The sequence below is a fragment of the Miscanthus floridulus genome, chromosome 19 (genome assembly GCF_019320115.1).
Source record: "Miscanthus floridulus cultivar M001 chromosome 19, ASM1932011v1, whole genome shotgun sequence".
NCBI classification, from domain to species: domain Eukaryota; kingdom Viridiplantae; phylum Streptophyta; class Magnoliopsida; order Poales; family Poaceae; genus Miscanthus; species Miscanthus floridulus.
The window spans coordinates 3,065,132-3,136,723 of NC_089598.1; the positions used below are offsets into that span (position 1 = coordinate 3,065,132).

General features: G+C 48.8%; 1 protein-coding gene, 2 long non-coding RNA genes, 1 other non-coding gene and 1 pseudogene across 4 annotated transcripts; 2 read left to right on the plus strand and 3 right to left on the minus strand.

Annotated features, from left to right (window-relative positions):
- Positions 1-3,901: 3,901 nt before the first annotated feature.
- Positions 3,902-28,395, minus strand: LOC136526921 (uncharacterized). Its single transcript, XR_010776635.1, has 2 exons — positions 28,326-28,395; positions 3,902-5,040 (listed from the first exon to the last, which is right to left on the minus strand). It is a non-coding gene; the product is annotated as an uncharacterized lncRNA (long non-coding RNA).
- Positions 12,841-38,796, plus strand: LOC136526922 (uncharacterized). Its single transcript, XR_010776636.1, has 2 exons — positions 12,841-13,322; positions 38,598-38,796. It is a non-coding gene; the product is annotated as an uncharacterized lncRNA (long non-coding RNA).
- LOC136525334 (uncharacterized mitochondrial protein AtMg00810-like) lies at positions 25,889-26,734 on the plus strand (annotated as a pseudogene).
- Positions 38,797-39,352: 556 nt separating the features above from the next.
- Positions 39,353-40,749, minus strand: LOC136527990 (magnesium protoporphyrin IX methyltransferase, chloroplastic-like). Its single transcript, XM_066520860.1, has one exon. It carries the CDS (start codon positions 40,697-40,699, stop codon positions 39,710-39,712), a length of 990 nt encoding a protein of 329 aa, XP_066376957.1. The 5' UTR covers positions 40,700-40,749; the 3' UTR covers positions 39,353-39,709.
- A 17,912-nt stretch (positions 40,750-58,661) lies between these two features.
- Positions 58,662-58,800, minus strand: LOC136530143 (small nucleolar RNA Z247). Its single transcript, XR_010777638.1, has one exon. It is a non-coding gene; the product is annotated as a small nucleolar RNA Z247 (small nucleolar RNA).
- Positions 58,801-71,592: the final 12,792 nt, after the last annotated feature.

Consider the following 71,592-nt stretch of genomic DNA (forward strand, 5'->3'; position numbering starts at 1 on the left):
AAGGGTATATTGCAGCTTGGATAGCTCGGCTGCTGGTGCTGTAAAGAGCACACACACTGCTGGCTGATGGTGCTCCCGTTAAAATTTCGGACAAGACAACCTGAGGGGACTGTTCTTGGTTGCTGGGCGTCGAGAAGCGGTGGCGTCTGCTGCAGCAGAGCTGCCCCTAAATAGTTGGTGATTTGAGGAGTGGTATTGGGTTGGGTAGTATTAGGGGCCCCAGAGGGCTGGATATAACAAAGGATATGGGACATAATGCAGGATCACTGGTATCCGTCTGTATCTGATCCGGTTTCATCCCTACTTGGGAGGCACACACCTCGCTCAGTCGCTCACATCGCTAGCAAGGGAGAGAAGATAGTGGCGGGCATCGCTCAGCTGCTGGTGCTGTAAAGAGCACACACACTGATCATCTGCTGGTGCTGTAAAGAGATGCGCCAGCCTACCAGGGCTCTCTCTCTCTCTCTCTCTCTCCCTCCCTCCCTCCCTCTCTCTCTTTCTCGCGTGGTGACGACTGGGAAGCCATGCCACCATATGTCAGGAGCCCAGGTCTTGGTCTTAACCGGGCACTTTGCCGGCGACGAGCACCCACCAGGTGTGCCCACCCCTCTTCCCTTGCAGGGGCGCGTCCAGAAAAGGACATGGGTGTGCACATGTTCACCTGATAATCTTGCAGGGGCGCGGTCCCATTTACATGTATACACTTGTAATTAAACCAGATCCGAATACAAGTAGCCAAATAGCTTAAATTCCTCGTATCCTGTTTTCTGACTTGGGTGAAAGTATCCGGTGACCGGTGTAAGTGAAATTTACTTGAGGGCCATGTTGGACATGGTAATGGGACCGAATATGTGAAATGGAGTGCTGACGAACGGCGATGATGCTCAACCTTTTTGGAATTGCATGCCATTGAGCAATCAAGGAAGCTGCAAGTATCTAATTAGAGCTGATCCTCTCCTGTCTGGAAGCCTATTTAGTCATCCCTTTTTGTTTGTGGTTCTGCCTAGGATGGTCATTCGGATATGTGACAACCAGCACAGTTCCACTCACATTAGGATGAGTAAATTGGGCAGCAAGAGAAGGGAGGGCTTGGTTACTATGATTGAGCAAAGGTGATGCTGAGCCCTTTTAGTATGGTTTATGCTGCGATGCTTTATGACTCTGTTTTTGTTTCATACTACTCTTGAGTTTCTATGATGGTTCAACTTTCCATTAGAGAGCTTCTGCACTCCATCTTCTGAGCTGGTACCTGGGATATTTTATTCTGTTTGCTGCTTAACTAGCATGGCTCATGCCTTACTAGTTAGTAGTTACTACCTCCATCCAAAGAAGAATGTGATTCTATCTTTGTTTGCTGCTTACATCTTAAACAGGATGCCTTGTACCTTAGAGCGTCTCTAGCAGTCACCAAAAAAAAAAATCCTAAAAGTCTTGTTTTGCAACCTTTCCATTAAAATCACCGCCCCAAGATAGGGAGTAGTGGTCGTCCGTGTATCTTTGTGTGTTTTTCCAAGCGTGGATAGATTGGGCGTTGTTGCAGCAAGTTTTTTTTTGTGCTCGTGTGTTTTTTCCAAGCGTGTATTTTGTACTCTTGTGTGCTTTTATCTGCTTGTTCTTTTGTGTTCTTTTTCATGTCCTGTTCATGCTCTACCGTGATGAAGGCTATTCTTCTTCACTTGCCTTCCTGCTGGATTTGATCCTGGGACCTCAGTCAATGTTTGTGGGACTAATATGTAAATGCCCATCAAGAAAGGAAGCCATAAAATTCCAATGTGGGGCATGTATGCCTGATAATTTTTGCAAAATGATCGAAGTTAGCAGGCATAACACGTGTATACTCTTGTAATTGGATCAGATCTGAATACAGATGGCTTAAGTTTGGGTGCTCGGTTTCGCACAGCAGGAAGGGAAGAGAAGGGATGGGCAATTGGGCATACCTGGTGGGTGCTCGTTGCCGGCGAAGGGCCCAACAAATACATGGGTACCAGCCGTAGGGTTGGCATTGTGTGCTGTGATATGCTTTGCTCCGAATGATCCTAGTCCTTCTGCTCCTCATCCTCACCACCTAGGTGCGTTTCGATGGGCAGTGCGAATGGAATCAGGATATGTGGTGAGATGAGATATAAAGGCGTGGTCTGACTTGGGCAAAGTACCCAAGTGAAAATTTATTTAGGCCAACCTTGTTGGACATGGAAATGGACTCAGACTGATGGATGGGGTGCTGATGAGGGGCGATGATGTTCAACCTTTTCTGAATTGCATGCCATTGAGCAATTGAGGCACCTGCGAGTATCTAATTAGAGCTAACCCTCTCACCTCTTGAAGCCTATTTTAATCATTCCATTTTGTTTGTGGTTCTGCCTAGGATGGTCATTCGGATATGTGACAACCAGCACAGTTCCACTTACATTGGGATGAGTAAGTTGTGCTGCAAGAGAAGGGAGGGTTTGGTTTCTATGATTGAGCAAAGGTGATGCTGAGCCCTTTTTATATGGTTTATGCTGCGATGCTTTATGACTCTTGAGTGGCTATGATGATTCAACTTTCCATTAGAGAGCTTCTGCACTCTACCATCTTCTAAGCTGGTACCTGGGATATTTTATTCCATTTGCTGCTTAACTAGGATGGCTTGTACATTACTACTTTCGTACCAAAAAGAATGCAATTCTGTCTATGCATCTGGACAAGCATTCCTTTTGGGGCAGTGGTAGCAACAAGTAACCAGTTCTGTGGCCATAAGAGCAAATATAATAACAGGCTGTAAGAGAGAGAACAAGAGCGAGAGAGATTACATTGTGCTTCCACTATAAATTGCAGTTGGTATGCTGATAATGGTTAAATCTGAGCCACTCAAGTTACCTCCTATATATTCTAGTACCACCATATGAAAACCCGCCTCCCCACCCCCGCACCACCACCACACTACTACCATGGCAGTTTAATCTGCTCTTTGAATTGGTTCAAACTTTTATTCTGTTTTTTATTTGCACTCTTGGGCGCTCTTATCTCCCTGTACTTTTGTGCTCTTTTGCATGTCCTGTTGATGCTGTATGCCTCTACCCTGATCTAAGGCTGTTCTTCACTTGCCTTCCTGCTGGATTTGAACCTGGGACCTGGGTCGATATTATTGGGACTACTATGCCAAGTCAGTTCCATCTCATAAGTTCCTACTCAAGAGCATCTCCAATGGTTCCCATAAAAATAATTGGTAAATCAATGAGTTTTTCAAGTGGCTAAAAAAAGTTGGGAGCACATTTGTTGGGTTCCTCCAACAGTTTCCAAAACCTTGCTGCTATGCATTCCTTTGTTTTTCATATATTTTATTGTCGCTTGTCTTTGGATATTCCTTTCTTGTTTGGAACTGTTCTTCAGCGGCTGTGATGTCAAATGCCCCAGCCCCATAGAGCTTTTACTCTTTAGCATGCTGAAGTGTTACCTTTGGTATTTTGCTCAATATGCTGCTAAACTTGGATGGCTTGTTCCATATACAAGTAACCAGTTTGCAACTTGGATGGCTTGTTCCATATATACAAGCAACCAGTAGTAGTAGTAGTAGTGTGTGTGTGTATATATATATATATATATCCAAATGAACAATTGTACTCAAAAGTTCATTTAGAGGGGGAAGAAGGGGGTCCATGTTTCTTCTGCGAGTATTGTGTTCATACTGGGGCAAATCTGAGCCATTCAACGTGACATTACTCTTTCTGTTCTGTCATATACTTTCGTCCGCATATCTTCACTACTGATGGATGGATGGAACTTGAATACTTCTCCTGATGTGCTGCAGTGGTGATCTCCTTCCCCTGCAGTTGCCTCTGGGACATTTTACTTTGGTCTTGCCGCTGTTGCAGCTAATCTGCTCTCTGAGTCGGTTCATACTTTTATTCTGTCTTGTACAGATAAATTGGAAGTGGTTTTACCAAACTGTTGGGGATGCTCTTACATCAGGATGGGTAAAATGTGCAGCAAGAGAGGGTAGGGCTTGGTTTCTATGATTGAGCAAAGGTGACGCTGAGCTCAATTTTTATTTTCCTTTCTGTCTCTGCAACTATTCTCTGCTTCAAAATTCTCTAATCAAGAAAAATTGCTTGCTGATGTCAGAACTTGGCATTAGGGGCATGCTGATGTTGAAATTGAAGTTGCTTTACCATGTGGCAGGAGCACCAAAATAGAAGAATGATTTCCTTATTCTAAGATTTATTTTGGTTGTCAATCAAAACCAAATCTTTCTTCCACACATTCAGTTAGTCGTCAATTAGAGTGTTGTGTGGTGTCCTGCTATGGGCCGCTTTTGGACGTTGGATTTTTCCTGAATCCTGTGTTATTCCTGTGAAATTGGACTGATTCCTGTCAGGTCTCCTTTGGGATGCAGGAATTTGACATGAATCGTACAGGAATTTTGCAGGGATCAGCTCATTTTTCACAGGAGAAACGTAGGTTTTTCAGGAAAAAAACCCTCTCATTCCAAAGGAGGCCTGAAATTCCTGTAAGATTCTTGTGAAATTCCTACGTTCCAAAGAGGTCCTATTTCAGTCTGATAATGCAAGCAAGCTAGGAGTACTTCTCAATATAATAAGGAAAGAAAAATCAATCTTCATCTGGATTGGTCTCTGACTTCCAACTGTGTCCCTCTTGGACACGAGCTTCCTGGTGCCATCCTTCCTGCTCCATGTTGGCTTTTATGAAGCAAGCAGCTGGGGATGCTTGCAGCAGCAGAGGATTGGGAACCATGGAGTGGGTTTGCTGTGGCTTCTGGTTGGGGTTTGATTAGGCAACATGGGACCTACCTTGTGATTGGTGGATATTTTTATTGTTTGACTGTAATTTTATATCCTCCTTTGCCTGCCTGCCTGCCTCCCGCCCTCCCTCCCTTGCTTGTGTGTATGCACGCTTGTGCGATTTTTCACATGCATGCATGCCCTTAAGGATTTGAGGATGCAATGTGTAAATGGGGCTGGATATACAGTCCTGTTTGGCAAAGCTCTAGTTCTGTGAATATTTTTTGGAGCCGGTCATCTAGCTCCGGAACTACTTTTACTATGTATCTGGACATAGTGTATATCTAAGTGCTAGCAAAAGCTGTGTATCTAGAAAAGCCAAAACGTGTTACAATTTGAAATGGTGAGAGTATACTACTATAGCTCTTCTTCAGCATCCAGCATCAATCTTAGCTGATTGGTTCTAATCTGCTGCTGATGGTGGTGATGACAAAGTTTTGTTGCCACTGGTCCATCCACCTTGTCAGCAGCCACCTGGGACCTCCTCTTTTCAAGGGCCTCTTTTTCTTTGTCGTGACACATTGGCATGGAGACTCTCTTGATCAGCCGCAGTAGGTCAGTGGCAGCATCAAGGGGTGGGAACTGAGTTGGGGGTTCATCTACGCTATGGTTGGTGGATTGGGCTGCCAGTGTGATGGTCTGGAGAACATATGGGGAAATCTTTGGTGTGAGTTTTGGGGTTGTTTGTAAGGGTTCATCCCCTTTTTCTTCTTAATATAATGATATGCAGCTCTCCTGCGTGTTCGAGAGAAAAAATATGGGGAAATCTACATCCTCGTCTCCTCTCCCATCATTCTTTTTGCACACATGTAGTACATGTCTCACTTTTTTCTGGTGTTTACATATACAAAAAGACTTTGTGCTTTATATCAGATGCAGGGTGCAGCATTGGTCCATTTTGGTAGTTCCTATGCATTCCTTCGTTTTTCAGATATTTTGTTGTCGCTTGTCTGTTGATCTTCCTTTCTTGTTTGGAACTGTTCTTCAGCGGCTGTGATGTCAAATGCCCCAGCCCCATAGGGCTATTACTTTTTTAGCATCCTGAATTATCACCTTTGGTATTTTGCTCAATGTGCTGCTAAACTTGGATGGCTTGTACCATACACAAGCAACCAGTTTGCAACTAGTGGGGCAGGGGTTCGAGGGTTTAGGGTTTAGAGAGGGAGTACATATTTCTTCTGTGAGTATTGTGTTGATACTGGGGCAAATCTGAGCCGTTCCTGTTCCGTCGTATACTTTCGTTTATGATTCTATTTCCTTCATGTATCCTACCTTTTTCAGTGATTTCAACTTGGGACCAGGATCATGGTACTGATGGGACGAGTTTGTCAGCTTCTTGGCTTGGGTAGATTTGATGCATAGATTCGTGTTCTTGGTTGGGATGCCCAAGCTTAATTGGATGAATTGCTCATTTTGTTCTAAAGAATGATGTGATTTCTTTTGCACACTCTCTTATTTAACTACTTTCATTCTTCCACCAATACTTAGAAGTGGTTCCTAATTTGTCCTTAGAGGCATTGGCCTGGAAATCCCTTTGGGCTGCTAGCATTGGCGTTAGTGTTCGTAATAGTGTGCCATGGCCTTGATGAATCTTGATTGATCATCCAAGAGGATAGACATGCCAAATCATTACCATGAGCATGGCTGTACTTTTTTGGTCATGTTTGTGAAAGCTTCTCTATGCGTGTGCTATTCACATGTGAGCAGGCCATTTCTTTCTATGTGCTGTTCATGTGCGTATCAGTCGATTTTCCCATGTTTCTAGAGGCCTTTCTTTCAATCCTGCCAAAAAACCAAGATTGGGACTGGGTTTTGGGAACTATTGGAGATGCTCTGATTGGGAGTAGTGGTCATCCGCATATTTTCGCTACTAATGGATGGTTGGAACATGAATACTTCTCCTGATGTGCTGCAGTGGTGATCTCCTTCCCATGCAATTGCCTCTGGGACATTACTTTGGTATTGCCGCTGTTGGAGCTAATCCGCTCTTTGAGTCCGTTCATACTTTTATTCTGTCTTGTATTTTGTACTTGTGTGCTTTTATCTACTTGTTCTTTTGCATGTCCTGTTGATGCTCTACCGTGATCTAAGGCTATTCATCTTCACGTGCCTTCCTGCTGGATTTGATCCTGGTACTGGGTCAATGTGGGACTAATATGTCAATGCCCATCAAGAACAAAGCCATAAAATTCCAATGTGGGGCAATGATCAACAACCATGGCTGACATAAGCAGTTTTGAGCAACCAAGGCTGCTATGGCCTATGGGTACCAAACTGGAATCCTCCCTTTCCTCTCTTAGAAACCTTTTCAATTATGTTCTATGATAGTGGCTTTGTCCTTGGATGGTCATGCCATTCCTTGTTTGATAACCAGGACAGCGCCGCTTATCGTACCAGGAAAAGTTGATCTGGTGATAAGAGAAGGTGGGATATGGTTAAATGATTGAGCAAAGGCGAAGCTGAGCCCCCCTCTAAGAAAAGAAAACACAGTTTTATGTTGTCTCTTCATTTTTTTTGTTGAATATGTTGTTTCATTGTGTTTCTTTATCTAACCTACATATTTTCTGACTTCATTTCTTTTGCTGCATTTGTCTAACTCCAATCATTTACCTTTGGATTCTGTTCTTAGTAGGTTGAGATGTTTCCTAGTTTTAGATGTTGATTCTGCTATATTTGTTTGCAATGGCCTTGTTTTGCTTGTGCTTTAGTGATCTTCTATTGCTTATGAAGAGGAAGTTGTTCCCTGAATGAAATGACCCATCAAATGCCATAGATGTTTTAGAAAATCTGAACTCAATAAAATGAGCATTTGTTTGTTTCTGCAATTGAAACATATCTGATGTAGCAGCTCTAATTTATGTTCAGAGTGATTTTGCAGTTCAAATTTCAGCTCTAATTTCTTTGTTTCTGTAATTGAAACATATCTGATTTATGCAGAGTTTTCAAATAATTTGTACCATCTTTAGTTAGTCGGTACATAGGGCTGGACAAAATACTCGTGGCTCGCCAACTCGCTCGACTCGTGGCAGGCTCGGCTCGACTTCTCGCCTCGTTTTAACTTTTTCACGAGTTGAGCTGGAAGTCTAGCTCGCTATTTTAACGAGCCAACTCGAGAGCTGCTCACGAGCTGAAACGAGTTAAGGCCTATCAGCTTACGACCATGAATCCAGAAGATAATGATGCTGATCTAGAAGTGTACATCTATTTTATTGGTATGTAATCCTTATTTCTAGCTGTTTCATATGAATTTTAATTTTATAATTGTTGTGGTACTTAAATGTTGATTTTATAGATTGTTTTCCAGTGAGAAGATGTTGACATTGAATCCATGAACTTTTCTAAGTTTGTAGTGGCAAGCAACTAGCTACTATGCTAAAACTGCATGATCATGGATGAATCAGCTATGTTGCATGATTGATACTTTTGATGAACTTGATATGCATTAATCATGTATGGTTCTATAACGGTGAATGTCATCTTCTGGAATTAATGTAGCATAAATATTATAAACATGTGTGTCATATTTTTTTTTAGTCACTCGCGAGCTAAACGACCTAGTTCGAGCTTGGTAACGAGCCAAGACGAGCTGCCCCTTTAGCTCGTAATATTAACGAGACGAGCCGAGCTGGCTCGTTAGCCTAACGACGAGCCGAGTTGGCTCGATATCCAGGCCTATTGGAACATGTAAATTTCACTGGTTCAGTTGTTTCAGTGTTTCTGACAAATCTGGTGGCCTGGTTTTTTGGAGTGCCTTCTATAAATCATTCATTTGCTACATCATTGTCGGTGTCGGTGGGAAACTGAACCATAGCCGCATTTAGAGATTCATGGCAAGTGTATCGTTAAAGTTTATTCTTTTATGAAAAGGCTTGTAGCAGACTAGCAGTAACAGAGTTTGGAGTTCGGCACCATAAATATGCGTATATTTTGAAATTAAAGAGACCAGTTACCTGGCGTTTTACAGCGCATATTTAGCCTGTGCGCTTGTTGGTTTCAGCCATGGCTTATCAGTCAATCAACAGCGTTTTTCTCTCACGACAAATCAGCACCAGCCGGACTTATCAGTCCAGAAATCAACCAGCGAATAAGCCGGCCGATTGTTCTGAACCTTGCTAACTGTTACCAGCCAGCCATCTACTCAATGCCTCAGCCATGAAAGAGTAAATCTTACAAGCTTATTTAGAAATTCTGTTTGTTCTGCAGCTGTCAGAATTATGAGGCCTGTTTGCCAAATTGCTATTTTGTCTTCATCAGCTTCACCCGAGAGCAAAGAAATCGATATGTTTGTTTTTCACACATAGGTTTAGGTAGGTAATCCTGCGCTCCATCTGATTCTCCCTTTCAGTTTATGAACTTTCCCGTCAATCTATTGCTTCATGAGCAGATACGTCACACATTGTGAAACATTTCTCTGTTACAACCATTTCTTGTTCTTGGCTGCCTGCAGACCCCCTCCCCAACACGGGCCATTCTGGCGTTGCCTCCCCCTGCTCTGGCTCGCCATCGTTTGCTCTTGGACAAAGAAGCCATTGTTGATGTTGGAATTAGAGCCACCACCGCTTTCGTTATACCACGAGCAAACGAGTCAGGGGCCTTGTGGCCGTGCGGATGGTTGCGGAGAGGGATGAAGGAAGATCATTGACACAAGGATCTGCCAAAGAGGTCGCTGCGTCATTCTGTTATTACCCGATCAGTTCGTCGTATATGGCAATGTGCGAGGCAGTTTCCAATATGGTGCTGACATTGATCTCTTGTTAGAGACATCAATATCCTTGATTTGAGGTTCTTTGCATCAATTCAGTTTAAAAATTGTACCAGGACAGTATTTGAAACTGTCAATGTGGTGAAGGTTGAGGTCGATAAGTATTCACCAGAAACACCAATTCGGATTTGGAAGCAAAGGAAGGTACTATTAACAGCTATAAGACCCCACGTATTAACAAGCTTTCACTTGAAAAAGACCGTAACCATCCCTTGCAAATGAGGTGGTATCGTAATCTGGTTCAGGATGTCTGCGTGCAACTTCAAGAATGAGATGGAGTGAGCTGCCTTGCTTCGTTTCTGTTCAGGAGGCATCATTTTTGAAACGTAGGCCCCGTTCAGGTTGCTGAATCTTGGCTAAAATTGTCTGAAAAACACTGTTCTGACTGAAATGTTGTGAGAGAAAAACACTGTTTCAGCTAAAAAAAAAGTCGAACAAGCCAAATATAAAGTAAGTCGAACGGGGCCATAACATTTGAACCACGGTCACTTTTGCTGAAAAAGGTGTCAAGCCTGTACATGTATCTAGGCCATGTAAATATGTGCAGCTAATGGAGCATGTCTTTTAGTTTTAGGCCCCGATACTTGGAATTGAATTTATTTTAATAAATAATCATAATTTAGATACATATTAATTAAATTAATATGATTGTATATAGATTATATTTGTATATTATTGTTGGCTATAAGAAAGATACTTATGTTGTATTTCTACTGTAGAGGAGTGAGTCGAAGAGCGTGTTATAAGTTACAAAATAAAAACATAGAATGATGATCTATAAAATTAATTTTCATCTTCTATCATGTGAATTTGAGATAGGCTTATGTAAACCTTGCAAAGTGGTGGAATGTCAAAATATAATCCAAATAGTCTAATTTGTTAAGTAGATTTTAATTCCTTAGTATGAAAGGATCCAACCCTTAGCCAAAGCTTAATCGATCAGACGAGAGAAGTGAAATGCAATGTAAATATCTGTAGCGCATGTTGAAGTGTCGTTTGTTGTGTGTTTCTCGCTGCTGAGCTTGTCCTTTTTCTTTTTAAAATGCTCTTTATTTTATTATATACCTCGTTCGTCTTAAAATAAAGACACATCTTGTTTTCTCTATTTTATTAAAGTTATATTAGCACTCGTGTGTATATATGGAGATTAAATTAATTTTTTTGACTCATCGATAAAGAGGGATGTCTTTTATTTTGGGACAGAGAAACTATCAAAGGTAGTCAGGTAGACCCTACCAAGGGTAAAATTGGAGATTACTGGATCCTACCAAGGGAAAGAATTATGAGTCAAATCTGGGGGCCTGTTCGGTAGGACTGAAAAATACTGTTCTAGCTGATTGTTGTGAGAGAAAAATACTGTTCTGGCAGGACATGAACAGTGATTTCGTGAGTGGGCTGGCCAGCCAGCCAGCCGGCAACCAGCCACCGAACGAGCTCTGGAAACCTTGTTTTTTTTTGCGAATTACACTTGTTTTTTTTGCGAATTACAGTACAGATGCAGACGCTCAACATGTACGCACACTGACCTCTATGAACACACGTATGCAAACTCTATCCCGATGAGCACCTTCGAAAGACTGTGCCGGCACATCTTAAAATTGACGAAGTCACCACATGCGTCTCGCTGTCGACGGGAATGTCACCTACCACTGAAAGCACAGTACCGTTAAATCTTCAAAGTGTTTAGATTTAGAAAATTAAAAAGTGGTCAAAAGTAACAAGTGTTTCTTTATGGGTCCATTGAAGAGGAAGCTGATCACATTTGGGCGCCGTTTCTGGGCCTCGTTGCGGAGCACGCCTCACGTCACGGGCGCTGGCAGCGGACGCGGCAGTTCGTCACCTCCTCCGTACTCCCCCAGGTCCCAACGAGAAAATGGGAACTCTGCCATTATTGGAGGGAGGTGGGCTTCGCTGTTTTCGCTGTTTTACCTGTAACGTGGCTTCGCTCATTTACTATTACGAAACATGTAAAACTCGCTAGGATGCCATTATGTGTGTTTAGATCTCAGAAAAAAATGAAAAACAAAATTCACTTTCAGATCTGCCGCTGCCCTTTTCTTCTTCTTTTCCCGTGAGCACATGGACGGACGGAATGGGGAAAGAAGAAACGGATCGCGCTCCTCCGATTCGTCTTCTCCCACGCCGGGACGTCGGACTGGCGGTACACGCAGGAGACCTTGCACCACAAGTAGAAGGTCTCGAGCTCCTCCATTTGCTTGGCGAGATCGCAGAAGAGGGCGTGCACGCGTTCGCAGTCCGCGGTCTCCATCTCCGCAGACTGCCTGAGCATGGCCATCACCTCCGTGAGCTCGCAGTAGAGCTGCACGCTCTCCTTAACTAGCCTGTGACAAAGTCATTGGAAGATGAGCATTCATTATTTGGCTCTTAACAAATTCACATGGCAATGCACGGAACGGGCGGCATTGTCTACATGCATGATCCAACTTCACAAAGACAAATTGCGAGCATCGCCGCTGAGGAAGAGGAGATGATGCAGCTGGTTGACCTTGACGAGAAGTTGGTTGACCGTCATCTCTCTCCTGGGCAGGTCCTTGGTCACGAGAGCCACCGCCCTGTGTGCCTCGGCGCCCACCGCATCCTCTTGTCTTCCATTGAAGGCGGCGATGTCGTCGCATGTGTAGCGGTTCCTGGGGTATGCGTACATCTCCTCGTGGAGCCGCCTGCCACCGCGCGTGGCGCCACCCTGCTGCCTGCCCTGCATCCGGAGACGGCGCGCAGAGGCATTGACCTTGGGTTGTGGGGGCGACGAACGCGAGCAGTGCTGGCGTCGCTCGGGGCAGACACGCGGTGGGCGGCGGGAGTCTCCGGGGAGAAGGCGAAGCAGAGGAGCACCCGCTCGGAGAAGAAGCACCGCTCGATCCGTTTCTTCTTTCCCCGTTCCGTACATCCGTGTTCTGGAGAGTAGAGGAGGAGAGGGCAAGGGCAAATCTGGAAGAAAATTTCGTTTTTCTTTTTTTCTAAAATCCAAACTTACGGAACGACGTTAAACCAGGCAAAACAGCAAAGCGCGTGTTTAGTTGCTTGAAAGTTGAAATTTAGTTACGGTAGTATTTTTGTTTTTATTTAGCAAATAGTGTTTAATTATGTGTCTCGCAATTTTCAACCAAACTATGTAATTAGTTTTTTTTCATCTATATTTAATACTCTATATATGTAGGGTAAGATTTGAGGTTATCGTAGCACTTTTTGACAATTTAGTGTGCGAACTACGCACGCGCAAATCCACCTTCCGTAATGGCAGAATTCCCATTTTCTCGATCTCAACCCCGCATAAAACCTCGCCGTCTCCGTCCAGATCACCACTCACTCGTTAGTTTAAGTGTGAGGCCACCGCGTGTGGGCAGCGGCGGCGGCGGCGCATGCGAGGCGAGCGCTCTAGGGCTATCCCTCAGAGTCTGCCATTCCTTCCGCTTGTTCCCGCTCGCGGCGGCCGGTGACCACAGCAGTGAAATCCACAGCCCTTGGAACAAAAGCGGCGATGAGGAAGGGCGCCGCGGTTGGCGCCGGCACGGCTCCCGACCGGCGGCCGTCCTCGGATGCGCGCCTACCCGGGGCCACTCTGGTCCCCGCCCCGCTGCGCCGCGTCGGATTGCGGACCCTTGGGCGGGCAACGGTGCTGCGGCGGCGGGGGCTGGGGTTGGGGACCGTGGGGGCGGGGTCCGCGGCGGTTCTGGTCGGAGCCGTGGTCGGGCAACGCGGGATCTGAGCCGCCATGGATGGACTTTTCTCGAGCCTTTGGTTGTGAATGTTTTGTTTTGGTACGCTCTCTGTCTCTCTTCCCCACGTCCTTCCACCTCCAGATTGGCAGATTGATAGGCTTGCGTATATTTCCGCGCGATTTGATCGATTTTACCAAACACGGAAAGATTGGGAGTTGGTTTTCTTCTCCCGTTCGCTCCGGGTGCTCTCTCCCTCTCCCCTCTCTCTCTCGTGGTGACGACTGGGAGGCCACTGCCACCATATGTCAGGTGCCCAGGTCTTCGTTAGGCCCTTCGCCAGGTCCTTCGCTGGCGGGGCACGGAGGTGAGGAAGAAAGGGTCAGCTTGGATTGCTCGGCTGCTGGGTGCTAAAGAGCGCACACAGACTGCTCCACTGCTCGGCTACTGGTGCTGTAAAGGATGTGCCGGCTGTTGGTGCGCTGGCTGTCATGTACGAACCCCTGCACCCGCATCCTTCTTCCTAGACGTGCTGCGGTACCACAAAATCCGGCTGGCCCACCTCACGCCCAACTCCATCGTCATCCTCTCCGTCTTCGCCCACCTCTGCGTGAAGTGGCTGGGGGTGCCGCCCTCGCTCGATCTGTTCCGTTCATATTACGTTTACCCCGGCTCGCCGGGGTCGAAGGTAATAGGCAGCTGCTTTTTCCAGCTTAGTGAAACCAAGTCTACCACAGAGTTCATCCACATACCGTGGCGTGGATGGTTTAAAGGATGGAACGATGAGTGGTTGTACATCGAGGACGGCGGCCTTGAGGAGACGGCCATCCCGACCACGCATGGTGTGAGCTGACCGTCGTGGAATGCACCGTCCCCGACGCCCCTGAGCTGGACTCGCTCCGGGAGCGTGTGGCGAAGCTCCAGTGACATGGGCTCACCGGGGCCAAGGCAATGTTTTTGAGGCGCCGCGCCCCTTCACAACGCCTAGGCGTTTGTGGCGGACGCCTAGGCGACATCATACACACATTGTAAGGCATTGTAAGCTAGAATTTTATATACTAGTGCAGCACATACATACCTCGTTTGTTGCCAATTCTTGAGCCCATGTTCCTTTCTTTCCTTTCCAAAAGCACATACATACCTTTTCAATTATACTGGGGCAAATCTGAGCCATTCAACGTGACATTACTCTTTCTGTTCCGTCATATACTTCCGTTTATGATTCTGTTTCATTCATGTATCCTACCTTTTTCAGTGATTTCAACTTGGGACCAGTATCATGGTGCTATTGTCTATAAATTTGGTCAAAGTTGAGCTAGTTTGATAGGCATGGATCCCATAATTGCATTCTTTTTGGGACGGAGGAAGTACCTTAGAGCATCTCTAGCAGTCACCAAAAATATAATCCCAAAAGTTTTTTTTTTGAGTTGTTGGAGCAAGTATTTTTTTCGTCCTTTAAAAAAAATCAAGATTGGGAATGGTTTTACCAAACTGTTGGAGATGGTCTTACTACCTCCGTCCAAAAAAGAATGCAATTCTGTCTAACCAACTGGACAGGCATTCCATTTGGGACAGTGGTAGCAACAAGTAACCAGTTCTGTGGCCAAGAGGGAAAGAACGAGAGATTACATTGTGCTTCCATTATTGCGGTTATGCTGCTAATGGTTAAATATGAGGCACTCAATTGACCTCCTTTTTCTTCTAGCACCACTATACTTTCTGATAACTTTGTTCATCCCAGAGTTTAGTGCAGTAATTTCATGAGTCATGTCTCAGTACTCTTGTTGGAACTGGGTGAGTTTGGACTTAGGAGCGCATTGTGTTTTCACAATTACTTCCTTTGGGCCATCATAACTATTATAGTCGTGCAGGGTGCAGCATTGAACCATTTTGGTAGTTCCTATGCATTCCTTTGTTTTTCAGATATTTTGTTGTCGCTTGTCTGTTGATCGACCTTTTTTGTTTGAACTGTTCTTCAGCGGCTGTGATGTCAAATGCCCCAGCCCCTTAGAGCTATTACTTTTTGGGTGCATCCTGAAACCTTTGGTATTTTGCTCAATATGTTGCTAAACTAGGATGGCTTTCCCGCGTCCTTTTCCAAAATCCAGTGTAAACAGTACCATATACAAGCAACCAGTTTTCAACTAATTGTTGTCATTGCTGTGGCGGTGCCTTCCTATATATATCCAAATGAACAGTCCTACTCAAAAGTTCATTTAGAGAGGGACGGAGGGAGTACATGTTTCTTCTGCAAGTATTGTGTTGATACTGGGGCAAATCTGATCCATTCAACGTTACCATACTCTCTCTGTTCTGTCATATGCTTTTGTTTATGATTCTCTTTCCTTCATGTATCCTACCTTTTTCATTGATTGCAACTTGGGGCCAGAATCATGGTACTGCTGTGACCAATATGTCAACTTTGATTTGATGTCCATTTCCGGAGTGGCCATCGCTTCAGGTCCCCATCCCTATGGTACCGCCTCGACGCCCTTCCATTGCCTGGAATCGGTTGCGGGAGGGGCTGGGAAACATTGCAGTGCTGCCTGATGTGGCTTTCGAGTGGGGTTTGGTTGTGGTCTATGCAACACGGATACGGATACGCGTATCGGTATCAGAAGGATACAGATACGCGGATATGGCAATTTTCTAGAAAACATGATACGCGGATACATTTTACTATTTTTTTAATAAATAAATAATAATAATACAAATTAAAATTGTGAAAGTCTAAAACTTGAGTCACAGGAAATCCTAATGTCTGTTCTCTGTTCAGATTGTGGCCGGTAGCCACAGCCCACGGATCCTATGCTAGGATTAGCACTAGCTTGTGCCAGCACTACCAAATTTGGAGAGGCCACCTATTGCAATGAAGCAATCAAGAATGGGCAACACTAAATCAGGAAGGGGAAGTGGGGAACAAAGCAAGAACTGCAGTAGTAGAGTAGATCAAGAATAGGCAAGGGGATGTACATGCAGAAGCAGAGTAGACAGCTTGCTTTGCTGCTGAATCATCCTCTCCCCTGCATCCCCTGCATCACGGGAGCTGGCCGCGACCATGACTGACTAAATCGCTGGAGGCGGCGCGACCGCACGAGGTGTGAGCGTCGGGGAGACATTGTTTTTGTTGGGCTGGGCCGTATCGCAAATACAGATACGTATCCACAAACGTACTAAAAAATTGCGATATTAATAAAAAATCGGATACTGCACAGATACGTATCGGGAGCGTGTCCGTGTCCGACACGCGATACGCTCCCTCAGCCACCTATCGTAACGTAGGTTGTGGATATTGTTTAGGATGATTCTCTTCTTGTCATTACTCATTACCACAGACGATGCTGCAGTGGTGATTCCCTGCTGTTGCTTGTGTGTGCTGTGATCTGCTCTGCTCTGATGATCCTGTTCACCGTACCCCTGCCTTTTCATCCGTTCACCCTGCTCTCTCTCTCTCTCTCTCTCTCCCCCCTCCCTGTTTTGCACAGCAGGAAGGGAAGATAAGGGGTGGGCACACCGGGTGGATACTTGTTGCCGGCGAAGTGCCTGGCAAAGGGCCCAATGAAGACATGGGCACCACGTTGGACATGGAAATGGATCTGAACCTATGAATGGAGTGCTGATGAGTGATTAGGGGCGATGATGTTCAACCTTTTCTGAATTGCATGCCATTGAGCAGTCAAGGCAGCTGAGTATCAAAGTAGAGCTAACTTACATCTCTTGAAGCCTATTTTAATCTTCCCTTTTTGTTTGTGGTTCTAACTAGGATGGTCATTTGGATATGTGACAACCAGCATAGTTCCACTTACATTGGGATGGTAAAGTTGTGCTACAGGAGAAATGAGACGCTAGTTTGTTTGATTGAGCAAAGGGGATGCTGAGCCCTTTTTATATGGTTTATGTTATGATGCTTTATGGCTTCGTTTTTGCTTTGTATTACTCTTGAGTTGCTATGACGGTTCAACTTTCCATTAGAGAGCTTCTGCACTCTACCTGGGATATTTTACTCTGTTTGCTGCTTAACTAGGATGGCTCATGCCTTACTAGTTACTACCTCCATCCAAAAAATAATGTGATTCTATCTCTTTTGCTGCTTAACTAGGATGGCTTGTACCTTAGAGCATCTCTAGCAGTCGCTAAAACAATAATCCGAAAAGTCTGGTTTTGCAACCATACCAATAAAATCACCGCCCCATGATAGGGAGTAGCGGTCATCTGCGTATCTTTCTGTGTTTTTGCAAGCGCATGGAGCAAGTTTTTTTCGTCCTTGAAAAAATCAAGATTGGGAATGGTTTTACCAAACTGTTGGAGATTCTCTTGCTACCCCTGTCCAAAAAAGAATGTCTTTATGACTTTGTTTTTGTTTTGTACTCCCTCCGTTCCAAATTGTAAGTTGTCTTTTCTAGATGCATTGCTTTTGCTACTATCTCTGTCCAAAAAATAATGCAGTTCTGTCTCCGTTTGCTGCTTAACTAGGATGGCTTGTACATACTACCTCCGTCCAAAAAAAGAATGCAATTCTGTGTAACCAACTGGACAAGCATTGGTAACAAGTAACCAGTACATTGTGCTTCCACTACTGCAGTTATGCTGATAATGGTTAAATCTGAATAACACCCCCTTCTAGTACCACTGTCTGAATACGCCCCCCCGCCCCCCCCCCCCCCCCTCTCTTTTATTCTGTTCTGTATTTTGTTATTTTTGTGCTTTCGTGTGCTCTTGTCTGCTTGTTCTTTTGTGTTTTTTTGCATGTCATGTTGATGCTCTACTACGATCTAAGACTGCTCTTCTTCACTTGCCTTCCTGCTGGATTTGATCCTGGGACCTAGGTCAATGTTTGTGGCACTAATATCCCAGGTCAGTTCCATCCCATAAGTTCCTGCCTAAGTGGCCATCAAGAACCAAGCCATAAAAATTCTAATGTGGGCCAATGATCAACAACCATGGCTGACATAGGAGTCTTTGAGCAATCAAGGCTGCTATGGGTACCAAACTGGAATCCTCCCTCTCATCTCCTAGGAGCCTTTTTAGTTATGTTCTAATGATAGTGGCTTTGTCCTTGGATGGTCATGCCATTCCATGTGTGATAACCAGGGCAGCTCCACTTATCATATCAGAAGAACAAGTTGATCTGATGATAAGGCCAGTCTCAATGGGAGTTTCATGACTCTGTTTTGAAGACTCCCAGGTGTTGAAAACAGTATAAACAAGTTTCATCTCATGAAACTTTTATCATCTCTCTTTTCACTTATACTATGACATGTAAGCAGAGGAACAATTTCATCTTTGATCGTGGTCGCCCTTCCTTTAGCTCCTGGAAGCAAAGTTTTTTGGATGAAGCTAATTTACAGGCTCTTAGACTCTGTGACTCTAAAAGATCGATTTTTTTTATCCCTTTTAGCAGTCCTAGTCTAGTGCTGTTGACTCTCTCTCCCTTTTTCGGTTGAGGGGTTGTCGTTTTTTCTGGTCCACCTCGGACCCCCCCTTCTTCCTTTCTGCTCTTGTACAGTTTTTTTCTCCTTGTTGTTTCTTGATCAGTTGTTGGGCTTCTCCTAATTTTAAATAAAACTTTACAGTGGGGGCCTCCCCTGCTGTATTTTAGGTTAAAAAAAACATGTAAGCTTATTTAATGCCCATGAAACTCCCATTAGACTGGCCTAACAGATGATGGGGTTACAGTTAAATGATTGTGCAGTCTAACACACCAATTGTTTACCTTTGGATTCTGTTCATTAGTAGGATGAGATGTTCCCTAGTTTCAGACGTTGATTCTGCTATAGTTGTTTGCGATAGCATTGTTTTGCTTGATGGATACTTTCTGATAATTTTGTTCATCCAGAATTTACTGCAGTAATTTCATGAGTTATGTCTCAGTACTCCTGTTGGAGCTGGGTGACTTTGGACTCAGGGGAGGGCATTATGTTTTAGCAATTACTTCCTTTGGACCATCACAACTATTATAGCCTCAGCTTTGATCCATTTTGGTAGTTCCTATGCATTCCTTTGTTTTCCAGATATATTGTTGTCGCTTGTCTGTTGATTCCTTTCTTGTTTGGAACTGTTTCTTCAGCGGCTGTGATGTCAAATGCCCCAGCCTCATAGAGCTATTACTTTTTAGTATCCTGAATTGTTACCTTTGGTTGCTCAATATGCTGCTTAACTTGGATGGCTTGTACCATATACAAGCAACCAGGGGCGGATCCAACGCGGGGGGGGGGGGGGGGGGGGGGGGGCTGGAGCCCCCCCTACCCATATCGGAGCAGTGGAACCCCCTGTGGAGCACCCATGAATTTTTAGGCAAAGTTCTAAAGTGTGTGGGGGGGGGGGGCTGAGACTTAAGATCGAGCAGCAGTGTTGTTCAGCCCCCCCCTGAAATATTTCCTGGATCCGCCGCTGCAAGCAACTAGTTTGCAACTAATTGTTTTCATTGCTGTGGCGGTGTAGTATATATATATCCAAATGAACAATCCTACTCAAAAGTTCATTTAGAGAGGAATGGAGGGAGGAGTCCATGTTTCTTCTGTGAGTATTGTGTTGATATTGGGGCAAATCTGAGCCATTCAACGTGACATTACTCTTTTTGTTCCGTCATATACTTTAGTTTATGATTCTATTTCCTTCATGTATCATATCTTTTTCAGTGGTTTCAACTTGGGACCAGGATCATGGTACTGATGGGACGAATATGTCAACTTTGATTTGATGTCATATAAGATTCTTGACTTGGGTAAATTTGAAGCATAGATTCTTCGTGTTTTTGGTTGGGATGCCCAAGCTTAAATGGATGAGTTGCTCATTTTGTTCTAAAGAATGATTTGATTTCTTTTCCACACTCTTATTTAACTACTTTCATTCTTCCACCATACTTATAAGTGCTTCCCTAATGCATCCTTACTTCTGTGGCATGAGGCATTGGCTTGGAAATCCCTTTGGGCAACCAGCGTTTGCGTTACTGGTCCTAATCATGTGCCATGGCCTTGATGAATCTTGATTGATCAGTCAAAAGGATAGACATGCTAAATTATTGTCACGAGCTTTACTTTTTTGGTCGTGTGTGTGAAAAGCTTCTCTATGGTGTGCTGTTCACATGTGAGCAGGCCATTTCTTTCTATGTGCTGTTCACGCGCGAATGGATCTATTTTCCCAAGTGCAGAAACATTGGGAGTTGGGATGAGGAGTTGTTGGAGAGCTTTCTTTTCATCCTGCCAAAAAACCAAGATTGGGAGTGGGTTTTGGGAACTATTGGAGATGCTCTGATAGGGAGTAGCGGTCATCATCTTCGCTACTCCTTACGGATGGATGGAATATGGATACTTCTCCTGATGCGCTGCAGTGGTGATCTCGTTCCCTTGACAGTTGCCTCTGAAACAACAACAACAAAGCCTTTAAGTCCCAAACAAGTTGGGGTAGGCTAGAGTTGAAACCCAACAGAAGCAATCAAGGTTCAGGCACGTGAATAACTGTTTTTCAAGCACTCCAATCTAAGGCTAAGTCTTTGGGTATATTCCATCCTTTCAAGTCTCCTTTTATTGTCTCTACCTAAGTCAACTTTGGTCTTCCTTTGCCTCTCTTCACGTTACTATCCTGGCTTAGGATTCCACTACGCACCGGTGCCCCTGGAGTCCAAACCATCTCAATCGGTGTTGGACAAGCTTTTCTTCAATTGGTGCCACCCCAAATCTATCACGTATATCATCGTTCCGAACTTGATCCCTTCTTGTATGACCGCAAATCCAACGCAACATACGCATTTTCGCGACACTTATCTGTTGAACATGTCGTCTTTTCGTAGGCCAATATTCTGCACCATACAACATAGCAGGTTTAATCGTCGTCCTATAAAACTTGTCTTTTAGCTTCTGTGATACCCTTTTGTCACATAGGACACCAGATGCTTGCCGCCACTTCATCCACCCTGCTTTGATTTTATAGCTAACATCTTCATCAATATCCCCGTCTCTCTGTAACATTGATCCTAAATATCGAAAGGTATCCTTCCTAGGCACTACTTGACCTTCCAAACTAATATCTTCCTCCTCCCGAGTAGTAGTGCCGATGTCACATCTCATATACTCAGTTTTAGTTCTACTCAGTTTAAAACCTTTGGACTCCAAAGTCTCCCGCCATAACTCCAGTTTCTGATTCACTCCTGTCCGGCTTTCATCAATTAGCACTACATCGTCCGCGAAAAGCATACACCAATGGATGTCCCCTTATATGTCCCCTGTGACCTCATCCATCACTAAGGCAAATAAATAAGGGCTCAAAGCTGACCCTTGATGTAGTCCTATCCTAATCGAGAAGTCATCCGTGTCTCCATCACTTGTTCGAACTCTAGTCACAACATTGTTGTATATTGTTAGCATAGGCGCCTGAGAGGGCTGTTATGGGCCTGGTGTTAAGGCCCATGCGGCTAGTGCCTTAGGGGTTAAGTTAGATTGATAAGGCAAGGATCACCGTTGATTGGGTGTTTCTATAAACCCTCCGGATCCTTGCCTATATGTACCCTGTACTCTTGACAATCAATCTATCAATCCAGAGACATATTTGCTCTCATGGTATCTGACGCCTAGGTTAGGGGACCTCTCTTCCGCTGCCTCCGCGCCGTCGACACTCCGTCGCGCGCGTCCACTCTCCCCCGCACCGGCTTCTCTTTGCCGTTCTGCACCCTCCCCTGCACCATGTCGCCTACCCCTCCCTCCTCTCCCAGGGTCACCGGCGCCTCCTCTGCCACCATCCAGGCCGACGCCATCGCCCAGCGCACCGCAGAGGAGCGCGCCAACGCTGCCGCCGCCGATGCCCAGCGCATCGAGCGCGAACGCGTGGCTGCCCGGGACGCAGCCCTTGCCCGCGCTCAGGAGGCCGAGGAGGAAGCCGCCGCCGCCGCGAAGGCCCGCGACGAGGCCGCTCAGCGGGCCAGCTCCGCCCTGGCTCGCGCGGCCCAAGGCGCGCGCGTCCGCTGCTGCCGCCATGGCGCCACCAGAATCTTCTGGCGCGAACCCTGGCGGCCCTCCACCTCCTACCGATCTGCGCGCCGCCCTCCATCATGAGGCCGTGGCTCTGCTGCAGCTCCACTCCCAGGCCGTCGCCGTGAACAACATCCGCAATCACGTCACCACGGTCCTTGACGTCGACTCCGATAACTTCAACCGCTGGCGTGATCAGTTCTTGCTCATCCTTGGCAAGTTCTCCCTTCGGGATCATGTCCACGCGGAGCCTCCAGTCCCTATCTCTCCTACCTGGGATCGGATGGACTGCGTCGTCAAGGCCTGGATCATCGCCACCCTCACCGACGACTTGGCGGATAGTCATCTCTGCCCAAGGCTCCACCGCACGCCATGCTTGGCTTGCCGTCGAGTCTCAGTTCCTAGGCAACCGGGAGGCCCGCTCCATCCACCTGGAGACGCGCTTTCGGAACTTCGTCCAGGGCGACCTCTCCGTCACCGATTACTGTCGCCGGTTGAAGAAGATGGCGGACGATCTCACCGCCCTCGGCGAGGCCGTGACTGACCGGACCCTTGTCCTCAACGTAATTCGCGGTCTCAACGAGCGTTTCAGCCACGTCGGCACCCTCCTCCGTCGCACATGTCCCTTCCCCTCCTTCCTGGAGGCACGTGACGACCTCATCCTTGAGGAACTCACCTTGGAGAACAGGAAGGATGCTCCCGCCACCGCTCTCGCTGCTACCTCTACGGCGAACAGCACCGCCCCTGCGTCTTCCGGCTCGGGCTCCGGTAGCACTGGGGGTGGCTCCAAGTCCTCCAACAATCGCCGCAACAAGCGCAGCGGCGGCAAAGGCGGTGGCAGCACTGGAGGTGGTGGCGGTGGCCAGGGGCCGCGCCCCTATGCTGGTCACAACCAGCAGTAGCCCACCGGCCAGCAGCAGCAGCAGCCTACTCCCGGTGGACGCTGGCCCAGCTACTACAATCCCTGGACGGGCACCATCCAGATGTGGCCCGGAGGCCCCCGCCCTCCGCTGGCGCCGATCCCGGTGCCCCCCCATCTACAGGCGCAACAACAGCAGGCGCTCGTCACCCACAGCCCGGCTGCTGCCGCTGCACCTGACGGCGCCGCACACTGGGTCGCCCCTGGGTACTACAACCCCGTGGCCGGCCTTCCCTCCTAGGATCCGACGGCGCTTGCCTCCGCTTTCAGTACCACGTCCCTGACTTCACCTACGTCCAGTGACTGGTACTTCGACTCAGGTGCTACCTCCCACATGACCTCTCAGTCCTCCTCTCTTTCACATATTCTTCCTTTGCGGTATCCTACTCCTTCATCTATTGTCGTAGGTAATGGGTCTATCATGCCTATCACCGCCACTGGCTCCACAGAGTTGTCCTCCTCTTTACGTCTTAATAATGTTCTTGTGTCACTACAACTTATTAAGAATCTCATCTCTGTTCGCCAATTTACTATTGACAATAATTGTTCTGTGGAGTTTGACCCCGCTGGTTGTTCTGTGAAGGTTCTTCCCTCTCGGACCGAGATCGTCAGGTGCAATAGCTCCGGGCCGCTATACCCCCTGCGCCTACCTCTAGCTCATTCCCTTGTCGCCCAGGACTCCTCCCCGCTGTGGCACCGGCGACTTGGCCACCCTGGCCATGAGGCGTTGTCAAAGCTTGCGTCCAGCACCTCGCGTCATATTAGTGATTGTTCAGATTTGTGTCATGCTTGTCAGTTAGGGCGTCATGTTCGATTGCCCTTTCATTCGTCCACCTCTCGTGCGTCTAGCAAGTTTGATCTTATTCACTGTGATCTGTGGACCTCCCCGGTTGTCAGTGTTTCTGGTTATAAATATTACTTGGTTATACTTGATGACTGCACTCATTACTTGTGGACATTTCCTCTGCGACTCAAATCTGACACTTTCAGCACGCTGGCCCAGTTCCTCGCCCACGTCTCCACTCAGTTTGACACACGTGTCAAATCTGTCCAGTGCGACAATGGGAAAGAGTTCGACAATTCGAGCACTCGCCACTTCTTCCTCGCTCAGGGCATTCATCTTCGCATGTCCTGCCCCTACACCTCGCCTCAGAACGGTAAAGCTGAACGCATTATTCGTACCATTAATAATGTTGTTCGCTCACTGCTCTTTCAGGCGTCCATGCCTCCCTCCTATTGGGTGGAGGCCCTCTCCACTGCCACTGTCCTCCTCAACATATTGCCTACCAAGACTCTCCAGTTCTCTACGTCTCACTTTGCACTATTCGCAAAGCTGCCTACGTATGATCATCTTCGGGTCTTTGGTTGCAAGTGTTACCCCAACCTGTCTGCCACCGCTCCTCATAAACTCGCTCCTAGGTCTGCTCTATGTGTCTTTTTAGGCTACTCCGCCCACCATAAAGGATACCGCTGCCTTGACCTCTCCAGCAATAGAGTTATCATCTCCAGGCACGTCATCTTCTATGAAACGGCCTTTCCCTTTGCTGAGCATCATGGTCCCAGCAATCCAGCGGAACTCGAGTTTCTTGATTTTACTGATGATGTTGTGCCAGCTCCTATTGGACCCTCGCACACGTTGTTTCCTACAGGCCTGTCTCCCAGCACCTCCGATGTTCCTGCTGCCCCTGCCGGTCCTCGTGTGGCCGAGCTTGGGGCACTCCTCGGTGACACCAGCGCCCCTACCAGTCCTTCTGTGACTGTGCCTGGGGCGCCCGAGGCTACTGACAACGTCCCGGTGCCGGCGCTCTACATCCCGCCTGCGCTACGGTCACCGGCGACCCCCCCCCCCCGCGCCACGCGCGGCCACGGTGCAGGCGCCAGGAAGCCCTCCCGGGCCACGCGTGGTCCCCAGCGGCTCCCCACCGGCCAGCGCGTCTGGCAGCACGTCCCCGCGGCTGCTGTACGTCCCGCCCGCGCTGCGCGCCGGCTCGACGTCCCCTGCGCAGTCCGTAGGGTTTCCCGCGCCTCCACCGAGATTTCCACCGCTTCGCTCGGCCCGCGACTTCACGTACCATTACTCGCGTCGCCCGCGACCTCCACCGGTCGTCCCAGCGGCTCCTGCACCGGTTCCTGCAGCAGCAGCCCCGCTGCCGGCGGCCTCTTCATCGGTCCCTGCAGCAGCCGCCCCGCTGCCCAAGGGCGCGGTTGCTGTCCCTCCGGTGGCCAACCAGCACTCTATGGGCACCCGTTCGAAGAGCGGCTTCCGGATGCCTGCTGCCTACCATGCTGTGCCACTCTCTCCGATGCCGAAGACCTTCCGTAGCGCTCTTGCTGATCCCAATTGACGAGCGGCTATGGAGGAAGAACACAGTGCTCTCCTGCAGAGCCACACCTGGGATCTTGTGCCCCGTCAGCCCCGGGCCAATGTTGTCACTGGGAAGTGGATCTTCAAGCACAAGCTTCAGTCTGATGGCTCCCTCGAGCGGTACAAGGCACGTTGGGTCCTCCGTGGTTTCACCCAGCGGCTCGGTGTGGACTTTGATGAAACCTTTAGCCCTGTGGTGAAGCCGGCTACCGTTCGCACGGTGCTGTCCTTGGCGCTCTCCCGTCGTTGGCCCATCCACCAGCTGGACGTGAAGAACGCCTTTCTTCATGGCAATTTGACTGAGACGGTGTATTGCCAGCAGCCATCCGGGTTTGAAGATCCAGTTCATCCGGATTTTGTCTGCCTTCTGAAGAAATCACTCTATGGCCTGAAGCAGGCTCCTCGTGCTTGGTAAAGTCGAATGGCTACTTTCTTGCTGTCTATTGGGTTTGTTGAAGCCAAGTCAGACACCTCACTCTTCGTCTACCAGCGTGGTTCCGACACAGCCTACTTGTTGCTATATGTTGACGACATTGTCCTCACAGCTTCATCATCAGACCTTCTTCGGCGGATCATCTCAGCACTTCAGCGAGAATTCGCCATGAAAGATCTTGGTGAACTACATCACTTCCTCGGCATGCATGTTCAGCGAAGTGGTGATGGACTCCTGCTCTCACAGCGACAGTACATGCTGGATATCCTCGATCGCGCCGGAATGGCTGAGTGCAAGCCATGCTCTACTCCAGTGGACACCAATCCTAAGGTTGCTGCCGCTGAGGGGCCCCTGTGTCTGATGCTACCGACTTCCGCAGTCTTGCTGGAGCCCTTCAGTACTTGACATTCACCCGCCCAGACATTGCATATGCCGTTCAGCAGGTCTGTCTTCACATGCACGACCCTCGGGAGCCTCACCTCGCTGCTCTGAAGCGGATTCTTCGCTATGTTCGGGGCACACTCCACCTCGGTCTCCTGCTGCGACCTTCCACTTCGACTGATCTTGTCGTCTACACCGACGCTGATTGGGCTGGTTGTCCGGACACTTGCAAGTCCACCTCAGGCTATGCAGTGTTCCTTGGTGACAATCTTGTTTCTTGGTCCTCCAAGCGCTAGAACACAGTATCAAGATCAAGTGCTGAAGCTGAATATCGCGCGGTGGCTAACGGAGTTGCAGAGGCAACTTGGCTACGCCAGCTTCTCCTAGAGTTGCATGCCCCTCTTCGGCGTGCCACACTGGTGTACTGCGACAACATCAGTGCCGTCTACATGACCTCCAACCCGGTGCAACATCAGCGCACCAAGCACATCGAGATTGATCTTCGCTTCGTCCGGGAGCGAGTCGCCATTGGTGACCTTCGTGTTCTGCATGTTCCCACCTCTTCGCAATATGCAGACATCTTCACCAAGGGGCTGCCTACCTCAGTGTTCACGGAGTTCAGGTCCAGTCTAAACGTGCAGAGTGGCTGACGATTCGACTGTGGGGGCGTGTTAGCATAGGCACCTGATAGGGCTGTTATGGGCCTGGTGTTAAGGCCCATGCGGCTAGTGCCTTAGGGGTTAAGTTAGATTGATAAGGCAAGGATCACCGTTGATTGGGTGTTTCTATAAATCCTCCGGATCCTTGCCTATATGTACCCTGTACTCTTGACAATCAATCTATCAATCCAGAGACATATTTGCTCTCATATATGTCCTTAATGAGCCCGACGTACTTCGTTGGGACTTTATGTTTGTCTAAAGCCCAACACATAACATTCCTTGGTATTTTATCATAAGCCTTCTCCAAGTCAATAAAAACCATGTGTAGGTCCTTCTTCTCCCTCACCCCTGCCTCTGAAACATTTAACTTTTTGCCATCTTCTCTCCTTCACCCCTGCCTTTTCTTCTCCCCTTCCCTGTTCCTGTGGTTTTCCTGTGAAAATGAACTGATTCCTATGAAATTCCTGCATTCCAAACAGGCCTTTAGTTGTCAATTAGAGTGTTGTGTGGTGCCCTGCTAAGGGCCGCTTTGGAACAGGCCTTTAGTTGTCAATTAGAGTGTTGTGTGGTGCCCTGCTAAGGGCCGCTTTGGGACGTGGGATTTTTCCTGAATCCTGTGTTTTTCCTGTGAATTTAGACTGATTCGTTTGAGTTCTCCTTTGGGACGCAGGAACTTGACATGAATCGTACAGGAATTTTGCAGGAATAAGTTCTTTTTCACAGGAGAAACATAGGATTTTCAGAAAAAAAAATCCCTCTCATTCCAAAGGGGGCCTGAAATTCCTGTAAGATTCTTCTGAAATTCCTACGCTTCAAAGAGGCCCTATTTTAGTCTGATAATGCAAGCAAGCTAGGATTACTTCTCAATATAATAAGGAAAGGAAAATCAATCTTCATCTGTATTGGTCTCGACTTCCAACTGTGTCCTTCTTGGACCTGTGCTTCCTGGTGCCATCCTTCCTGCTCCATGTTGGCTTTCATGAAGCAAACAGCTGGGGATGCTTGCAGCAGCAGAGGATTGGGAACCATGGACTGGGTTTGCTGTGGCTTCTGGTTGGGGTTTGATTAGGCAACGAGGGATCTACCTTGTGATTGGTGGATTTTTTTTTATTGTTTGATTTTAATTTTATATCCTCCTTTGCCTGCCTCCCTCCCTCCATCCCTCCCTCCCTCCCTTGTGTGCATGCACGCAATGTGCGACTTTTCACATGCATGCATGCATGCCCTTGAGGATTTGAGGATGCCATGTGTAAATGGTGTTGGATCTACAGCCCTGTTTGGCAAAGCTCTAGTTCTTTTTTTTTTGGAAACCGGTCATCTAGCTCCAGAAATACTTTTACTATGTATGTAGACATAGTGTATATCTAACTATCTAAGTGCACGCAAAAGCTGTGTATCTAGAAAAGCCAAAACGTCTTACAATTTGGATTGGAGGGAGTATACTACTATAGCTATTCAGCATACAACATCAATCTGAGCTGATACCCTTAGGAATTGGTTCTAATCTGGTGCTGATGGTGATGATGACCCCAGTTATGTTGGCACTGGTCCATCCACCTAGCCAGCAGCCACCTGGGACGTCCACTTATCTGAGGCCTCTCTTTCTTTGCCATGACACATTGGCATGGAGACTCTCTTGATCAGCTGCCAGTCGGTCAGTGGCAGCATCAAGGGGTGGGAACTGATTGGTGGTTCATCTGGGCTATGGTTGGTGGATTGGGCTGCCATCGTGATGGTCTGGAGAACATATGGGGAAATCTTCAGTGTGAGTTTTGGGGTGTTTGTAAGGGTTCGTTCTCCTTTTTCTTCGTAATGTAATGATACACATCTCTCCTGGATGTTCTAGAAAAAAAGGGGGAAATCTGTGTTCCAAACAGGCCCTAAACTATATCCTCTTGTCTCCTCTCCCACCATTCTTTTTGCACACATGTAGTACATGTCTTACTTTTTTCTGGTGTTTATATATACAAAAAGACTGGTTTATATCAGATGCTTTATGACTTCCTTTTTTGTTTGTACTACTCTTGAGTGGCTATGATGATTGAACTTTCCATTAGAGAGCTTCTGCACTGTAGCATTTTCGGAGCTGATCCCTGGGATATTCTATTCTGCTTGTTGCTTAACTAGGATGGCTTGTACCTTGCTACTTCCGTCCCAAGAAAATGCATCTGTCTATGCACCTGGACAAGCATCCTTTTTGGGCAGTAGTAGCAACAAGTAACCAGTTATGTGGCCATGAAAGAGAGAGACAGAGAGCAAGGGAGATTACATTGTGCTTCCACTACAAATTGCAGTTGCAATCCTGATAATGTTTAAATCTGGAATCTGAGCCACTGAAATCACTTTTTTTTGTCCTAGCCCCCCCCCCCCCCCCCCCCCCCCCAACCCCAAAAAAAAAAAACAGCGGTTTATGAAGGTTGGTTTTGCCGCTGTTGCAGCTAATATGCTCTTTGAATTGGTTAAAAGTTTTATTCTGCTTTGTACCTTGTGCTCTTATCTACTCGTTCTTTTGTGCTATTTTGCATGTCCTGTTGATGCTGTACCCTGATCTAGGGCTGTGTTCTTCACTTGCCTTGCAGCTGGATTTTAACATGAGATAATGTTAGTAGGACTAATATGCCAAGTCAGTTCCATATCACAAGTTCCTACCTGAGTGCCCTAAATTACAAATAAGTAAAATTCCAATGTGGGGCAATGATCAATAACCAAGGCTGACATATGTGCCTTTGAGCAATCAAGGCTGCTATGGGTACCAAACTGGAGTCCTCGCTTTCCTCTCTTGGAAACCTCTTCAATTATGTTCTAATGATAATGGCGTTGTCCTTGCATGGTCATGCCATTCTTCATGGGTGATAACCAGGGCAGCTCCGCTTGTCAGAACAAGTTGATCTAGTGATAAGAGATGATGGGGATACAGTAAGATGAATGAGCAAAGGCAAAGCTGAGCCTCCCCCTTGCCCACCCACCCAATGTTTTCAAGGCGTCGCTTAATTGACGCTTAGGCGTCGCTTAAGTGCCAAGGCGCGCACGCATGACGCCATAGCAGACGACTCGCCTTAGATTCCACACCAGTGAGCGGGAGAGCGGGAGAGAGCGGTCGCGCTGGAGATTCCACACCCGTGAGCGGGAGAGCGGGAGGGGAACAAGAAGCCGCAGCTTGCCCGTGCCGACGCGTTCTCCTGCGCCGACGGGAGAAGTTGCTGCCCGCCCGCCGCCGAGCCGTGCGGCCGCCTGTGCGGGCTGCGGCCATCTTCCCCAATCGGCGCTGGGCCTACAACAGAGACTGACCTACATCTTGCTCCTTCTCCTTTCTTTTTCATTTTTTCCTTTTCGTTTTTCTTCATCATCTACTGCTCTAAGCTGCTTTTTTAAGTTTTCCTTAAGCTGTTAAGGCGTCGCCTTGCCTCACGCCTTAGTCGCTTAAGCGTAAGGCGGTAGTCAGTCGCCACGCCTCGCCTTACCGCCTTGAAAACATTGCACCCACCCATACACACACCCCAAAAGAAAAAAAGAAGAAGATAATACTGACGTTATGTGATTTCCTTCACATTTTAGGTGAATATATATTGTTGCTTCATGTTTTCTTGTGTAACATGCATATTTTCTAACTTAATTTCTTTGTTGCATTTGTCTAACTCCATGCAATTACTACCTTTGGCTATAGCCACTATTTTAGCTGTGCAGGGTGTGGCATTGATCCATTTGGTTAGTTCCTATGCATCCCTTCGTTTTTTCTGATATTTTTTTTTGTTGCTTGTCTGTTGATCTTCCTTTCTTGTTTGGAACTGTTCTTCAGTGGCTGTGATGATCAAATGCCCCAGCCTTTGTAACATCCTGAACTGTTAGCATTGGTATTTTGCTCAATTTGCTGCTAAACTAGGATGGCTTTTAGCATAACAAGTAACCAGTTTGCAACTAATTGTTGTCATTGCTGCTGTGGTGGTGGTGTACTATATATATTGTACATATTTGAATGAATGATCCTCCTTAAAAGTTCAATGAGAGGGAGGGAAATCTGAGCCATTAAGTACTTCGACAAGTATTTTGTTCTGTCATATTGGTTATGATTATCTTTCCTTAATGCTACCCTGCCTTTCCAGTGATTTCAAGTTTTCAACTTGGGACCAGGATCATGGTACTTATGGGACCAGCATGTCAATTGGATTTGCTGTCACCTAAGATTCATGACCTGGGTAGATTTGATGCAAAGATTCCTTGTTTTTTTGGTTGGGAAGCCCAAGCTTACTTGGATAAATTGCTAATTTAGTCATTTTGTTCTAAAGAATGTTTACTTTTCCTCAAACTCATATTTAACTACTTACATTCTTCCAACAATACTTTGGGCAGGCAGTGTTGGTGTTGGTGGTCCTTATTGCGTGTCATGACCTTTGGTCAAGTAAAAGGACAGACACGCTAAATTAATATCATGAGTGTGGCTGTACTTGTCTGATCATGTGTGTGAAATCTTCTCAATGTGTGTGCAGTTCACATGGAAGCAGGCCATTTCTTTCCATGTGCAGCATAGCCTGCATGTTCAGGTCATGGCTCGCAATTTGGGCCGCAAAGGCTAAGATTAATTAGGAATCACTATCAGAACTCCGCCCTCTGAGTCTGACTGCTGCCGCTTGTTGCTTCTCTGACTGATTCTCATCAGAACTCCGCCCTCTGAGTCTGACGAGCTCTCAAGAAGCTGTCGCCTTGCATCCTTCTCAGGTAACCATAACTGATGGTCGCTTCTCTCCTGGTTTTCTAATTGATCTGAGCTGCTGAGTTTTGCCTCCATGAGATGAGCTATCTATCTAGCTAAAAGTTCTAGAAGATATATTTCTGAGACTATCCAGAGCAATATCTAATATGTAGCAGTTCTAATTTATGTGTTCAGTGCGATAACATTAGGATCAGGGTCCGGGGTGATGTGATTTATGCAGGGTTTTCAAATTGTTTGCTCCATGTTTATTTGATTGGATGTATCTGAGGAATTACAGAATTTTAAACATTGTCTGGATATAAGCTCCACAAGTTCATTAATAGGTGTAAAAACTCTCGATGGAAGCTCTAGAACTGTTCATTTAGGTGGAAAAAGTAATCTAAAATAACAGACGATAAGTGTATTTCTTTTATCTCTTACATTTCATTGATAAATATACATTATCGAAAGCTACGCCCTAAATGCTAATTAATATGTAGGAAAAATAGTCTAAACCAACAACTGTTCTTAGTGCAATGACATAGTGTAGCCTGGCATTTCAGATTGCATGAAAACGTGGTGTGGCACTGCATAAACAAATATGTTACCTGGTCAGTTAAAATTTGCTGTTGGATCTTGGAATACCTGCATCAATATTGAACATTGAAGGTCTGCAGTCCTGCTTGCAGTTTGACTAGTTTTAGATAGTTGTAATTTCATCTTAAAATTTAAATGAATCTGAGTGGGTGAGGTTTGCCTGTGTTTGAGGGATCTTTTACTGCTCCTAAAGTGGGAGGCTGTTCCTTGGATGAAATGATCCGTCAAACTGATGGATAAGTCTCTGTGTGGGGCTGCAGCTAGGACAACATCTTGGACTAGCATCTAGGACAGCATCTAGGACTAGCATCTATGACAGCATCTATGACAGCATCTAGGACTAGCATCTTGGCATATGCTTAGCTGGCTAGCAGCCTACAAATATGTATCCCCAACCCCTCAGGTTGGCATGGCATTTGTGTGAGAAATAAACTAGAAAATTGCTCCAACTCCTAGTGTCATCCTCTCTCAATGAGAGTAAGAATTCTGCTACTACCAAGAGTAAGAATTCAGCGACTAACAACTGGTATCAGAGCCGTACTATCCTGTAGCCTGAGCATCTCCTGCTCATCTCCTTTTCCAGCCGCACAACAGCCCCAGCTGGGAGCAGCAGCAGCTCCGGCCGCTCCTGCGCACTCCTCTCAGCAGCCCTCTCCCCATGCAGCAGCCCCTCGGTAGCGCGTCATGTCCGCAGGGCAGTCTCAGCGCTCGGTCGCCTCGAGCACGCGGCGTCGGCAGGAGGCCGAACTTGCCGCGGCAGAGGAATGCGAGTGAGCGGCGGCAAGGGCGTCGAGGCTGGCAGCGGCGGAGCTGGCAGCAGACAGAGCGGAGGCGGAAGCGGCGTCGGCGGCGGATGCAGCGCGTGCGGCGGCAGCAGAGGTCGTGGCTCTGCGCGGCAGCATCAGCAGCTCCGTTTCTGCTGACGACAACGCCGACGCGGACCTCGAGCTGCTGGGGAGGGAGGCAGCGCGAGCGCGGGCGGCGCAGTGGGCAGCCGCGCACGCCCACGAGCACGGCGGCAGCTCAGACAGGCGCGGACGCGCTGGCGGCGCTCTTGGAGGAGGCGCGCACGGCGGTGGCGCTCCAGGAGGAGGCGCGCACGGCAACGGTGGCGGACGGGTCGATGGAGAGCGCGGCCTTCACTGGCAGCGTGGCTCTCTTCCCGGATCGGTACCGTGGTTATCACGGGCTCCAGGCTGTTGTCAGGGACGTCGGCCCCGGCGGTGGGTGGCCTACCCTCACTAAGACCAACTACGTCGAGTGGGCTGCGGTGATGAGGGTAAAGCTCTAGGTGCGGCACATGTGGGAGGTAGTCCGGTACGGCGACGTCGACTATGACCAGGATCGACGGGTGCTGGATGCCCTCATCGCCGCAGTCCCGTCCGAGATGCAGTTCTCGCTTACCAACAAGCGGACTGCCAAGGAGGCTTGGGACGCCATCGCTGCGGCACGCATCGGCAGCGACCGTGCCCGCAAGTCCACACTACAGGCACTTCGCAAGGAGTGGGAGAACCTGACCTTCAAGCCAGGTGAGGACGTTGATGACTTTGCTCTCCGTCTCAACACTCTGTTGCAGAAGATGGTGCAGTTCGGCGATGACACCTACGACGAGGAGAGAGCTGTCGAAAAGCTCTTTCGCTGCATCCCCGAGAAGTACAAGTAGATGGCTCGCTCGATCGAGTCCCTGTTGGATCTCTCCACGATGTCGATCGAGGAGGCGATAGGTCGCCTCAAGGTCGTCGACAGCGAGGAGCCAGAGTCTCTCTCGGGGCCCATCACCACTGGCGGGAAGCTCCTTCTCACTCGGGAGCAGTGGGCTGCCTGCCAAGGTGACCGAAAGAAGGCGGAGCCTTCTTCCGCGACAGACGGCCGCAAGCGTGGCAAGCCGCGCAAGGCGCACAGAGACGCCCAGGCCGGTGCGCGAGGACGTGCCGAGGGTGATGCCCGCGGAGGCGCCCAGGGCGGCGCCGTCGGCAAGCACAAGCCGGCACGAGATGACACCTGCCGCAACTGCAGCCAGCTTGGCCATTGGGCCAAGGACTGTCGATAGCCACGATGCGGCCAGGCCCACGTCGCACAGGCGGAGGAGGAGCCGGCTCTGTTCATGGCACATGCAAGCATCGAGCTACCTCCAGCGGCACCGGCCGCAGCGGCTCTCCTCCACCTTGACGAGCCAAAAGCACACGCCCTCCTCGGCGACGGCTCCGACAACGACAAGACTGACGGGTGGTGCCTCGACACTGGCGCCACCCATCACATGACCGGTCGACGGGAGTTCTTCACCGAGCTTGACTCTAGCGTCCGAGGCTTCGTCAAGTTTGGGGATGCCTCCGGCGTGGAGATCAAGGGCGTCGGCTCCGTCATCTTCACCGCCGTGTCTGGTGAGCACAGGCTGCTCACCGGAGTCTACTACATCCCCGCGTTGAGGAACTCCATCATTAGCTTGGGACAGCTGGATGAGAACGGTTCGCACGTGGTGGTTGAGGATGGAGTCATGAGGATTTGGGATCGCCGTCGCCGACTTCTCGCCAAGGTATCCAGAAGCGCAAATCGACTCTACGTCCTTAACGTGTAGGTGGCACAACCCCTCTGTCTCGCTGCTCGTCGGGATGACGAGGCGTGACAGTGGCACGAGCGCTTCGGACACCTTCACTTCGAGGCCCTGAAGCGGCTCAGTGCCACGGAGATGGTGCGAGGCCTGCCGTGCCTCGACCATGTGGAGCAGCTCTGCGACGTCTGCGTGTTGACGAAGCAGAGGCGACTTCCCTTTCCCCAGCGGGCGAGCTTTCGAGCCAAGGAGAGGCTCGAGCTTGTACACGGGGACTTATGTGGCCCGGTGACACCGGCCACACCGGGAGGACGACGCTACTTCCTGCTGCTCGTCGACGACCTCTCCCGCTACATGTGGGTGATGGTCCTCGACAGCAAGGGAGAGGCTGCGGACGCCATCGGGCGCTCGCAGGCTGCTGCGGAGGCGGAGTGCGGCCGCAAGCTGCGCGTGCTGCGCACCGACAACGGCGGCGAATTCACGACGGCTGAATTCGCGTCGTACGGCGCTAATTAGGTCATTCAGCGCCACTACTCCGCGTCGTACAACCCGCAGCAGAATGGCTTCGTCGAGCGACGCAACCAGACGGTTGTGGGGATGGCTCGGGCCCTTCTCAAGCAGAGGGGGATGCCGGCTGTCTTCTGGGGAGAGGCGGCGGTGTCGGCCGTCTACATCCTCAACCGCTCGCCTACCAAGGCGCTCGATGGTAGGACGCCATACGAGGCTTGGCATGGGCGCAAGCCGGCGGTCTCCCACTTGCGGGTCTTCGGCTGCCTCGCGTTCGCCAAGGAGCTTGGCCACATCAGCAAGCTCGACGACAGGAGCACTCCGGGAGTGTTCATCGGCTACGCGGAGGGCTCGAAGGCCTACCGCATCCTCGATCCGAAGACACAGCGTGTGCGCACGGCGCACGACGTTGTGTTCGACGAAGGGGGAGGATGGGCGTGGGACAAGGCGGTGGGCGACGGCTCAGCTCCGACGTACGACGACTTCACTGTCGAGTACGTCCACTTCGAGGGAGCTGGGGGAGTAGGCAACTCTTCTTCGACGAGCGCGTCTACCCCAGTCCCCGAGCCTCCACCGACCCCGGCGCCTGCTACTTCGACAGCACCACGCTCTCCAGCCAGGACCTCGGCTGCGATGAGTTCTTCGCCGGCTCCACCACAACCGGCACCGCCACGCACTCCAGCACCGACTGGCACCTCTCCGGGCACGTCTACTCCAACACCAGGTCGTGTCGAGCACAACCCGGTTGAGCTCGCTACTTCGCTCTCTCACGACGAGGAGCGCATCGACGTGTACCACGACGGCGAGCCATTGCGGTACCGTACGATGGAGAACCTTCTCGGTGACCAGCCGGTGCCGGGACTGGTGCCTCACGACCTGGAGGCGCAGTTGCACCTTGCGTGTGACGACGGCGAGCCTCGGTCGTTTGCAGAGGCCGAGAGACACGCGGCATGGCGCGCCGCGATGCAATTGAAGATGGATGCGGTTGAGAAGAACCGCACCTGGGAGCTTGCTGACCTTCCTCGTGGTCACCGCGCGATCACCCTTAAGTGGGTGTACAAGCTGAAGAGGGATGAAGCCGGCACCATCGTCAAGCACAAGGCTCGCTTGGTGGCACGAGGTTTCGTGCAGCAGGAGGGGGTCGACTTCGACGACGCCTTTGCTCCCGTGGCACGGATGGAGTCCATACGACTCCTTGCGCTAGCTGCCCAGGAGGGCTGGCGTGTTCATCACATGTACGTCAAGTCGGCGTTCTTTAACGGCGACTTGAAGGAGGAGGTCTACGTGCACCAGCCGTCGGGATTTGCGATACCCGGCAAGGAGGGCAAGGTGCTTCGCCTATGCAAGGCCCTCTATGGCTTGCGGCAGGCACCGAGGGTGCGGAATGCCAAGTTGGATTCCACGCTAAAGGAGATGGGCTTTGAGCAAAGCCCGCACGAGGCGGCCATCTACCGACGGGGCAGTGGAGGAAATGCTCTGCTGGTGGGTGTCTACGTCGACGACTTGGTGATCACCGGCACCAAGGATGCGGAGGTGGCGGCATTCAAGGAAGAGATGAAGGCCACCTTCCAGATGAGTGACCTGGGGCCTCTCTCCTTCTATCTGGGAATCGAGGTGCACCAGGATGACTCCGGGATTACGCTTCGACAGACCGCCTACGTCAAGCGCGTCGTTGAGCTAGCTGGGCTCACCAACTGCAACCCAGCTCTCACTCCGATGGAGGAGAGGCTGAAGCTAAGCCGCGACAGCACGACGGAGGAGGTGGACGCTACGCAGTACCGACGTCTTGTGGGGAGCCTTCGCTACCTCGCCCACACATGGCCGGACTTGGCATTCTCTGTCGGCTACGTTAGTCGGTTCATGCAGTGACCGATGACGGAGCACCAGCAGGCTGTGAAGAGGATCATCCGCTGCGTTGCGGGGACTCTCGACCACGACCTCTACTACCCTAGATGCCCTAGGGTGGCACACTTCGTCGGGTACAGCGACAGCGACCACGCCGGCGACATCGACACCAGCAAGAGCACGAGCGGGATCCTCTTCCTCCTCGGCAAGTGCCTCGTTAGCTGGCAGTCGGTCAAGCAGCAGGTGGTGGCCCTGTCTAGCTGCGAGGCCGAGTACATAGCAGCCTCCACCGCTTCGACTCAGGCGCTCTAGCTCGCTTGACTACTTGGTGATCTCCTCGGCAGAGACACTAGAGCGGTGGAGCTTAGGATGGATAGCAAGTCCGCTCTAGCCCTGGCAAAGAACCACATTTTCCATGAACGGAGTAAGCACATCCGGGTGAGGTACCACTTCATCCGAGACTGTTTGGAGGAAGGGAGCATCAAGACGAGCTACATCAACACCAATGACCAGCTTGCGGACCTGCTTACCAAGCCTCTTGGGAGGATCAAGTTCCTTGAGCTCTGCTCCAGGACCGGGATGGTTCAACTTTCCCACAAGATGACGCACAAGACTTAGGGGGAGAATGATGGATAAGTCTCTGTGTGGGGCTGTAGCTAAGACAACATCTTGGACTAGGCATCTAGGACCAGCATCTAGGACTAGCATCTTGGCATATGCTTGGCTGGCTAGCAGCCTATAAATATGTATCCCCAACCCCTCAGGTTGGCATGACATTTGTATGAGAAATAAAATAGAAAATTGCCTCAACTCCTAGTGTCATCCTCTCTCGATGAGAGTAAAAATTATGCTAGTACCGAGAGTAAGAATTCAGCGACTAACACAAACAGTATAAATGTTTTAAAAGATTTATTTTAAAAAAAATCTTAATTGTAAACATTTGTTTGTTTCTGTAGTTATCTGATGTAGCAGCTCTAGTTTTTATTCAGAGTGAGAATGTGGGGAGCAAGGGAAGTGAGTGATGTGTGATATATTGGAGAGTCTACGAATGATTTGTAGCATTACTATGTAAATTTCACTCTGAACAGCCTGCCTCGGCTGTTTCCAAGTACTTGTAATCTTGTATTGATATAGTGTGTTCTTTTATGAAAGTAAAGGCTTGTAGCAGTAACAGAGTTTCCTATTATTGGAGTTCGGCAACATTATATGCATATCTTTTGAACTTAAAGAGAGCTGTTACCAATCTTTTTACTTGATGACATATAAACAAGGTTTAACTGCAAAACTCATATTGTTCTGAATCTTACAAACTATTATCAGCCAGCCTATCAAATGCCATAGCAATGAAAGAGTAAATCTTGCAAGCTTATATTTATAAATGCTATAGCTGTTTCGTCCATCACGGATTTCTTTATAAAGCTCTCACAATCTAAATCTCTGGTAGTTGATGTTTGGATGTTTCGGTTTCAGAAATGGAGTGCTAATTGGCTAGGGACCCACGAGGTTGCGGTGTCTTACCAATCAGAGATCTATTTCTCTGTTATGATAATTTTATTATGCTAATTCTGTAATTCAAAATTATGAGATTTTGGTGATGACTGGACAAATTTGAGCCAATTCTGTAATTCATAATTCATAGTTTGAGAAGGCATTCTGCACATTTTGTACAGATTATTTTGACGAAGGAAATGTTGTACACTATGGATTTGATAAAAAAAATGATGCTTTCTAAGCTATAGTTCGTTTTGGATTGTCCTAATTCAATCTTCTTTTTAACTTTGATCAAGTTTGTAGAAGAAAGTTATAACAATTCTTATCTTAATATTATAGTGTTAAAATAACTTACCAGGTTTCGCAATAATACATTGCTAAGTTCTATGTTCATATGGTGATCTATCTTAAACCGATGAATGCTATTATCATCTAATAGTCCCAAAATTAATATTGGTTCATAATGATTTAGCTAGATATAAATAATTAGCTAAATCTATAAAAACTGCAAAAAATTATAATATCTGATTTTGATTCGGTTGTGAAACAAGATTCCTATATAAAGATTCCATATACACTATTATTATGTAATAGCCAAATTAAAAATTATAGAGAGATTTTTTTTAGTTTTTATGAGCAGGGAAGGAAATATTAGTATATTAAGTAAAATGTAGAAAAACATATCATGAGAACTGAAATTGTGACTAAAATAGTAAATCGATGGCCATATCACATACAAAAATCACGATAATAATCATGCAAAAGAGTCTTTAATTACAGCTTTTGTAAAACGAGCATGGTGGTTGAGGGCTTGAGGCCACTGGATGATAAGAAATCTGTTTCTAGATGTGTGTCGTCTTCTAATGTGAGCTATGGGTCAAAACCCTCTGGGAGTGGGATGAAACACAACCCTCCAATTGTGTTGCCGTAGTCGTCGATGAAAGCCTCAACGGAAAGCAATCAAGCTTGCAAGTACAATTGTACACACAGGCCCGCGCCGCGGCGGCCGTCTGCAGCTCTACCAACAGTCGCGTGAGGCAAAACAAGCACACGCCGCCCGGCCGCCCGGCCGCCCGGCCAATGAGCTACGGCTACGACGACGAGGAGGCGACGGGCACGGCTTCGAAGAGCTTGGCGAAGTAGAACTGCGTGGAGATGAAGCCGCGGTTGGCGACGCGCCATCCGGCCTGGCGGAGCGCGTCCTCGATGTCGGCCTCGGCGTGCAGGTAGGCGCGCGTGGCCTTGGACGGGCCCGGGAACAGCTCGCCGACGCGCTTGAGGAAGTCGAAGTAGAGCGTCCTGGGCGCGAAGCTGATGAGCAGCCGCTTGTCCGCCAGCGACGCGAGGTGGCGGATCATGGCGCGCGCCTCCTCCCGCGGGTAGTGGATGAGCACGTCCAGGCACACCACCACGTCGTACCGCCCCTCCAGGCTCTCCAGGTCGCGGACCTCGAACCGCGGCATCCGGAACGTCGACCCCGGCGCCGTCGCCTGCGCCAGCGCCGCCTGCCGCTGCGCCTCCGACACCATGGCCGCCGAGATGTCGGAGGCCAGGACGTCGGCGCCCTCGGCCGCGAGCGGGATGGCCAGCGACCCCGTCCCGCACCCGGCGTCGCACACCGTGGCGCCCGACAGCTCCAGCTGGGAGTCGCGCAGCATGGACAGCGCCGCCGCCACCGTCTGCGCGTGGCCCTCGCGGATGTCCAGCTGCACGCGGTTCACGCCCTCCGTCGCCGACCCGTAGATCTTACGCCACCGCTCGAACCCCGTCGAGTTGAAGTAGGCGCGGACGGCCTCCTTGTCCCCGCCGCCCGCCGCCTCGGCCTGCGCTCGCCGCCGGCGCTCCGGGTCGGACAGAGACACCGCCGCCGCCAGCGCGGCCGCCGCGGCGGCCGCGGCCGGGAGGGATAGCTCCGAGAGGTCCGCGGCCGTCGGCAGCGCCGCCGCGGTGGTGGCGGGCGCCTTGCGCTGCTGGGGCCGGAGGAGGAGGACGTTCGGCTGCGTGTTGTGGAGGATGGAAGGCCGTGGTGGAAGGGAGTGGAGGCGGGAGAGCGGCGCGGTGGAGACGCCGGCGCGCGCCATGACCGGACCGGAGTGAGCACTGAGCAGTGGAGTTTCTCGACACGGGTTGTTCGCGGGTGATGATGGGGTTGGGATTTTGGGATAGGGTTTTTCCGGATTGCCCCTCGTGTGTCTGGAGATTTGCCCAGATTTTCTGCGTGAGCGTGTGGTCGAGGGGGCTATTGGGATAGGGGATTTGTGGAGGGTTATTACTGTGCCTTTTTCTTTTGTGATGAAAGCGACCTAATTTTGCCTGGTTTCAGCTACGTTGGGCTAAAATACGCTACCATCGCGGTCCAACACAGCCCGCTATTGCTTGCTTGTAGTTACATACAGGTCCATTTCACCTCTTAATTCCAGTCTCCGTCCAATTCCTTTTCTCGTCTTATATAACCCGAAAACCACAAATGTTACCCTGGAAATGTATCAACCTTGCAAATCACACTGCCACATGTGAGTCATATCATCTGAAACCACCCTGGAAACCACGTGAAGGTATAATTAATTTGCATATAACCTCTCCATTGCAAAATGTATGTCGTTTTAGTTTTGTTTTAAGCCAAAATTTTGTTTGAACTGTCATCAAAGTTAATTAAAAAAATACATCAATATTCACAATATCAAATTAGTTTCGTTAGATAACCATAACATATGTTTTTTTAAACTTAGGCTCTTAGGCCACTTAATTTACTTACGGCTCAGCAAGATCGCGAGCCACCAAATTTTGTACAAATAGAGGGATTGTGTCGGTGCGAAAAGTGACCAATACGTAGATATTTATAGTTTTACCGTATGTTGTGATCAGATGTGGCCTAACACTCAATGACACAGGATTTATACAGGTTCAGGCAACGTGCCCTACGTCCAATTTGAGTCAGTCGGTGACTTTATTCCTGAGTCCAGGTGCTCGAAGTTTGCTGTGGGGTTACAAACGAGAGGGAGTAAGATGGGGGTATCAGAGGTCCGGTCGGACTCCGGACCGAAGGGCCAAGAGTGACGGAAACTCCGACGTGCGCTAAACGTTCGAACGTATGCTCTATTTGGCCTTAGAGTTCTAGAGCCTAGCAGAGAGAATCGGAATGATCCGTGTGTTGTCTGTCGGAATCGTTCGGATCGTCCCCTTCTTGGAGAGACCGCATCTCCTTTTATAGCTGAAGGAGACGGCTTTACAAGAGAGAGTGTGAGAGAAAGAGAGTATGTGTGCTACCTAGTCTTGTTGCCCATGCCATCGGGTACAAGGTGGTTTGTTAGCGCCCATAATACTGTTGATGGCTGGATGCATGTGGTTGGTTCCACTGTGTTCTTCTGGTATGACAAATGTCGACGCCTACCATACTGTAGGTCAAATGTCGACGCTCACAATACTGTTTATGTTCTGACATGTCTGGAAGGTTATAAAGTACCCTTCTGACATGACCTGACAGTATTGTCCTGCAGGTGTACGGTCCTCGGTATTGCGGTTTGACTTCAGCACCCTGTCTTACTTGCTCTGCCTGATTCTTTGGGTCCTTACCGAGCGGGCGTCCCCGTTCGGTTGTTTCCCAGTTGGCTCCGACTGCGCTGGTCGGAGAAGAGATGTAAGCAGAGGTTCGGTGTACTTATGGTCGGAGAAGCGAGTCAGAGTCAGAGGCGAGCGTCGACCCTCCTTGACTAGGCCTTCTGGTCAGAGAAGCGGGCTGGAGTCAGAGGCGAACGTCGGTCCTCCTTGGCCAGGCCTTTCGGTCAGAGAGGCGGGCCAGAGTCGGATGCGAGCGTCATCCCTCCTTGGCCAAGCCTTTCGGTTGAAGAGGCGGGCCGGAGTCAGAGGCGAGCGTCGGCCCTCCTTGGCCAGGCCTTCCGGTTGGAGACTGGATCGCTCTTCTGGCCTATCGTTAGGTATCTGGGCTGGCCCAAGAGTTGCGCATCGTTCGCAATATCGTCTGCTGGGCCGAGCTTTTGTTGGGAAGCAATTCCATTAGGGACACCGGGTTTAAGAACCCAACAGGAGCCCCTGAGCCCCCGGACGATTCAGGTAGAATCATCTGGGGGATTTTTCGTTTTGACAGCGGATGCGCGCGAGCGCACCCATGGGTGTAGCCTCTGAGCCCCCGGGTGATTTGGGTAGAATCGTCTGGGGGTTTTTTCGTTTTGCTGGTGGGGGAATTTTTTGTTTTGACAACGGGTGCACGCGAGCGCACCCGGTGGGTGCAGCACCCAAGCCTACGTTCAGCTGGTGAGTCGGTTGGAGGCGGAGCATCTTGGTAACCTTTCCTGGGGCCACAGACTACCGTTCGGGGTGTTCGCCCATGTTTGTCCCGGCTGTGACCCGTGCGGTCGGTTGATTTCTTGAGTCGGTGTCGGGCGACATGAGCCCCTGAGCCCCGTTGGGCTTGGTAGGGGTGGGTCTAGTTCCATTCGTTACCCCGTCTGTGATTTTTGCAACCAGAGGGGCTGAGCTAACGTCGCTTGCCTCGATGGCTCGAGTGACGTGCTCGGTGAGCTCGCTAACGGGCGTGTTCGAGCGAAATCTAGGTCCATCGTTCGTGACGAGGTCGTCATAGCCCTCATGTGGCATTCTACTGCTCCTTAACCCGCGTCTCGGTAGATGCCTGGGTCATTCCGAAGACCGACTTAGGTGGCTCGCTGGCCTCCCCTCGATGGAGATTCTGTGGGCATGGCTTGAGATTAGGATCGAACGAGAAGACTGAGATGACCCTGTCTGCTTCTAAGCAGATTGGGCGAGGGCCACTAGGGCTCATCTGTGTTTTCTCCCCTGTCTCTGTTTAACGTGAGGTGGCCTCGAACCCTTCGCAGGCCGGCCTTTGAACCCCGGTCGGTCGTTGCTCATGTTGAATGAGGCAACTACCACTTCGTGATGCAACACGGAGCGTTGTGATGCATTAATTGCATATGCAATGCTTCAGATGTATGGGATAAATGAATGACTGTATGAATGAATCTGTGAATGCATGTATGAGAATGGATGAATGAATGATCATGCATCAAAAAAATAAAGTAAGAGAGATTGGTAGAGTTACCTTGATGACTCGAGTGACAGGCTTGAGGAGTCTTTATCTGATACGTTTGAATGGGATCCGTGTTCGTCGTTCGTGATGGAGTCGATATGGCCCACATGGGGCATCCCTTTGCTCCTTACCTATCTCCCGACATTCGCCTGAGCTGTCCGATCGACTCAAGAAGCTCGTTGGTCTCTCCTTGGTGATCTTGTTGTTGGGCTCTTCCAAGTCTTGCCTAGGAAGGCGGAGGGCCGCCTGCGTGTGGTTGCGCCTTTTTTCCCACGTCCAATGTGCGGTAGTGGTGGGCCATGCCTAGGCCATGTCCTGTCTAACCAGGCGCTGTCTAGTCGGGCAGGGTGCATCCCATCAGTCAGGACACGCCCCATCGCATTCCCATCTGCATTAAATAGGGGAAGGGAGAGGGTTTTTCGCCCCAATCCTTTGCCTTTCTCCAACTACTGCGTCTCCTACTTAAATAGGAGAAGGGAGAGGGTTTTTGTCCTGTTCCTTCGTCTATTCTCCAACTGCTGCCTCTCCTCCTTCTTCCTTCTCGCCAAGTGTGTTCGTGTGCCATGGCAGTTCCTAAGTGAGAGAGGGTAAAGCGAGGGAGATGAGAGCTCATAGATCTGTTTGTGAATCCAGAGCGCAATGTCAAGCTAGAGGCCATCGAACATAGATGAGACGGTGCTGGCTGCCTTCGCCAAGAAGGGTTGCTTCCACCGAAGGAGGTGGCGCACTGGAGGGATCCTATGGGGGAGGCTTTTCCGTGACCTCGGGCCGGCAAGGTTGTCTCCTTGCCTTCCATGAGCACGGGCTAGGATATCTCGCGCACTGGTTCCTGCGTGGGATCCTCAATGAGTGTGGCCTAGAGCTGCAGCACCTCAACCCGACTGGGGTGCTGCACGTTGCCAGCTTCATCATCGTCTATGAGGCGTTCCTAGGGATGGAGCCACACATGGACTTCTTCTGATGGATCTTCACCGGGCGAGCTTTGTCGGAGGGGAAGCCGCCCAGGACCGCATCGGTTGGGGGCTTCACCCTATGGAAGAAGCTGATTTTGTCGGGCTCATACCCCGCATACACCCCTTGCGACTCTAATTAGGGGTGGCATGGGGAGTGGTTCTACATTAGGAACCCGACAGAGGCACCATTCTCGCCGTTCACTGGTAGAAGGTCGGAGAGGCGGGAGAGCTAGTCATGGGGCCCCTCCAGCCGATAGAACAAGCTTGGGATCATTGAGGTAGAGCTCTAGCTGGTGCAGCATGGCCTTGATGGGCTATGGGTGTTCCACACCTTCTTCTACCGTCGGGTCACCCCGCTGGTGGAAAGGAGGCGGCCTATGTGGAACTACTTGGGCCCAATAGATCCCAACCGTGCGTCGTCGGAGGAGTTAGCGAAGGACGAGGTCTAGAGTCGGCTCGACTAGGTGCTACAACTGAGGGCCCAAGAGACCCTCGATGGAAAGCCTAGACCCCTTCATGCCATGAAGCCATCAACTCTGGTATGTTCTCTTCTCCTTATTCTATGTCCCTTTCAATCTTGCTCTCCTATAATTTGACTTCAAGTCATCTGTTTCGCAGGGACTTGCCGGTTATAAATCCCGGCCACATCTTGTGAAGGGGCCAGAGGGTGTGGCTCAGCAAGCTGCCCTGAAGGAGGCGGCGGTCATGAAGAAGAACAAGAGAGCTAAGAAGGCTCGGAGGAAGCACGGGAAGGAGATGGAGATCGCCCGACGGGTGCGGGCCAGTGAAAATTGGAGCGACGTGGAGGTAGAGCTCAAGTCGGAGGAGCCCACGAAGCTGGGGGGCGATGCTTGCACCTCCAAAGATGAGGGAGACCAGGACGTCATCACGACCTTGGTAGAGCATCATGAGCCTACGGCCACGTCTGCTAGCGGTGGGCAAGATGCAGAGAGGCGCAACGACGTTCCTGCCACCAAGGAAGAGTGTTGCAAGCTCAAATGCCATAGGTGAGTGGGAGGTGAACCGGACGTGGTTGCCGTGCCCTTTGGAGGCATCGTCGGCCATGTCCCCACCTGCTCTGGGCGTAGCGAGGCAGGCCAGGTGGTTAGAGGAGCGGGCTTGCACCTCCACGTCTTTGGGGTCAGTGCACGCACATGACCCACAATGGGGGGACGCCCCGCCAGCTTCTCCTGTGGGCATGCCACGAGCCAGGGGTCGCGGCAACTCACGGGCCGATCGGGAACCGATCGAGTCGGCACCTTCCCAGGCCGATGTGAGGGGGCATGGGTCACGACTCGTGAGCGGCCCTCGCCCGGTGGATTCATTGCCAGTGGGTCAGGGCTTCAGGGCCCTGCCCTTTGCGTCTTGGTATGTACCCATGTTTCTTTTGATCTCATAGTTTGTTTTTTGAGCGCGACTGACCTATACTCTTTTGACAGCGGCCAGATACTGATGGCTTGAGCATCGCCCTGCCTCCCATGTGGGAGGAGTGGAGACCTATCCTACAGCGATTCATGATGAGTGGTGGGGGAAGCAGGCTAGCGGCGGTGCGTCCTTCCCATCCAGGGGTGGTGCCTTCTTTGCCGATCGCGAGTATGGCGGTAGCGGCAGCGGAGGTGATGGCGGCGATACCAGTGGGGACAATGGAGGCTACGTCGAAGGTGACCCTCGCGACCCCTCCTGCGCCAGCTATGGTGGAAGAGGGGAGGGAGACTAGGCTCCCTGCCTCACCTAGCGGAGGGATGCACGGTTCACCCTCCTGGTCAGAGCTGGAGGCATCGGAAGGTGACGCGGCTAGGCCAGAGGTAGAGCATTCGTCGATGGGCCACAGGGTCGAGGAGGTGGAGATCCCCTGCCTCAGTGAGGTAGGCACTAGGGTGGAGCCATCGGCCATCCCACCGTCATAGGAGCTAGCGGTGGTCCGGTCGTCGGCTGGGCCTTAGCGGGTTGGGGCGACCCATGACCTGGTGTGGCCCTACCCCGGTGACCCGAGGAAGGCTCAGTTCATCCTTTAGGATGTGGAGGAGGTGCATCTCTAGGACATATTTGGGGGGAGAGGACTCGCAATGGAGTACGATCTCGCCCAAACCAGGGCAAGGCTCGAGGAGGCCTTGGAGCGAGTCACGGTCGTCCATTAGGCGGTTACAATCAACCTACCCCACATCATAGAGGTAAGTTTTCTGTGTTCATCCTTAACTCCTTGGTCTTTCACTGGTTGTCTCAGCATGCTTGCTTCTTGTTTTGCAGGGTTTAGAGGAGATGTCAAGCCTCAAGTCCCGTTTCCTCCGAGAGGAGCACGCTCGAATGGAGCGGGAGGCTGTGGTGTTGCGGTGGGTCACCGAGCTCGAGCGCCAGCTAGAGTCTGCCCACCATGAGTCCCAAGACCAGGCGTCCAAGGCGACGGAAGCACGGTGCGGTGGAACTGCTTATGGTGGAGCGGGCGACTACCGCTGAGCAGGGACTTGATGGGGCGAAGGTCCACTAGGTGGAGACCGAGGTGGCACTCCAAAAGTCCCTAGCGGAGACTAAGGTGGCGCTCTAGGAGTCCTTGGTGGCTCTAGAGTCAGAGAGAAAGGCCCGGTCGAAGGTCGACCAGAAAGTGCTCGTGCTCTAGGGCTAGGTGCTTGGGACAGAGGAGTCAAACACTCAGCTGCACGAGAAGGTGACTCGGCAGGAGGAAGGACTCTCCATCCTTGAGAACACCCACCTCGGTATGTACCTGTTTTGCTTTTAGTCGATGCCTTAGTTTTTCCCTTCCCTTGCTTCTAAACTTGTCGTGCTTTTTCTAGAACTGGGTGGAAGAATCGGTTTTGTGGAGCAGGACCTAGAGACGGCTAAGGCGACGATTGGTCGAAGCATGGAGGCGCTGGACAAGTCCCTTGAAGAGAGACATGCTCTCAAGGGGGAGCTTGACTAGATCCATAATGTCGCCCAGGTTGTCGTCTCGGAGGTGTTCGGGTCGGCGTTGAGCACCAGCACGCTCGCCACCGACTGGCGGAGGTCCCGAACAAAGTTCAGGCGCTTATCTCCGATGAGATGTTCTACAGGACATCAGGGGTGCTGACTTTGGTGATGACCCACCACCCAGACCTAGACTTCGCCACCATCTACAGTGGGTACGCTACCGGCTAGAGCACGGACACCATCCATGTGCTCGGGGAAAGCTTGCTGCCACACGCACAGTTGGTGGCTGAGCAAGTCTCCTCGCAGTGGGTGATGGACGCTCGCTGTTCGAGCATAGCCAAAGGTGCACATCCAGAAGATGTCATCTAGCCTATGGATGGAGTGGAGCTTGGGTCGTAAGCGAACATCGTCCCGCCACCGACTGAGCCAAACATCATCCCGTCGGAGACCGAGCAGCTCTTATCCTCGTCGACCGAGCCGGCAGCCGATGCCGCCAGGTAGCCACAATAGAATGTAAAGTAGAAACATGCAATATGTGTAAGGGATAAGTTCATGGGGGAGTCCTCGTGAAAACATTTTTGTGTATTTATGAATACATCAATTTCATTTTGTGATGGAATCACTTCATAAGGGGAAGCTTGTCCCATCCGTTCCTTATTTTTACCCTAGCATAGCTTTGTTTTTTATTCTTTCTTTTTCACACCTACCCGTTTGAACCATAGGCTGCAACCTTAAGAACCTAGGCATGGCCCATGAGGCTCAGCTGCTTGTAACCATAGGTCATGGTGGGGTGTGATCGGTCGGAACATTTGAATGAAAGAAAGCGGTAAGACTGAATTTAGGGGAAGAAACAACATTACTATTCGATGTTCCAAGTGTTGATGAGAACATTGCCATTGTCATCCTTCAGTCGGTAGATGCCCAGTCGGATCACCTCGGTCACCGTATAGGGTCCTTCCCATAGTGGAGAGAGTTTGTGTTTCTCCTTGGTTGATTGGGTCCTTCGAAGCATGAGGTCTCTGACCTCAAGGATCCTCCCTCTGATTTTTCTTTCATGGTACTTACGGAGGGTTTGCTGGTAGCGAGCAGAGCAGATGATGGTCATCTTGTAGGCCTCCTCGAGCAGGTCAACCACGTCCTGCTTAGCCTCTGCGGCTCAGTCTTGGTCAAAGGCCTTCACTCTTAGGGTGCCGTGGTCAAGGTCGGAAGGCAGCACCGCTTCAACTCTATAGGCTAGGAAGAAAGGTGTGAATCCTATGGATCGGTTTAGGGTCATTCTTAAGCTCTAGAGGATCGCTGTGACCTCTGCAACCCATCGCCCAGTGTACTTATTGAGTCGGTCAAAGATTCGTGGCTTGAGTCCTTAGAGGACCATGCCATTAGCTCGTTCGACCTGACCCTTAGTACATGGATGTCCGACTGAGACCCAGTTGATCCTGATGCCATATCCATCATAGAAGTCTAGGAACTTCTTCCTGGTGAAGTTAGTTTCGTGGTCAGTGATGATACAGTTAGGAACGCTGAACCGGTAGATGATGTCAAGGAAGAACTTGACCACCTCTTCCAAACGAATGTTGGTGATGGGCTTCACCTCTGTCCACTTGGTGAATTTGTCCACTGCTACGAGTAGGTGAGTGAAGCCGCCTAGACCCTTTTTGAGGGGTCCTACCATGTTGAGGCCCTAGACCATGAACAGCCAGGTGACGGGGATGGTTTGAAGCTCCTGTGCTGGCAAGTGAGTTTACCAAGCATAGAACTAGCATCCCTCGCACCTGGGGACGACCTCCTCTACATCTCATAGCATGGTGGGCCAGTAAAAACCTTAGCAAAAGACTTTTCCGACCAGCAAGCTTGGGGCCGCGTGGTGTCCCCAGATTCCAACATGGACCTCAAGGAGGAGCTACTTGCCTTGGTCGGTAGGGACGCACTTCATGAGTACTCATGACAGACTTTGCTTGTAAATTTTGTTGCCGAGTGCAACAAATGTCTTGGCGCGTTGAGTGATCCATCACGCTTCAGTCCTTTTGGTTGGGAGAACCTCCTCAAGGAGGTAGGAGAGTAGTGGTGCTCGCCAGTCGGCTTGATCGAGTGCCACCACGGCGACATCGGTGGGCGACATCATTACGGCGGCACCAGGGTCAGAGCCCCTGAGCGCCAAGTTGGCATCGAGGTGTGTCTAGATCAGACCTTCCAGGATGCAGGCAGATGGTTCATGAAGGTCATTGATGAAGACCCTGTCCAGAGATGGAACCCGTTTGGCAGCCAATTTTGTGAGAAAATTGGCGGCATCATTGTCCTTTTGGGGGACATGGTGTAGCTCTATCCCCTAGAATTTGTCCTTGAGCTTGCACACCTCTTGGCAGTATGCTGCCATGAGGAGGCTTTTGCAAGAGGACTCCTTCATGACTTGGTCGACGACCAACTCCGAGTCACCATGAATGTAGAGCCACGTAGCGCTGAGCTCGATGGTGATGTGCAGTCCATTGATGAGGGCCTCGTATTCCATAGCATTATTTGAGGCCGAAAAGTGGAGGTAGATCACGTAGTGGAGCCTACTCCCGTCCGAAGAGATAAAAACTACTCTAGCCCCCAAGCCAGGCGTCATTATGGACCCCTCAAAGTACATCATCCAATACTCATGGGTGACGTTAGGGGTCGGTAGCTAGACCTCCGTCCATTCGGTGACAAAATCCATGAGAGCTTGAGACTTAATAGCGGTGTGGGGGATATACTTATTGTCGTGGCCCATTAGTTTGAGTGCCCATTTGGAGATCCATCCCGTGGTGTCGCGGTTGCAGATGATGTCTCCCAGTGGGTATGAAGTGATGACCAGGACTTCATATCGGCTTCCACGATGGGGTGCTGGGGCTTCATTATACGTGGCCATTGAGGAGATGCATTACCTGCAAGGAAACCTCAGCTTAGATTATGGAGAGATAGCTATAATTGATGTATTTTCCATTTTTTATTTTGGGCCCGACTGCCTTATACTTATTTTCTTTCTTAGCTTATGTAAACACTAGATTGTATTCTTTCATTTAATTGAAAAGAAAAAAAATATAGGTATGGGACCCCCCTGCTGATCCAGTAAAAAAAGGAGATGTAGTCTAGCAGGTCCGACTGGAAGACCTCCATGATGCTTTGATGGCAGAGGTCATAGCGTGTTGGTGGCTAGGAGCTGGGTCCCGATCTGCACCGTCTTGGTTGGGTCGGTGGGGTCGATTCCCACCGCCTTAGTTTCTTCGAGTGGACGGAAGGTAGTCGAGGAGGTTGGCTTATTGCAGTCCAGGACTACTAGGGTTGATGATTCTCTAAGCCGAGGGAGCTCGGCTGAGTTGATGATGCAGTGGTGAGCTCATAATGCTCGCGGTCGCACGTGTAGGCGTGCAAAAAGGTGCTACCTACAGTGATGACGCCGTTTGGTCCTGGCATCTTCAACTTCAGGTTGGTGTAGTTGGGGATCACCATGAACTTAGCGTAGCATGGCTGTCCCAAGATGGCATGGTAGGACCCTAGGAAGTCCACCACCTTGAAGGTAAGGACCTCTGAGCAAAAGTTGGCTCGGTCGCCAAATGTGACGGGTAGGTCGATCTGCTCGAGCGGGTATGCCTACGTCCCTGGGATCACACCATGGAAGGGATAGCTCACTGGGCGGAGCTCCGATCAGGGGATGCGCATGGCATCGAGGGTGTCGACGTAGAGGATGTTGAGGCCGCTACCTCTATCCATCAGCACCTTGGTGAGGCGCTTCTTGCGGACAATGGGGTCGATGATGAGCGGGTAGCGACCCAGTCTAGCGACATGGGAGGGGTTGTCCCTCTGATCAAAAGTGATCAGAGATTCCAATCAGCTAAGGAAGTAGGGGATGGCTGTTACGATGACACATGCTTCTCTATAGCGCACCTTGTGCTGGCGCTTGGAGTAGACAGCATCGGACCCCAAAGATCATGAGGCATTCCTCAAGATTGAGAAAGCCATCCCCATCCTTGCTCGCTGCGCCTCCTTTCTTGGCCACTGCCTCCTTGCCCTTTCCTTCTTTCGGCCCATCGGCCTATCACAGAAAGCGCTTGAGGAGTTCATAGTCCTTGTAAAGGTGCTTCATAGGGTAGGCATGGTTGGTGCACGGGCTCTCCATGAGCTTGTCAAAGTGGTTAGGCATGCCCTGCTGGGGTTGTTTGCCTGTGCGATCAGCCACGGCGACCAACGAGGAGTTGGCCAGTCGATGCTGATCCTTCTTGTTCTTTTTGCCCCTCTACACGGAGGGGCCCTCGTCTTGATCCCTGTGCATGGCTTTGCCCTTGTCCTGGCCTCCGTTAAAGACCGCTCTGACCGCCTCCTCGCTGGAGGCATGGTTTGTGGCGACATCGAGTAGCTCGTGGGTGGTCTAGGGTTTCAGACAGCCAAGCTTGTGGATTAAAGACTAATAGGTTGTCCTAGAGAGGAACACGCTAATGACGTCCTTGTCGACGACATCGGGAAGGGAGTTGCATCACTTTGAGAACCTACAGATGTAATCCTACAGGGACTCGTTGGACTCCTGCTGGCAGCTCTTGAGGTTCTAGGAATTCCCAGGACAGACATACGTCCCCTGGAAATTGCCGATGAAGATCCTCTTGAGATCTGCCCAGTCACGAATGCTGTCATGCGGGAGGAATTCAAGCCATGCTCCAATGTGTTCCCCCACATAGATGGAGAGGTACTGAATGATGAAGTGGTCATCATCCACTCCTCTGGCTCGGTAGGAAAGCCAAAAGTCTTCGAGCCATATTCCAGGGTTCGTCTCCCTAGTATATTTGGCGATGCGGAGCTATCCACCTGTTGAACAGTGATAGTTTCCACCAACGCTTGGAGGTTCTGGTGGACCGCCTGCTCCTGGGGGTCGATAGGCTCTGGAAGGCCATGTAGGAGCATTGCCGTGGCAGCGATGTTCTGGCTAGCTCGAGCAAACTATGGGGCATCGTTCCCCGTCCATGATGTTGCGCTGGACCTGGCGGACGTGACTTCGTGCGCCACTTACCGGTTTACTCGCGTGGGGCGTAGTGTGCTGCGACGAGCGCGCCGGCGCAGGTGGCGGCTGGTTCTGTTGCCTTTGTCATAGCTCCTCGCCGTGCTCCTACATACACGCGAGGGCCTCTACGCGAGGGTCTAGAGGGGTGTGGGTCTATAGAGACTCCGCTACCACTGGTGGCTGTCCCGGAGCATCCACCATAGCGCACTCCCAGGACAGAGGGTGGCTAGGTGCCACAACATCACGAATGCTGGAGCCATCGCTCTCAACCTCATCATCCATGAGGTCATGGAAAGAGGCAGGAGCGTAGCCTGCCATCCCCACGAATTCAGATGTGAGAGGGGGCGGCGTCAACATCTTTTGGAGTCCCCGTGAGTACATGTCCACGGGGGACGCGAGGCCATAGGGGAACCGGTTGCATAGCAGTTGTGGCGGGGACAACGGGGTCCCTCTAGAGAATTAGCGGAAGATAGTAAATAGTGAGTAAATAACAGTGTGAACGTTACTCACAGCGAGGTTTGAGCCCAGTGTAGGCTCGGAGCAAAGCGTAGGCGCCTCGTCATTGAAGTCGCTGGGTGTTCTAGAGCCAACGGAGGGTGCTCCTCCTCCAATGGGCACTAGGACAAGTGCCTTCTCATGAAGGCAAAGCACGCCGAGCTGGTTGGTGATGAAGTCCAGGCTTTCGAAGAGGAAGGTTTGGAATGGCTCAAAGATGGGAGGAACCCACATCCCAATAGGTGGAAGTGCAGGAAACTCTAGCGAGCCAAAGCGAGTCATATCACTTGAGCCCACCATGGCAAAGATGGCAGAAAAGTGGACCATCCGATGACCAAAAGCGTGAATGTATGGTGTTCTCCCCACGGACGATGCCAACTATCGGTGCGAAAAGTGACCAACACATAGATATTTGTAGTTTTTGCCATACGTTGTGATCAGATGTGGCCTAGCACTCAATGACACTGGGTTTATACTGGTTCAGGCAATGTACCCTACATCCAGTTTGAGTCGGTCGATGACTTTATTCCTGAGCCTAGGTGCTCGAAGTTTGCTGTGGGGTTACAAACGAGAGGGAGTAAGATGGGGGTATCAGAGGTCCGGTCGGACTCTAGATCGAAGGGCCAAGAGTGACAGGAGCTCCGACGTGCGCTAAGCGTTCGAACATATGCTCTGTTTGGCCTTAGAGTTCTAGAGCCAAGCAGAGAGAATCGGAATGATCCATGTGTTGTCTGTCAAAGTCGTTCGAAACGTCCCCTTCTTGGAGAGAGCACATCCTCTTTTATAGCTGAAGGGGACGACTTTATAAGAGAGAGAGAGTGTGAGAGAAAGAGAGTGCGTGTGCTACCTAGTCTTGTTGCTCATGTCGTCGGGTACAAGGTGGTTTGTCGACGCCCATAATACTATTGATGGCTGGATGCATGTGGTTGGTTCCACCGTGTTCTTCTAGTATGACAAATGTCAGCGCCTACCATACTGTAGGTCAAATGTCGGCGCCCACAACACTATTTATGTTCTGACATGTCTGGAAGGTTATAAAGTACCCTTCTGACATGACCTGACAATACTATCCTGTAGGTGTACGGTCCTCGATATTGCGGTTTGACTTCAGCGCCCTACCTTACTTGCTCTGCCTAATTCTTTGGTTCCTTATCGAGCGGGCATCCTCGTTCGGTTGTTTCCCAGTTGGCTCTGACCACGCTAGTCGGAGAAGAGCTATAAGTAGGGGTTCAGTGTACTTCCAGTCAAAAAAGTGAGTCAGAGTTGGAGGCAAGCGTTGGCCCTCCTTGGCCAAGCCTTCTGGTTAGAGAAGCAGGCCGGAGTCAGAGGCAAGCATCGGTCCTCCTTGGCCAGGCCTTCCGGTCGGAGAGGCAGGCCAGAGTCGTAGGCGAGCGTCATCCCTCCTTGGCTAGGCCTTCTGGCAAGAGAGGCAGGCCAGAGTCAGAGGCGAGTGTCGGCCTCCTTGGCTAGGCCTTTCGGTTAGAGACTGGATTGCTCTTCTAGCCTATCATTAGGTATCTAGGCCGACCCAGGAGTTGCACGTCGTTCGCAACATCGTCTACTGGGCCAAGCTTTTGCTAGGACGTAGGTCCATTAGGGACCCTAGGTTTATGAACCTGATAGATTGGGTACTCTCAAATCTATGAAGACCCAACACACCAGCTCATACCTAAACTGGCTATTTCGTGTGTAGACGAATTACAAACTCGAGAAACATGTAGACACTCTAAATGAAAGAAATTCTCCCAAATCAACTAGCGAATATCCTAGAAAATAATTCCTGCTGGCGTGTGGTCCATCTTCGGCGGTTTGCACTCCCTTCTGTAACAACATAGAATCTGTCTCCAGCTACACCCTGTTAGAAGATAAGGTTAGTTTGGTTGTTAGCGTGAGCCAAGGATTGACTCTAAACTGTTTCATCTTTGCAGCTGTAATCGCCTTAGTGAAACCATCAGCCAACTGATCACCAGAGTTAATAAACCATATATCCAACAATTTCTGAGCCACTCTCTCTCTGACAAAGTGGAAATCAATTTCTATATGTTTTGTCCTAGCATGAAAAACCGGATTTGTAGAGAGATATTTAGCACCTAAATTGTCACACCACAACCGAGCTACAGGAGGGTGAGGAATGCGTAGTTCTATCAACAACTTCTAAACCCACATCATCTTAGCTATAGCATTGGCCAGTGCCTTATATTCTGCTTCTATACTAGATCAAGAAACCGTGGCTTGCTTCCTAGCCGTCCAAGAAACTAGATTACCTCCATGAAAAACAACAAAGCCTCTAGTAGATCTTCGATCATCTACACAGCCTACCCAATCTGCATCTGAAAGAGCACTGGCCATCATGGACTTAGACTTTCCAATCTTAAGATCAAAATCAATAGTCCCACGAACATATCTCAGGATCCTTTTTACGACGCTCCAATGGACCATAGTTGGAGCATGAAGAAATTGGCACACTTTGTTAACAACAAAGGATATATCCGGACACATAAGCGTTAGATACTGCAATGCTCCAACTAGGCTTCTATAGCGTGTAGCATCCTCCGGTCCAAGCTTATCACCATCAGCAAGGCTAAGCTTCTTAGACGTGGGCAATGGAGTATCAACAATCTTTGCCTTGTCCATACCTGACCGGGTAAGGATATCCGCAGCATGTCTCCCTTGTGAAAGTATCAAACCATCTGATGCTTTATTAACTTCAATCCCTAGAAAATAATGTAGATCCCCTGAGTCTTTTAGCACAAAATCCTATTGTAGATCTTGGAGTAATGCTTTTGTTGCTTCTTTCGAGGAGCTAGCAACAATAATGTCATCAACATAAACTAACACAAACAAACTATACCTCCCGTGGTTGTAGTAGAAAAAGAGGTGTCAGCTTTAGATGGAACAAAGCTATGAGACTCCAATCTCTTGCACAACCTTGCATACCATGCCTGTGGTGCCTATTTTAATCCATATAGTGCTTTGTCCAATTTGCAAACATAGTTTGGATGTGCTTTGTCTGCATATCCCAAGGGTTGCTGCATATAGACTTCTTCCTCTAAGATTCCATGAAGGAATGCGTTCTAAACATCAAGTTGAAGAAGAGACCATCCTCTTGAGATTGCAATTGATAGTATCAGTCGAATAGTTGTAGCCTTGACAACAGGACTGAGTGTATCCTCATAATCAATACCATAACGCTGTTTGAAACCCTTTGCCACAAGATGTGCCTTGTACCAATCAACAGTGCCATCAACCTTCCATTTAACATTGTACACACATTTACACCCTATTACATTCTTGCCCTTGGGACGAGGGACAAGATGCCATTTCTTGTTCCGCAACAAAGCTTGATGCTCACTATTCATAGCTGCAAGCCAATTCTGATTACCAAGAACCTCATCAAGGGTTGTAGGTTCTTCCATAGATGCACTAGTATGCACACAACATCACATAGTCCCACCTATGTATGTCTTGGGTTTGCGAATCCCCTACTGGAGTCGTGTTGTAGGCTGCTCAACTCGGTGGCCACAGGATCAGCACTAGGCACACCATCCGTAGGAGATCCCGACGACAAGATCTTGGTGATAGGATCAGGAGTAGCAGCCGATGTCTCCCCCTCGCTAGGATCTATTTGTGGCTCAGGCGGTGTGGTAGCTGAAGGACTCGGTGAGGTGGTGGCCATAGAAGATCTAGGCGCAACGACTCACAGGGCAGATGGTGAAGACAAGCATGTCACCTACGCCAATCTTGATGGTGATCTGCCTGCGCCACCAGAATTAGGAGCAGTCGCGCTAGGAGGATCTGCTTCGAGGCGTGTGCTATCTCTAGGTGGGGCGCACATGAAATAACACCCTATGGACTCTGTTGCTTCATAATTTTCTCCCATGTTTGTTCCTGTATCATCACTAATAGTGCCAGAACTTGGCAAAGGATTAGTAGAGGTAGGAGAAGACAAATGCCGATCATGCAAAATTGCATCCCCAAAATTAGATGATGGGTTTTGTAGAACATCTGGAAGAAGGGTATGTTTGGAGCGGAGGCGAGCACCAGCGTTTGGACTAAGAGTAGTGAATAGGAAAACATGTTCATCAAAGACAACATCCCGTGAGATGTAGACCCGCCCTTCTTTTGGATCAAGGCACTTGAAGCCTTTGTGTAGGTTGCTATTCCCAAGGAACACACATTGTTTTGATCGGAATTGTAGCTTCCTAGTATTGTAAGGCCATAAATTTGGCCAAACGGCACACCCAAACATGTGAAGGAAACTATAATCAGGCTAATGACCAAGAAGATGCTCATAGGGAGTTTCATTGTTAATCACTTTAGAAGGCAATCTATTAATGAGGAACACAGCTGTAGAAAAAGCTTCATCCCAAAAATTCAATGGTAAAGATGAATGAGCAAGAAGAGTAAGCCCCATTTCAACAATATGCCCATGCTTACATTCTACTGAACTGTTTTGTCGATGAGTGTGTGGGCATGACACATGATGTTCTATGCCTATGCGTTGGAAGAAAGAGTTCAAGGCTTGATGCTCTCCCCCCAATCTGTTGGAATAGCATGATTCTTGCGACCAAATTGCCATTCAACAAGATTTTGGAAATCACAAAAGCATTGAAAAACTTTGGATTTATGGCACAAAAAATAGAGCCAAACAAATTTGGTATGATCATCAATAAAACTAACATAATAATTGTGGCATCCAATAGAAGTTGGGGCAGACCCCCATACATTAGAAAAAACGAGGTCCATAGGACTAGATGTCACACAAGTCAACCTAGGGTAAGGCAATTGATGACTCTTGCCTTGTTGACACGCGTCACATACCCTATCATTATTCAAATCATGAAAAAAGGAATCTTGTGGTGACTCAACTTCCTGGACTACATGAGTGGAGGCACGTCCTAGTCGGAGATGCCACATCGAAGCGGATGGCTTGACAGCACCAAGCGCCTATTTATTCAAGGACGACCGCAATGGATAGAGCCTCCCTTCACATCTGCCTCTGTGGAGGGTGGTCCTCATCACCTGATCCTTGATAAAAAAAAATGGTTGGGATGAAACTCAAGAAAACATTATTATCTTTGGTAAGACGATTGATGGAGCAAAGGTTCTTATTAGCTTGTGGGACATGAAGAATATTATGTAGATGGACAACTTTATTAGGGGAATGCAAAGTGCTATGACCGACATTGGCAATCTCCATATCTGTCCCATTTGCAGCATGAACCTGCTCCCCACCGTGATACTTGTCACGGATGGTCAGTTTCTCGAGGTCTCCAGTGATATGATCAGTAGCACCAGAGTCGACATACTAGTTCATATCCAAACCGTATGAACTAGTTGCTGAGGAGGCACTCCTCTGTGATGAACCTAAAAACGAGACATCAAACCTCTTGAAGTAGCGGACGACGTTGTGTCCTTGTTGCACAGCTGGTAGATGACACCTAGAGAGCCACCGCCCTGAGGACGACCATCGCCGTGCCCTCCTTGGCGGCCACGACCAAAGCCGCCACGGCCACCGTGACCACCACCGTGGTTGTTGTTGGGGCTGTTGCCATGGCCGCCTCTTGCCATGATATTGGCAGAGGGATGATACCCCCCACCATGGTACTCCATGCGCTGCTCAAAGGCAATGAGCTAGGTGTAGAGCTCGTTCATGGTGATGGACTCAACGCACGACGCCACCACCAACACCACCAGATTGAATTCAAGATCCAACTCGGTTAAGATGTAGGAGATCAGCTCTTCATCCTCCAGTTTGCGTCCAGCCGACACCATTTCATCTACCAGAGATTTCATTTTGGTAAAGTACTCACTTATAGATGATGATCCCTTGGACGCAGTGGCCAGTGCCATCCTCATGGTGATGACGTGGGCATAGGACTGAGAAGCATGCAGCCCCTCAATGGCGGCCCATGCCACTGATGCAGTTGTCGCTGACGAAACCTGCAAGCCAATCTCACTAGAAAGCGACGTGAGCAAGTAGCTGAGAACTTGCTGGTCCTTGGCCACCCATTTCGAGAACTCATGGTTCTCCATGGGTGGCTCGTCCTTCTTGTCCTCCTTGGGTGGCAAGAACCGCGCCGATGGCTGCACCGCTAGGTCGATGAAGTTCACCACTTCGGCACCCTTCAGCGTAGACATGACTTGCGCCTTCCACATTGGATGATTGTTCTTGGTGAGCTTCTCGGTAACATGGAGGAAACTGAGAGGAGAAATAGCAGCAAACACTACGAAGGAGGATGGGAGCACCATGTTTGAGTTCCACTAGGAAAGACGCTCTGATACCATGTGAGAAATGAGGGAACGAGATAGCCTCCTAGGGATCTCGGTTGTGTGTTATATTGAGATGGGAACAGCCCCTGGCGTGGCTTGTACATCAAGCATGAGATTGCAACTAACTCAAGATAGAGCCTATCCAAACAACCTTCATCTACAAGCTAGGAACCCCCCTCTACACGTTGGGCTCCTTGGCTCATGCTAACAACCGAACTAACCTTATCTTCTAACAGGGTGTAGTTAGAGATAGATTCTATGCTGTTACAGAAGGGAGTGCAAACCACTGAAGATGGACATGCGCCAATAGGAATTATTTTCTAGGATATTCGCTAGTTGATTTGGGAGAATTTCTTTCATTTCGAGTGTCTACATGTTTCTCGAGTTTGTAATTCATCTGCGCACGAAATAGCCGGTTTAGGTATGAGCTGGTGTGTTGGGTCTTCAGAGATTTGAGAGTACCCAATCTGTTGGGTTCATAAACCTGGGGTCCCTAATGGACCTACTTTTCAGCAAAAGCTTGGCCCAACAGACGATGTTGTGAATGACGCATAACTCCTAGGCTGGCCCAGATACCTAACGATAGGCTAGAAGAGCGATCTAGTCTCTGACCAGAAGGCCTAGCCAAGGAGGGCCGACACATGCCTCCAACTCTAGCCAGAAGGCTTGGCCAAGGAGGGACAATGCTCACCTCTGACTCTAGCCCGCCTCTCTGGCCGGAAGGCCTAGCCAAGGAGGACCGACGCTCGCCTACGACCCTGGCCCGCTTCTCCAACCGGAAGGCCTAGCTAAGGAGGGCTGATGCTCGCCTCCGACTCTGACTCGCTTCTCTGACCAGAAGTACACCAAACCTCTGCTTACAACTCTTCTCCGACTAGCATGGTCAGAGCCAACTGGGAAACAACTGAATGGGGACGCCCGCTCGGAAAGGACCCAAAGAATTAGGTGAAGAAAGTAAGGTAGGGCGCTGAAGTCAAACCGCAATACCGAGGACCAACCTTCTAGACATGTCATAACACAAACAATGTTGTGGGCGCCGACATTTGACCTACAGTATGGTAGGCATCTGACATTTGTCATACCAAAAGAACACGGTGGAACCAACCACATGCATCCAGCCATCAATAGTATTGTGGGTGCCGACAAACCACCTTGTACCTGATGGCGTGGACAACAAGACTAGGTAGCACATACACTCTCTTTCTCTCACACTCTCTCTTGTAAAGCCATCCCCTTTAGCTATAAAAGGGGATGCGCTCTCTCTAAGAAGGGGATGATCTGAATGATTCTGATAGACAACACATGGATCATTCTGATTCTCTCTGCTTGGCTCTAGAACTCTAAGGCCAAACAGAGCATACATTCGAATGCTTAGCGCACATCGGAGCTCCCATAACTCTTAGCCCTTCGGTCCAGAGTTCAACTGGATCTATGATCCCCCCATCTTACTCCCTCTTGTTTGTAACCCCATAGCAAACTTTGAGCACCTGGGTTTAGGAATAAAGTCACCGACTGACTCAAACTAGACATAGGGCACGTTGTTTGAACCAGTATAAACCATATGTCATTGAGTGCTAGGCCATATCCGATCACAATGTATAGCAAAACTACAAATATCTACGTGTTGGTCACTTTTTGCACTGATAGTTGGCGCCATCCGTGGGGAGAACACCAGACATTCATGCTTTTGGTCATTGGATGGACCACTTTTCCACCATTTTTGCCATGGCGGGCTCAAGCGATACGACTCGCTTCAGCTTGCTGGAGTTTCCCACACTCCCACCTATTGGGATATGGGTTCCTCCCATCTTCGAGCCATCCCAGACCTTCCTCTTCTGAAACCTAGACTTTGTCATCAACTAGCTCAGCGTGCTTCGCCTTCACGAGAAGGCACTTGGCCTAGTGCCCGTCGGAGGAGGAGCGCCCTCCATCGACTCTGGGACACCCGATGACTTCAACAATAAGGTGCCTGCACTTCGCTATGAGCCTACACTAGGCTCAAACCCTGCAATGCTCCTACGTAGCCTTCTAGAGCCTATCAACCCCTAGGAGCAGACGGTCCACCAAAACCTCTAGGCACTGGTGGAAACCATCGCTGTTCAACAGGCAGAGAGCTCCACGTCGCGACACCCACTCATGGCCTCCCTCCTCTCTAGGGGAGTGGGGACGCACTAGATGAATCGCTCCATCCGCTCACCACTATAGTCGTCGAGCGCAGAATAGGAGGCCGCTGCTGCACCACGGCCTGACCCAACGCCTGCTCCACACCGACACCCTATGCATGAATGGCTTGGGCCAAATCGAGATGCTCGTAGCAGCATCAACAACCACCATCAAGCTCGGCATGATGATGGCATCCATCAGAGGGTGGTGAGAGCAGGCGGCATAGGTGAAAGTGCATTTGCCCCCTATGTGGGTTTTGGTGTATTGATGACATCCAAATTAGGGACTAATGCGATCTTAATGAGATATGTTGCAGCTATTAGTCCCATGAAAGATTCAAAGAGTTGATAAAGATGAAATGGTATCCCTCAATTCTTGAAGTTGTAAAGGCGGACGAACTCAAAACGATCTACAAAGGTTTTAATTTTGTTTTTGAGTTTAGGATCCGCCGCCCTATAAAGAGAGATGCAAGTTTAGTTGGTCTGAGGAAGATAGAGTGCTCAAGCATTTAAATAAAATCAAAAGAGAGTCACTCTAGCACTTCACGAGCACTTAGAATATTTTTCTATGACTTTCGATGTCGGAAGTCCCGACGTTTGTCGGAACTCCCGATAGTCGGAAGTCCCGACCTAAGCCAGGAGTCCCGGCACCTGTGCTTCTGACTGCTCGCTGTCTGTGCTCATCGGAAGTCCCGACGTTCGTCGGGAGTTCCGACCGTCGGAAGTCCCGACGTTCACCGGGAGTTCCGACACTGACCTGACCCAAGCCGGGAGTCCCGGCTTTAGCGGTGCTGGCTGTTTGTTTAACTGTGCTCGTCGAAAGTCCCGACGTTCGTCGAGAGTTCCGACCATCGGAAGTCCCGATGTTCGCCGGGAGTTTCGACACTGACTTTCACCCGTGGACTTCTGACCCGTTGTGGACAGTGTTCTCTGTTGTTGTCGGAAGTCCCGGGATCTGCGTCGGGACTTCCAACGTAGATCTGAACGGTTGGATTTTCTCTTGGAGTATAAATACTCCTCTCTTCTCTTCTAACCGTTACGGACTCATTTTCACAGTTGACTCACTTCGTGCTGAACAGCTCCCAAGCAACCAAATCACCCCTCTCCTTCCTCCTTTGCTCCAATCTTCGATTCCCTTAGTTTTTGAGTGAAAGGAGAGTGAATTAAGTGAGAGCATCACTTTGGAAAGCTTGAGCACTTGATTTCTTCGTCAAGCCGGTTGTCTTTGCATCTATTACTCTTGGGGCTTTGCCCCTAGCCGGCTAGGCGTTGCCCAAGAGCTTCCATCTTGTGGAAGAGCCTTGGGAAGTTTGTATCACCCTTCGATTTCTTAGTGGAAAGCTCAAGTGACCTTTGTGGTCGCTTTGAGAGAGGCAAGGAGGTGGAAAAGACTCCGACCTTAGTGGTCACCTCAACAATGAGGACGTAGGAGCTCCTTTGTGGGGTTGCCGAACCTTGGGATAAATCCTTGTGTCCCGCGTGCTTGTTGTTGTTGTGATTGCTTGAGATTACTTGTATGTAATTGTCTCTTTGTCTCCAAAATCTCCATTTTAGGGTTTGGACTCGATCTACGGATTGGAGGCATTAAGGCGTCAAGGGAGTGACCCAACATCTTCATCAAACCACTAGGAAGTGAGGTTGTAAGATTATTTATCCGCAAAGTTAAATTTGGCACTGCTTTTGTAGTTCACTTAGGCGTCGGGACTACTGATATTTGCGTCGGAACTTCTAACAATGTCAGGAGTTCCGGCCCAAATGCTGGGACTTCCGACAGTGGCTGACAGAATTGAACTTAGCATTTGTAGTAAATTTTTAGATACGCCTATTCACCCCCCTCTAGGCATTGTTAGATCCTTTCAATTGGTATCAGAGCAAGGTCTTCTCTTTGTGTTTCACCACATGAGAAGAAACAATGTCGGAGACCAACAATATGCAAGCCGTTGCCGTCGAAATGGCCAAGAAAATAGCTGAAGAGTTGATGAGTACTCAAGTCAAGCTCTTTCAAGATGAAATGAAAAAGATGCAAGATGAGATGAGCAAGTTGAAGGAAGAATTGAGCAAGAAGGTTGATGATGCAATAAGTGGCAAGAATGATATTAGTGACAAGAATGAAGCAAACAAAGATGTCGCTAGTGATATTGGAGCCGGTGAGCATGCTCATGGAAAAGGAATATATTCACACATGAGTTTTGACTATGGACAAATCATGAAAGGTTCAACACTACATACTCCGTCCGTCAATATCGGCAAGCCACCTCACTTTGATGGAACAAGATACACCGATTGGTCTTACAAGATGAAGATGCATCTAATAGCCGCAAGACTTTGGGAAGTTGTGGATGTTGGTGTGATGATTCCTACCGATGAAGATAGAGAGATAACTCCGGAAGAAGTGCACAACCTCCATCAAAATGCACAAGCCGTAGCATTGCTTGTGTCAAGCCTAGCTCCGGATGAGTTTAGAAAAGTGAATGGAATGGAAAGTGCAAAGCAAATTTGGGATACTTTGAAAGTATCATTTGAAGGAGATAAAAGTGTGAGAAAAGGCAACATAGAGTTACTTCATGGTGAATTGGAAAGATTTGTATTCTTGCAAAATGAAACAACTCAATCCATGTTTGATAGGCTCATGGCATTGGTCAACTGCATAAGAGCTCTTGGTAGCAATGAATGGGATGACAACAAAGTTGCTAGAAAGATGTTGAGAACCTATAGAGCCAAGAACAACATGCTAGCGTCCGTGATCATGGAAAGGCCCGGTTATGATGAGATGACACCTCAAGAAGTTCTTTCAAAGCTCAAGCATCATGAGTGTCTAGATGAAGATGCAATCAATGCTCACAATCAAAATCCTAATGCAATGGGATTCAACAAGAGTGCCGCCCTTAAAGCAACTCAACAACATGAAGGTCAAGTTTCAAGTCAAGAAAAGAAGAAGAAAGTGAAGGATGATTCCTCTAGTGGAGAAGAAGATTCCGATGTGGAGGTTGCATTTGTGATTCGAAACCTTAGAAAGTTTATGAAGAAGAAAAGCAACCACAAGACCTATGGTGATGGTAAGAGAAGGTTCAAAAAGAGATTTTGCTATGGATGTGGTCAAGTTGGTCACTTCATAGCCGATTGTCCTAATGAGAAAAAGAAGCACAAGCATGACAAGGATGAAGATAAGAAGAACAAAGGCAAGAAGAGAGGTGAAGCTCATCTTGGGGAAGAATGGGAGTCAAGTGATAGTAACTCAAGTGATGATGAGAAGAAGAAGAAGGGAGCCGCAAACATCGCCATCCACCACTCTTCTTCACCGACCATGATCTTCCCCGACTCAACTTCATCACCAAAGCTCTTCTCTAACCTATCTTCAACACCGAGGCTCTTCTCCAACCTCATCGACAATGACTACTACACCCCAACTTGTCTCATGGAAAAAGGAGAGAAGGTACATACTACACCCGTTTCTTCTAGTGATGAGTATGATAGTTGTGATGATAACATAGAAAAAATTGAAGCAATCATGATAAAGAAATTTGGTAAAAAGGCCTTCACTAAAATAAAAATGCTAATGAAGAAACTAGAGAAGAGGGATAGATGCTTAGAGTTGCAAGGAGATATAATTACTCAAGAGAGAGAGAAAAACCTTGCACTTGAAGCATCTATCGTCGAGGAAAAGATGAAGGTTGAGAAGTTAACCATTGAATTGTCTTTAGCCAATGACTCAATTGGGAAATTGACTAAGGAACATTCCTCGGTTAATGATCAAATAGCTAGCCTTAAGAATGAAAAGAGTATAGCTCAAGAAAGCCTCACAAGCTTGAAAGAAAAATATCAAAATCTTGAGCTAAACTATAGTACTCTTTGGGCTAGCACTTCAACTTCTCCTAAGGCAACCGAAGTCTCTAATGTCTCCACTAGTGATGGTTGTAAAAGATGCTATAAAATTGATGTAAATGCATATGCAACTAACCTTGTTGAGTTAGAGAAGAAAAACAAGGAGATTCATAGGTTGGGAATGATATTGAAGAATGGGTGTAAGTGTCAAGAGCAATCTAACAAGACTATATACAAGTCATCAAGGCACCCATCAATCAAGGAAGGCATTGGCTACAATAGGTATGATGGAAAGGCAAATGAAAGGAATATAATAAATGGTGTGCCTTGTGTGAAGTTCAACAAGGGGGTTGCTCTTGATGAGCTTATATGCAAGGCCAACAACAAGGTATACATTCCAAAGATCCAACCTACAAATACCAAGACAATCAAGACAAAGCAATCTGATGTCCTCAAGCCACAAGCACCACTTCCACGGTGCTATGCTAGTGACTATATGTGTTGTTGGGGCAAGGATGGCAAGATTGTGGTTAAGTATGTTGGCGCCCAAAAGAGAAAGGAAATTATGAGGAGTGTTTGGGTGCCCAAGTTTTATGTGACTAACCCTCGAGGACCCAAATCTTTTTGAGTACCTAAAACAAAAGCTTAATTCGTTTTTGTAGGAATATTCCTCCGGTGGAACAAGTTGGGTGTTGGATAGTGGATGCACCAATCATATGACCAGAGAGAAGGACATGTTCACATCATTCCAACCAAGTCATGATCAAAGTGGAAATATTGTGTTTGGTGACAATGGAAAAGGTGAAGTACTCGGTTTGGGTAAAATTGCAATATCAAATGATAATTCCATTTCCAATGTCTTACTTGTGAATTCATTGAGATACAATTTGTTGTCCGTTTCACAACTTTGTGAGATGGGTTACAATTGTCTCTTTACGGATAAGGGTGTGGAAGTCTATAGAAGGGAGGATTCCTCTATTGCATTTATGGGTCATTTAAAAGGGAAACTCTATCTAGTTGATTTCACATCAAATAGAGTAAATCCTGAGACTTGTTTAATGGCAAAATCTAGCATGGGTTGGTTATGGCATCGCCGATTTGCCCATGTTGGGATGAGGAACTTGGCCAAACTTCAAAAAGGCGAACACATCCTTGGACTAACAAATGTTTCTTTTGAGAAAGATAGGATTTGTAGCGCATGCCAAGCGGGAAAACAAGTTGGAGCTAAACATCCCGTCAAGAATGTTGTGACAACCGAAAGGCCATTGGAGTTGCTTCACATGGACATATTTGGACCCATCGCTTATATAAGCATTGGTGGTAACAAATATGGCTTTGTAATTGTTGATGATTATTCTTGTTTCACTTGGGTATTCTTTTTGCGTGAAAAGAGTGAAGTCCAAGGAATCTTCAAGAAGTTTGCGAAAAGAGCCCAAAATGAGTTTGATGTCAAAATCAAAAGAGTTAGAAGTGACAACGGGACGGAGTTCAAGAACACCAACATTGAAGAGTTTCTTGATGAAGAAGGAATCAAGCATGAGTTTTCGATTCCATACACTCCACAACAAAATGGTGTTGTGGAGAGGAAGAACCGAACGCTCATAGAAGCCGCAAGAGCAATGTTGGATGAGTACAAGACTCCAACCAACTATTGGGCGGAAGCGGTTAACACGACATGTCATGCCATCAACCGCTTATATCTTCACAAGATAAGAGAAAAGACCGCCTACGAACTTCTAACCGGTAAAAAGCCTAAGGTGCACTACTTTAGAGTTTTTGGATCCAAGTGTTTCATACTTAACAAGAAATCCAAAAGTTCTAAGTTTGCCCCAAAGGTTGATGAAGGTTTCATGCTTGGTTATGGTACTAACGAACATGAATATCGTGTTTTCAATAAAACCACTGGTTTGATTGAAATTGCGGTAGACGTGACTTTTGATGAAACCGACGGCTCTCAAAAAGAGCAAGTCAATGTTGAGAATGTAGGTAATGAGGAAGCCCCACATGAAGCAATCAAGAAGCTTGCTATTGGTGAAGTAAAGCCCGTTGAAGACAAAGATGAAGACCATGTTGTGCATGATGATCTTGATCCAACCATTCATCATGTTTCATCAAATGAACATGGTGAAGCTTCCGCAACAAGAGATAGTCAAGATGGGAGATCAAAAGAAGCACAAGGTCATTCTCATGAAGATGGTGTCAACAATGGAGAAAGTAGTGAGGTCATCCCTCCACAAGCTCATGATTGTGATCTTCCAATCGATCATGACTATGATGATGATGATGATGATGGCCCTATCCAAAGATCAACTCAAGTGTCGCATCCTAGAGTGCATCAATCCATTCAATGGGATCATCCCGTTGATAACATATTGGGGAGCATTCGACTAGGGGTAACTACATGTTCCTGTTTAGCAAGTTTTTGTGAATATTACTTGTTTGTTTCTCCTTTGGAACCTCGTAGGGTGGAAGAGGCACTTGATGATCCAGATTGGATGATAGTCATGCAAGAGGAGTTGAATAACTTCACTCGGAATGAAGTCTGGTCCTTGGTGGAAAGACCCAAGCAAAATGTGATTAGAACCAAGTGGGTTTTCCGCAACAAGCAAGATGAGCATGGAGTGGTAACAAGGAACAAGGCAAGGTTGGTGGCTCAAGGATTCACTCAAATTGAAGGCTTGGATTTTAGGGAGACCTATGCACCGGTGGCTAGGCTAGAATCAATTCGTATTCTACTTGCCTATGCCGCCCATCATGATTTCAAGTTATATCAAATGGACGTGAAGAGTGCATTTCTCAATGGCCCCCTATCCGAGTTGGTGTATGTAGAGCAACCACCGGGCTTTAAAGACCCCAAGTATCCAAACCACATCTACAAGCTCGACAAGGCGCTCTATGGGCTCAAACAAGCCCCTAGAGCTTGGTATGATTGTTTAAAGGATTTCCTACTCAAACAAGGTTTTGAGATAGGAAAGGCCGATGCTACTTTGTTTACTCGCAAAGTCAATAATGATATCTTTGTTTGCCAAATATATGTCGATGGCATAATATTTGGTAGTACTAATGTGGCTTTTTGTGAGGAATTTAGTAGAATTATGACAAATAGGTTCGAGATGTCCATGATGGGAGAGTTGAAGTTCTTTCTTGGATTTCAAATCAAGCAACTCAAGGATGGCACGTTCATAAGTCAAACCAAGTACACCAATGACATGTTAAACAAGTTCAACTTGGACAAGGCCAAGCCCATCAAGACACCCATGCCAACTAATGGACATCTTGATCTTGATCAAGGAGGAAAGGATGTCGATCAAAAGGTATATCGCTCCATGATTGGATCACTCCTTTACCGTTGTGCATCTAGGCCCGATATTATGCTTAGCGTGTGCATGTGTGCAAGATTTCAAGCTAATCCGAAAGAATGTCATTTGATGGCCGTTAAGAGAATTTTTCGGTATTTAGTGCACACTCCTAATCTTGGCTTGTTGTATCATAAGGGCTCCACTTTTGAGTTACTTGGCTATTTCGATTCGGATTATGCCGGTTGCAAAGTAACCCGAAAGAGTACTACCGGAACTTGCCAATTTATTGGTCGTTCCTTGGTGTCTTGGAGCTCTAAGAAACAAAATTCCGTTGCTTTGTCCACCGCCAAAGCCGAGTATGTGGCGGTCGGCGCTTGTTGTGCCCAACTACTTTGGATGAAGCAAACACTAAAGGACTTTGGATGTGAGTTAACCAAGATTCCACTTTTGTGTGACAACGAGAGTGCCATTAAGTTGGCAAACAACCCTGTTAACCACTCTCGAAGAAAACACATAGACATCCGGCATCATTTTTTGAGAGACCACGAAGCCAAAGGAGATATCGCCATTCATCATGTGAGCACCGAAAAACAATTAGCCGATATCTTCACAAAGCCCCTAGATGAGTCAAAATTTTGTGCTTTGAGGAGTGAACTAAATATCATTAATTCTCATAACGTGGATTGATCCCTTGCACACACATTTTGTTTGATCTAGTTAGGAGAAAAGAATTGTGAAAACATTGTGTGTCACTTTCAAAATCTATTTTGTAATTTTCATGAGTGACTATTGTTTTGTATTGGATGAATGAAATCTAGTCACCTGTGAAAATATAAGTGTCCATCATATTTTTGCCCCACATGGTAGAGCGAGTACAGGTTAAGGTGTTTTTCTGTTTTCCTACGTCGGAAGTCCCGACATTCGTCGGAAGTCTCGACGGTCGGGAGTCTCGGCTCGTGCCGGAAGTCCCGGCGTACGCCGGGAGTTCCGACGTAGATCTGGCTGCGCCGATCCGTTACCCGACTCCCTTATAACCGGCCCCGTTCTGTTTTTTTTACTGCGGTTTGGTTTCTCTTCCTCTCCTGACGCCGACGCCGCCTCGGCACCGCCCTCCCCTTCCACCGCCGCCCTACCTCGTGCTCCGGCCTCCTTTCTTCTTCCACCACCGCCGGAGGTCTTGCCGGTAGTGCCGACCGACCTCCCTCCCTTCCAACGCCCGTGCTCTTGTTTTCTTCAGTTGGTGGAGGGGATTCCATTGGTGGAGGGGATTCCATTGGTGGAGGAGATTCCATTGGTGGAGGAGATTGTGCCCGTGTACTTGTTCGTCGACGACTGCGATTCGTTTCTTCTCTTCCGTTTCCATTTTAAGGTACTACCATGGTGTTCTAACCCTAAATCCAAATGTACCTTATGTTTTGCCTCTATTCTTTCTTCCTCTCTACTCCTCAATCTCCTCTATCTCCCTTGTTTGGATGTGTGTCGTGATTTGAAGCCCCATGAATGGGATGGTCACCGTGTGCGCCGGAAGTCCCGACTTTGGCTGGGACTACCGACCCTATGGTGACCACTCCATTCCTGTTTCTTCACTTCTCGATGTTCGTTCACCTCTCCTTGTCCTGTTTCTTAGTTCCATTTTGTGTTCTATGCAGTCATGGATGGTGGTAGCAGTCCCTCGCGCCATCGGGAAAAGCGTTCCAAGAAGACTCAAGATCGCGCCGCTGTTCCGAAGCCGCCTGGCCGCACCAAGGCGTCTTACTCGCGTGGTGGTGCTGGTGCTTCCCGTGGCCGTGGCCATGGCGACCAGGGGTCATCAGCTGCTGCCCCTCCTCCTGCTCCTGCTCCTGTTGGGGCTGAGCCAATGGTTGATGAAGAAGAGGAAGCGCTGGACCGTGCCGGATGCACCCTTGCTGTTCCACCGCTTCGCACCCCGACTCGAAGGCCACCGGGGACATTTCAGCTTGTTCCATTCACCGGTGTGTCACCGGTCATGAGGGAGCCCTCCATGGCTCCGAATTCGGCTGGTGGATGGACCCCTCCCCTTCCAGTGAATTATCATCACCGAGTCAAGGACATCCGGTACAACAGAGGAAGGAACCTGTATGCAGAGGATGAAAAAGATCTCCGCCTTGAGTATCGTTTCTGGCACCCCTTCCATTATGATTTCTATGATTCCATTCTTTATCGGAAGTTTTTGACGAAGAAGGAGCCACCGGTCCTTCAGATGAAGTGCATTGATGCATATTCTCTTAGCAAGTACAAGGAACCCGAGCTGGAGCAGATGGTTCGGGATATACAATCAATGGGGCTGAACTATCTGCTACAGTTTCGGAAGAATTGGAACAACGAGCTGATTTGTCAGTTTTATGCTTCCTATCATCATGAGAGAGACCAAACCAGTGTTGTGGACTTTATTCACTGGACCACTGAAGGTAAGCACTATAAGGTGGACTTCGTAAATTTCTCTCGCCTTCTTGGTTTGGGTCACAGCGACCGAAATGCAAATGAGTTGATTGAGTATGAGGATCTTGCTTTGGAGGAATATCAACATATGTATCTTGAGGGTCACAGAGCTGATGGACAGACCACATTTCTGAAGCCATATTATTATGTTCTGAATAACATCCTAAGACAGATATTGTATCCGAAGGTAGGTGACTCCACCTTCCTTCGTGATGATTCACAAAAGGTGCTTCAGAGATTTGGAGATGAGTTTGAGAAGTTCTCCATCAGTCGCTATATATGGAATAAGATTCATGATGCTACTGAGGATCTGGTAAAGCATCTTCCCTATGCACCGTACATCATGCATATCATAGAGCATGTATCTGGCATCCGTTTTCCCTATGACTCTGAGCATAAGGTCCTCAAGATATCCAACAAGACCTCTATCATTGCTGCTAGAGAATTCAAAGAACAAGCTGAGGCAGCCCAAGCTAAAGGGAAAGGTCCTTCGGGTTCTCGCTCTCGCCGTGGTGCTGCCACCACTGCTGCTG

Coding starts and splice junctions, on each gene's coding strand:
- LOC136527990 (XM_066520860.1), bottom strand. CDS start 40,699: ATGGCGCGCGCCGGCGTCTCCACCGCGCCGCTCTCCCGCCTCCACTCC.